This window comes from Neovison vison, chromosome 5, assembly GCF_020171115.1.
Source record: "Neovison vison isolate M4711 chromosome 5, ASM_NN_V1, whole genome shotgun sequence".
NCBI classification, from domain to species: Eukaryota; Metazoa; Chordata; class Mammalia; order Carnivora; family Mustelidae; genus Neogale; species Neogale vison.
The window spans coordinates 115,082,001-115,153,667 of NC_058095.1; the positions used below are offsets into that span (position 1 = coordinate 115,082,001).

General features: G+C 45.3%; 1 protein-coding gene across 1 annotated transcript; it reads left to right on the forward strand.

The window, feature by feature from the left end:
• The first annotated feature begins 26,143 nt into the window (after nucleotides 1-26,143).
• On the forward strand, nucleotides 26,144-48,048 carry OLFM4 (olfactomedin 4). The gene is made up of 5 exons (XM_044250684.1): nucleotides 26,144-26,311; nucleotides 31,444-31,596; nucleotides 37,465-37,677; nucleotides 38,661-38,820; nucleotides 46,042-48,048. The coding sequence occupies exons 1-5, from the start codon at nucleotides 26,144-26,146 to the stop codon at nucleotides 46,842-46,844; spliced, it is 1,497 nt and encodes a 498-aa protein (XP_044106619.1). The 3' UTR covers nucleotides 46,845-48,048.
• Nucleotides 48,049-71,667: the final 23,619 nt, after the last annotated feature.

The window sequence follows — 71,667 nt, forward strand, 5'->3', positions numbered from 1 at the left end:
GCACTTGATCCTGCTCACAACCTATATAGGTTTTACAAATCTCCATTTTGAAGGAGGAGGAAGTGGTTCAAGGTCACCTTGTAAACTGGCAGGACCGGCTTCCCAAGGCGCCTCCTGCCTGTCCCATTTCACCCTGTGGCTAGATTCCTCCTTTGTTCCGTGCTCAGCACTGGGCTCTCCTCCACCTTTCCAAGTCCAGGTCTGGCAGTAGGACCTGCTCCAGCCCCAGGAAGGAGTCCATGCTAACAGGAGCCTCTCTGGTCTGCAGATGGAGCGAGGTCTGGCCGGAGCCTGCTGGCGCGGGTGGCCAAGGCTGGCTTGGAGCCCCGCTCACGCTCTCTCTCCGGAGCGGAGGCGGGGGGTGGGGGTGGGGGGCGCCAGGCACAGAGGCGTCCAGGCGGCGTGCATGGTTTATAAAAAGCCATCAGGAGCACTGTCCTGGGACTGCAGTCATTTATCCGCACTTTTCCCTTGTAAAATGTTACTGACTGTTTTACACCAAGGGCAGTTTATCCTGAATGGGATGTACAGGCATTCAATTCACCTCTACTTTTTGCCAACTCTGCTTTTTTCCACCCCTCCCCCCTTGCTTCTGAAGTTATATATGGTTCCGAGAGAGGAAGCCATTTTCTATCTGAGGGAAAAAAAAAAAAAAGAGCTGACGGCTTTAAAGAGAAACCTTCCATCATAGGAGAGAACATTTGGTTGGAGAGATAATGCGTTTGTTTTTAAACAAATGGAATCCCGCTTCGGTGGGATTACATTCTCGCGACCCCGACCCCATTTCCGGTCGGGCGCTAAGAGCACTACGGAGGCGCCGCGCGCCGGCCTTCCTCGGGAGGGGAGGACGGCGGCGAGATAGGATCAGGCCCGTTTTTCAAACCGGAAAATGGAAGCCGCAGGAGGTGAAAACCCTTGTTGAAGAGCGTAGTGAAAGGCTGCCGGGGCAAATTGGGGTTAATAAGGGAGAGCAGAGAGAGGGAGAGCACCTCGGAGCCAGATGCAACCCCCTCTTCCGCCGCCTCGTCCGCTTCTCCCCCGTCGGTGAGGTGGGTGTTGCTCCGGGCTCCATTTGTGGACGAGGAGAACGCGTTTGGGTGGCATCGGCGACTGGCTGAGGGTCACACACGTCGTTACCGCAAAGCGGGTCTCCAGCCTAAGCCCTCGGAGTCCAGGCCCTCCCGCTGCCGCCGTTAGTACCCGCCACTGGCCGCGCCCCCCGGCTTTCGCGGAGAATCTAAATATAATGGATTGCCGCTGCAGAATGCCAGGATATTTTAATTTATAGAAAAGAATAATGGGGTTCAGGTGAATGCCCTCTTCTGTATATTCTCTTTGGAAGGAGGCTTAGCTTTATTGTCCTTTCACTTCCCGTTAGTTCTAGCTAAAGTGATTCCATAATGACATATAAACCCAAACATGAGTAATTGATGGCAGCCTCAGGAGCTTGAGCAGAATAAAACCAGACCGACTAGAATCTCCAGGGTGAAGAATTAACATTTATTGGTTTAGTGAAATGAATTTATGTCCCAATAAAGCCGGTTACGGACTAGACAGTGATTTAATGAGGTGCCTTCTGTAAAAAGAGCAAATATGCACTTCTGGGTTTGGGTTAGGGTGTAACGGAAATGCCACCTGCTAAACCGGTTTTTCAGATGTGTGCGGAAAAATCTATGAAATTTCCTTAATCCGTGAAATTTGTGTTTAACCCATTCTGCTTCTATAGAGTTTTCTGAAAGTAGAAGGGAAATTGAATCAGCCTCTCTAAAACCATGAACACTACCTTTTTCATAGCTCCCACCAGATCAGGGGGTCTGAGCACTCCTGGAAGCTGAAAGAATGAAGATTAGGACAAATGAATCAGAACAGAAAAGAAATGCTGAATCTGGATATGCACAACACCCTTTACAGCTAGAAGTTCGTGCTCTGGCTGTGTAGGAGGATGCTAGAAGGCATGGAGAGAATAAAGGTCTGTGGTGCCTTCTCAGGGGTAGGGCAGTGAATGGAGGAGGATATCCTTGGTAACTGTCCCTTCACCATTGGACAGTCCACATCTGCCGTTATAAGCCAACACCATTCCTACCTCCTACTGCTCTCTTTGCTTCTTCATTGAGAGAACTGAGGAATTGGTTTTCTTTGATCATAAAATTTGCAGGCCCAAACCCTGAGTCATCTTGACTCTTTTTTCTTATAGCCCATATCTAATCCCATAGGAATTTCCCTCTCAGGAAATCCCATAGGCTCTACTTTCAAAATAGCTCTAGAATCTGGCCATTTTCCCCTGTGTCCACTGCCACCTTCCTAGTTCAGCCACCTCCCCTCTCTTTGTCTGGGTAACTTCAGTAGTACCCTAATTGGTCATCCTGCTTCTCTTCCTGATTCTCCCTCCCAGCCTCCAGACACGCATTTATAATCTGGGCTTAATCCAGTAGCCTGAGGGGGATGCTTTTAGAATCAAAAGTCAGATGCTGCCTCCTCTCTGCTCCAACCTGCCCGGGGCTCCCCGTCTCCCACAGAGTCATTGTGATGACTTACAGAGCCTTCCTTGGCCAAGCCCTGTCCAGGTGTCCCCACTCTCTGACCTCCACCTCCTACCACGCATTCCTGAAGATTTTTGCTGCACCTTGTTAGCCTCCTTGCTTTTTCTCTTCTTCTGCCTCAGTGCTTCTGCATGCATGGCTCTTCTCCCAGATGTCCACGTGGCTGGCTCCTTGACCAATTTTACTGTTTTCCTCCTCTTACCTTCACACGACGTCCACTCTGACTACCTCGTTTAACGGTGTAACCCCCCCAAGCCCCACGCGTGCTCCTGATCTTCCATATCCATCTCTGTTTTTCCCAGAGCACCTATTACTTTTTGATATATTGTTTAATTCACTTATTTATTGTGCTTTTGTTTATTTCTGACTCCCGCATTTGAATGTAAGCTCTTCGAGGGCTGTAATATTCCTGTTCTGCTTACTGCTGCAGCCCAAAAGTCTAGGACAGTGTCTGGTACGTTGGACGTGCTCGTAAATGCTTGTTCAATGAATGACTGAATGAATGAATAGAAAGTCTGCTGAAAGCCAATCTAAAATCCTTTGAATACTGAGGTGAGAAGCAGGACCAACTCAATTTTGTTTTCACAGTTGGATATTTTTGTAGCCTGGTTTTTCTTATATGTTTGTTTTTAACTCTGGAAAATAAGATATATTGAATTGGCTTCAAGCCGTATTTTCTATGTCTGTGAAGTTTTGAGATCTTGGGCAAAAGAATTTCAGTTAGATGAAGAGGATTTTTATTTGAGTGATTCCCATTAAATTCTTCTTATTGGAGCATATTAGAAATTTTGAAACTTGAAATTAAGTGGAATAGCATTAGGAAAAGTGTACCCGCTTCTAATGTCACCACTGACACTGACAAAATATTTGAGCGCCCACTGGGTGCAGAGCAATGGAAAAAAACCCCATTAAATGTGTGGCACACACATCTGTGCCGCTGTGAGGCCAGATGTTCTAGTTGTGGGAGTTTTATGTTTCCAGTACTTCTAAACAGGAATGTCAGATTTCGTGCGTTTTAAATTAACTTTATGAGGAGTGGCTGTTAAGTGTAAAGTGTGGTCAACAGCGAGGAAAGCAGAAAGCCGATTGGTTCAAGCGGAAATATCCTGCAGCACTTGGCACGATTTTTTCTTATTGTACTTTATCAGGCAAAATGTAGACTATGGTTGTCATCCTAATTCACATTTGTGTAGCACTGTGCAGCTTACAAAGCATTTGCTTATAATAGATCATCTCAAGTGTATAGTCTCCGGGAAAAGATTTGCCAAAGCCATTGTCTCTCCCGTTGTAGTCGGTATGTAGAGTTTGGTTCTGTAGCCCCAGAGGCAGTCTGTTCAGTGTTGCGTGGGTGAGGAGGAGCTCGGGACTGGGGGTGGGGGGTGTGGGGCCCACCAGGCAGCCACATCCCTGGTTCTGTAGCCAGAGCGCAGACCTCGCTGCTGTGCTGCCTGCTTTTAAACCCAGGTTTGCCTCTTGCTGTGACTCTCTGTGCTTCCTTTCCCTCATCTGTAAAATGGAGTCAGTGATGGTAGATCCTTAGAGGATGCCTGGAAGAATGGAATGAAATTCTAAGTGGAGAGTGTTGAGAGCAATTCCTGGCATCTGGGAAACCTCCCCCATGGGCCAGCTGTTTGTAGGAGGGCACAGTGAACGGACCTGCTTGTCCCTCAGCTCTCTTTCAGTTTTTTTGGTCAGACAGTTGGAAAATTTCTCCTTGGAGTCACTCCTTTGGATACAGCATTTTAACAGTGTTAAAGTAGGACCTCAGGAGAATCCAAGGATAGCTGTGGATACTTTCTCCAGAACAACAGGCATAGTCACATGTGTGTACACTTTTGTTTTTAATTTCAGGAGGTTTGTGAATTCCTGAAGTCCAGATCAAGAATCTCGAGCTGAGAGTATTGTGTTGCCAGAGGCTGAGCTTTGATTATCCCTGGTCGAACCATTGCAGTATGCCCCCTCTGGCGCCTGTGACCATGCTGGCAGGGGTAGTCTGACCTGTCACATCTAGAACCTGGATCACTGGAAGGACAGACTCAGGGGATTCTGCTGCGTCCCCTGAGGGCTTTGTGAGGAGCCACTTGAAGTAGACAGAGGGTACCCAGACAGTGGAACAGGTGTCTGCAGAGACCAGCTTTCTTCACATAATCACTCTCCTAGGACATCCCCTCTTGACGCCTTTCGGCTGCCTGGCTGTGCTCTGAAGCCGGGGAGAGCCTGACACTCTCCCCTTTGGCCGTCTCCCTTTCCTCCTGGCACTCAGTCACTTCTCCCCCAGGGGCGTCCTGCGGCTGAGAAGTGCTGGGAGGGAGAGAGTCATCCCTGAGAAAGTGAAGAGAGTCTGAACAGGTCCTAGCAGGGAGAGTGATCTGACAAAGGGAGTTACACCACAGAGGCAGAGCTGTATAATTGGATGTCAGTATGTGTATTTCAAAACACAGTCTCCAGGTATCCCAACTTCCCAGGGAGATGAAAAAGAATCTTTCAGTATGAAAGCCTGTTACATCTCAAAGCACGCTTGTGCTTCCCAAGGACGGAGCAAGAAAGTCGAGTCGCGAGAGCTGCTGCGACATGGCATGTCCTGGACGCCTTCTCCCATCACAGTCAGAGCGGCCTTCAGGTTTCTGTTTTGTGTCCCTTCCTCTGCAGCTTTCCAAGGACGGGGCCGGTTTGATGGTCAGCCTTTGGCTCGTGGAGACCGTGGCCCCGTACTTCGGGCCCAGATCCACTCCTCGAAGGAAAATGCTGATTCTCCATGTTTTCTCTGCTGCTGGAAGAGGATAATAAAAGCCTTTTTCTCCCCTCTTGGGGACTTGGTGAAGATTAATTAGATGCTGCCTCTGAAGTGTTTTAAGCTCTGGCAGAAGAAGGTGCTAAGCATTATTTCTCAAGTTAGCTTCTTTAACCCATTCTGTGTACTAGGGATCTCTATCCATTTAATCGGAGTCTGGGTGAATGCCACCCATTCTCCAAAGTAAAATGGCTCATAGGGGGATGGTGTTCGTGGGAGTCTGATGGTGGAGGTCAATTTCATTCACTCACTTCAAACAGAATGCCTTATCATGTCCTGAGGGCTTTGGCTGAACGCACCTCAAAGAGACAGCCGATGCAGCCAGGGCCAGAGGAGGCCGGGCTCCTCTGAGACTTCTTGTCTTAGGGCTTGGTGAGAAGGAGAGGGGCCATCATGACCCAGAAGGGGGCAGCCAGAAGTCCCCAAGTGAGAGTTTTTGTCTGGCTTCCTAAAAGGCAGAGGGACAGACTGGAACACCTCGACTGGGAAAAGTCAACTCTTCCTCACTGTCCAAGCTTAGAAGTCAGCCCAGGGTGGAGCACTTGTATGCTATCCCAGTAGGTGGTGAGGCCTGCGGTGAGGAGGACCCTCCCAGGTGGCCTTCCACACCTGCAGAGGAAAGCACAGTCAGACACCTGTTCTGAACAGAGGACAAGGCCTTGAACCAAAAGTTTTCTTTTGTTTGTTCACTTAACACAGCATTGATTCAATATCTGTGATGGGTCATATTTCTGTATAAGGAAGGTACAGCTGACCAAGGTGGTCAAAGTCAAAGTCAAGGTGGCAGAAGTCACAGCCAATGAGGAAACCAGTTCTCTAATTTGTCTCTATCTGAATGTAAGCTCTACAAGGGCAGGTTGTGGCTTTTTAAAATCTGTTTTGTTCATTGCTGTGTTGCCAGCACCTTGAGTAAGACCCGAGAGCTGGATATTGGGTGCTCAATAAGTATCTGCTGGATAAATGAATGAGCAAGGTCGTTTCAGACATTGGCAAGTACAGTGAAGGAAATGAAGCTGAGCATAGGTGGGAGATGAAGACCAAGAAGTAATTGAGAGTTGGATGTTGTAAGGTTTTGTAGGCTTTGCTAAAAGTTTGGGTGAGAACAAAAGGTTTAAAGCATAGGAAATATGCAATTTACTTTTCATTAAAAAAAAAAAAAAACCCAAAACACTCAAGTGCCTTATAACAGTGGGTGGAGGAAAGGTGGCTGGGTCATGATTATGAGTGTGAGAGGCGGGGCAAGGTCTAGGGAGACTCTCCAGCCAGGAGGAGGGGTCTCTGTGTGGCAGTCTTGCTGAGGCCTGCTGAATTTGTCCTGCGTGGCCGTTTTTGCCTTCTGGGTTTCTCCCTCCTCACCACCATCTTCAGGAAACTTTCAGGGCCGTCACTTCCTATTGGTTTTGATAAATGTCGCTGAGACGCCGTATCCTCCTTCATCTATTCCTGCACAATATTTATGTTGCTCTTAGTGCCAGATAATTCGGAAGAGCTTGGGTCCTCTTCCAGGTAAGATACTCACTCTTTTCCAGGTGAGACACCTGGCTAGGCCCCTCCATCTTGCTCCCCTGTCATCTACCAGTCACAGAGATAATCCAGGGGACTACTGGCAAGAACAGAAAATGGTTCTTTTACTTGGTTAACTGTAACCTCCCAGGGGCCCTCCTGGGCCCTACCAGATGGCTTCGCATACTGTCGGTGGGAGAGAGATATTCTCCAGGAAATGACTGCCAACCAGGGTGTCACCTCACAGGGCTGTTACACTTTCTTGAGAGCTATGGAGGGCTGTAGACACTTCCCCCAGCCTATGCACATCCACCAAAATTGTGTGCTATTTTATTTTTATTGATTTATTTTAATAGTTCCATCTCTAGAACCTCTAGGGGTACATGGAGATCAGGTTAAGAATCTCTGAAGGAAGCTAGATCCTATAGGCCACCACTGTCCTGGAGGCAGTCACTGGTCATTGCCACCGAAATAATCTATCCAAGCCCCACAAAACAGGCTGACACAGACCACAAAAGAACATGACTGAAAATGGAGTCACTTACTTCTTCCCTGAGCTTCCGAGCCTTCAACCACAAAATAAGGCTAATAATACCTTAACTCATGATGTTATAATGGACATCAAAGTAATTTTACTCTTGCATATTACCCAAGAATCAAAAGTCCAACTGCCCCTCAGGGTGGGGGTGGGGGCCAGGCAGGTAACATGTATCTCTTAATTGGTGCCAGGTGTAAGACAATAGGGAGTGGTGAGGCATGTGGCATATTTGAGACCTACGTTTTGTAAAATTCAAATTTTGTGAAAAGATGCAGAGCCAATCGTGGTAGAAAAATTTGGCTTTGGGCCACACATTTTAGATTCCTGAAAAATGTGAAGTAGGGCACTCTATTAGCCGTCCTGTGGGGAGTCTAGATGGGACAACCAAGGCCTGTTTTTTTTTTTTTTTTTCTCCAATTTATTTATTTTCAGAAAAACAGTATTCATTATTTTTTCACCACACCCAGTGCTCCATGCAAGCCGTGCCCTCTATAATACCCACCACCTGGTACCCCAACCTCCCACCCCCCCGCCACCAAGGCCTGTTTTTTATGTGCCTAGAGGAGAAGGCTGATAATTTAGTGTGGTTTGGAGGGGCTTCTCCTTCAGATAGCTCCCTCTTAGGTCTTCCAGGAACTGAAATCCTAACCATTAGTATATGGGGTGTATATGTGGAGGGGTGAGGGGGGAGCAGTGATGATTAATTAGGGGACTAATGGTTCTCATTAAGATGTAAATATGCTATCTGTAATGGAAAGCCTATTGATTCTCTTTTGGCCGTGTAGACTTGAGCATTTTAAGACCGTAATCAAAAACCTCCGTGAACTGTAACTGTACCCTTTAGCTTTCATATTGCACTTTGACTACCTCCTATGTATCAGGTACCTTATGAGGGGCTGGGCTTACATCCATGAATACAACCTGACCCTGCCTTCAGTGCATTTGACACTAAGGGCCAGGGTGCTGCCTTTTTGTTCATCACTGGACACCTGGTCCCCCACATTACCCTGAACACAGCGGGAAATTAACAAATGGGTGGGAGCAAGGCATCGCCACCACCCTCTGCAATGTGTGACAGTCGCAGGAAGTGACCTGTAGTGGGGACAGTGGGTAAGTTTATCAGATTAGCTCTAGAAGTTCGAGGAAACCAGGGAGAAGGACACAGGTAGAGGGGCCAGGGGCTGGGGGTTGATGAGTGAAGAGAGGGTCCTGTTGGGATGGTAGTGACAAGGGGGAGTCTGGTAAGAGCAGGAATTGGGGCAACCAGCTGGAGCAGAGTGGATGGCAGGATGGTTCTGGGGACCCTGAGGGGCTGGTGGTTGAGAATCTTTGTCAGGTGAGCCCCCAGGCCAGGCGGCTAGCAGTCATCTAGCCCGGGAGGCCTTCTAGCCCAGGCGACCCTCCCAGGCAAGCAGAGTGACAGAGGCTGGGCATGCAGGCAGCACTGGGCTCTGATGCTGTAGTCGGCCTCCTGAGAAAGTTCCTTGGGCAGGAGTGACAGACTTTCTCCTGAGCCCAGTGTTCTGAGAATTTCCCAGCACCTACTGAAAAGGGTTATCTCACAATCCTCCCAGAATTAAGTGATAATTTTAATAACTGCAGGCTTTTATGTTGGTAATTCGCCCCTGATAACAGCTGTTAACTGCAGCTCTTATCAGTGGCTGTTGGGGCAAGATGGTTTGAAGTGAGAGCAATGCTTTGGCGGGGTGGGGGGGTGGAATGGGAGGGGGGCTGTGTAACTTGGACTCTCTCCCAGGTTTGGCAACTCCCAGGTTTGGCAACTTGAGTTAGTTCAAGGTCAGAACATCCTCTTAGAGCCTGGAGGCCCTGGAGATTTGAGCTCGACTCATATCTGTGGGTAGCATTAGTGGTTTTTCCTGGTTCCCGTCATCCCACTTGGAACATTCCAGCCTTGTCTCCTGCCATTCCAGCCTTTGGTACTAGGAGCCAGAGTGGTTGCTGTTAGCACATGTTCCTGATGTTTTCACACCTGGAACTACCAACTGATTCCACTTCTCTAGCCTCTGAAAGCCTTGATTTGCTCATTAAAAATGGTGACAGTCATTTCTAACTCATAAGTTGCTGTGAGGAAATGTGATGTAGTTGAAAGAGCATGGCTTTCGGGGTCAGACAGACAGAGGTTTTAATGTCTTCTCTCCCATTTACCACATTACTGTGTGGTCTTCGTTATTATTAATTTTTTAAGCGTCTCAGTTTCCCAAGTGGGTAAAATGTATATAAAATCACAGTGACCTTCATTTGGCACACAGAAGGCAATCTTAGTTGATATCATCCTCCCTTTCTTCCTCATCCTTATGTCTCACCTTAAAAGTCTTAGTTCCCTTGTGGATGTGTCCTGGAGGCTCCTTAGGGAGTCTTACTCTCTCACTTTCCTTGGTCTCCTGGGATGCTCCTGACCATTTCTACCTTTCTCAGCCTACCCTTTGTTGCAAAATGACCATTCCTCTCTCCTTCATTTTGCTCCCTTAAGAGGTTGGCATCAATTAGGTGTTGGGAGGAAAGCAATCTAATTAAATTGATTCATATCAATGTGCTAATGAATGGTCCACCTTTAAGGTCTACAGGAATATTTGCATTTTGTAATGGAATTCCTAATCAATGACAGAATCACCCTGGTAGAATTTCTGGGTAGAGGACGAAGGAAAGTAGAATTTCAGGCACTGGGGAGAAGACAATGGTGTCAAGGTTTGGAGAGGAGAGCAGTGTTCGAGTCGGTCAACGATGCAGCCTCGTTGCCTGCAGTGCCTTGACCTAAAGCTGTTGCTGGCAGCATGTGAGCAAAGAACACAGCTATTTGAGAGCTAAATCTAGAGAGAGATGCAATCTATCTGCACCCAAGTGCAGTTCCTTCAAAGATCTGAAAGATTAAGATCTGGCCTGCTGTTAAAATTATTGTTTAGAACTTGCATGGCCCATTTTATTTTCAGAGTTCTTTTTATTCATTAATTAGTTATTCATTTATTTAATGCAGTTTTTAATTGTGTGCTTATTCCATCTTGCAAGGTGGAATTATTCAGAGGAACATTTAAAAGAAATTAACAGTATGACAGGGCTTATAATTGTGCTTTAATCTTAAATTAATATCCCTCCTGTTTTCACGTTACCAGGACAATTATCCCGAATGGTACCAGAAGCAGGAAATTATGTATTGCCCTATATATGGCATTCCCTCCCGGAGAGCGCACCATTTATCATAGCTTTTTAATCTCCTCCGTGTGCAATAGAAGATAAAACATCTCAACAATATTTCAGTGTTTGGAGAAGATTAAGGCCCTGCAAACACTCCTGTTTGTTTCACCCAGTTCTTCTGCTGCATCAAACTGGGTCAGAGTTTTGAGGTGGGTTTGGGTAGCCCTCTAGGAATGTGGCTGTTTGTCTGGAGTTTCTGGGAACTCCCAGAACAAGTCTTAATAAGTAACCCTAGCTGGAAAAACTGGAAACATGCTTGTTTCTCTCAGTCTTTCTCTCGGCACTTTGTTTTTTTTTCAGCGCTAGCTATAATGTTCCTGGTGACATTCACGGAGTTGAGAGAGGACAAAGCCAGCAGTTAGATGCTTAGACTGGCTGTAGTCTCCTCTGCCTTTATGGAAGAAAGAGCCTCTGATTGTAGGTTGTGGCCCAAAAATGAAAGTGTTGCCCCCACATTGTCTGCTTTTTGGGGAGGCCTGAGAAAGATGCTTTGAGATTCTGGAAAACAGCCAGTTAGAAACTGCTTCAGTCAAGGTTCTCTGGAGAAAAAGGACTGACAGAGTAAACCAATATAAATAGGAACTCTATAAATCAATATTTATATAAATTGACTCATGTGATTGTGGGGGCTCTCTAAGCCAAAATCCAGGATGGAAAGTCAAGAGCTGATGTTGCTGTCTTGAGTCTGTAGGTTGGTAGAATTTCTGCTGCATTCCATAGATAGAATTACTTCTTTTGGGGGGAAAGTGCTCCTCTAGCCTTCTTCAACTGGTTAGGTGAGGCCCACTCACATTACGGAGCAAGTCAACTCTTTGCGAGTGTCAATCACGTCTAAAAAATTCCTTTTCAGTAACATACAGTCTAGTGTTTGACCAAGCAACCAGTCAGCCAAGTTGGCATGTAAATGTGATCCTCCCAGAGACTGGTGTCCTGATTGCAGAGTCCATGTGCCTTCTTCGTGTGATAAGCAATGAACGGCAAAGCTGCCTCACCCTGACCATGCCTGGAGAGCTTGCCCAGTTGGGAGTTTCCTCCATCAGCCAGATTCCATCCTTTGGGGAAAAGCTAAGTGTAGCCCGTGGAGGATGGCCACAGTTTCAGTCGGTGCTCCTCAGCCTTTCTTTGGCTCACTTCCCTCTTCCTGCCCCAGGGCTCCTGACTTCTTGCTCAGGAGCACAGGACCTCTTCCACCATGGCATTTTTAAAAAACAAACTAATGACTATATAATATACATATAGAAAAATGCACAAGTCCTAAGACTCCACCTTAGATGGATTTTCACCAATTCTGCCTCCTCATATAAGCATCCGCAGACCAAGAAAAAGCATTCCCGCCCCTCAGAAGCCTCCCTTGTGCCACGACCCTGCCACTACTCCCTGGCTCCACCGGATACCGCTACCCTGACCTCTACCCTACATGTTAGCTTTGCCTTTATTTTGAGTTTTATGTAACGGGACAATACAGTATGCCTTCTTTCCCCATAGTGGAGCTTTGTGTAGAGAAATACCATGATGGGAAGTACTCTGAGTGGGTCTGTCCCCTCCTTCCATCTGTCCTCACAGCCGGCAAACATGGCTGGTCTGTTACACATGGGGCTTCGTGCCAGAGACTGTGGACACACATAGTTGCCCAACGGATGTTCCAGAACAGCAACCTGGGGGCTCTGTGGGGAAATTAGGAAGGGGCCCTACTTCAGCAATCTCAGAACGGGTTCTAACCCCTCGTCTGTCTTCTCAGAAGGCCCTGTGTAAGTGAGGGCAGCACTCCTGACTTGTCCCAAGGAGGCACGGCATGGAGGGTGCTCTCTAGAATTCTCCCTCCCTGACAGAGCCCGGGGCTGGGACCTTCTTTCACTCCCAGCCCAGCAGTTCTAATCTCTTTGTGTTTTTTTTTTTTAAGATTTTATTTATTTATTTGACAGAGAGAAATCACAAGTAGATGGAGAGGCAGGCAGAGAGAGAAGGAAGCAGGCTCCCTGCTGAGCAGAGAGCCCGACGCGGGACTTGATCCCAGGACCCTGAGATCATGACCTGAGCTGAAGGCAGCGGCTTAACCCACTGAGCCACCCAGGTGCCCCTCTTTGTGGTTTTTTGATAGACTAGTTGCTGAGAAGCACCCTGGTTGATAATGGTTTCCCGCCTGACCTCTCTGATAAGGTGTTCCTCTCTTACTGCCATAAACCGCCAAGCCGCTCTGCTCCAGCATGGTGGCCCATAGGGTTCGTTTCCTTCTGTCTCCCTCAGTGGCTGCTTTCCTCCTTCAGGCCCCTAAATAGGATGTTACCCAAGGTCAAATCCTCATACCCCCCACTTTATTACATTGCCCTTGATGACAGACAGCTCCTTTCATGCCTCCTCCAAGTACCCCTAATGCTTTCCCAGGACACAGCCTGTGGGTCCACTGCAACCAGACCATTTTCTGATGGGAAGCTTGCCCATGCCTCCTACTTTTGCTCCTAAGATGTCCTCTTTTTCTCTGTGCCACCCCCCTGCTACTTTCCACAACCCACAATCCTCTCATTTGTCTTCAAGAAGCCCATGTGTCTGTGCCTTTTTCCCAGCCCCCTCGCTGCCTTCCTTCTCTCCTTCTACCATCCATCTGGATAGCTGAAAATGCCCCCCTGCCTTGCCTCATCACTGTCCATCCCCATATTTCCCTGTCACCATCAGATGCATTTTTTAGTTAGCCTTCAACTGCTGCTCAGTGCCTTTGGGACAAAGCCACACTGGTTGGCTGGGCATCCCCACCCTTTGAGACCCGCCCTGGGCAAGTGTCTTGATAGAGATCCCATGGTTTCTGCGGCATCCTCAGCCGCCAGGGTGCCCTTTCCCACTCCTGCTATTTTGCTGCTATGCTTCTGTAGGACATAACACTCTAGTACTGGCCATCTGTGAGGGGTCCAGAAATGGTCCAGGAGGGGCCTCTCTTGGCATGTCCCGGTGTCTCCTGTACCTCACTCGTCCAGTGACCTGGAGGGTCTCTTCAGGTGCCCCTGCAGGGAGTGGTCTTTCCCTTCCTGAACTTGGCTTCACTTACGTTCCATGTGGCTCTTATTTATGTCAGAATGAATCCTATATCTGAATGTTTAACCTTCCCATGGTTGATGGAATAATATTCCCTACTGCCCACCAAAGATGTCCACATTCTAATGCTTGCAACCTACAGCTATAAACACATCACACCCAAAGGTTTTAAGCCACATAGTGGAACTGATAGATAATGATGCCGGTGGCCTTGGACCAGCTTCCTATTGGATTGTTAACTTCCCTTGCACAGTTCTACTTTGGGGGATCATGGAGCCAGGAGATGTGGGTCCACAACTTGCTTTCTCCACCAACTTACTGGGTGTCTTTAGAGGAGCCTCTTAATCTCCCTGAGCCTGAGATAGGGATTAATAATCTCTCCCCATTTCTCAGGCTGTAACTAGAGGCCATGTGTGGAGATGGGGGTGAGGCCGGACCCTGCCCAGAAATTCAGCAAGTGAGACAGCGGTCTGGAATGTGCCTCGGGTTTTTTTTTTTTTTTTTTAAATATAAACATAACATTTAAAAGGGATACAACTAGAAGATGCACCACAGCCATCCTATCACTTTCTACCTCCTGGCACATGGAGGGTGAGAATATTCCAGTGTAGGTGCTTACCCTGTGTCCATCTTCAGTGTTATTTTAACATTTGAACTTTCCCTTCTCACCAGATGGGCTTTCTCTCTATATCCAAGTCCTGCTCAGACAGGAGATCAGAGCCAGAGCTGGCTGCCCACGTCTCCTCCAGGACAGTCACTTCTCCCTTTCCCTCCCTTGATTCTCTTTGCTTCACCTCCTGGCGTGATCTGTTCTACCACATCTGCTGTGTGCCCGTTGACCATGGCATTTTACCTTTTTTTTTATTTTTTAAATTTTATTTAAATTCATTTAATCAACAAATAGTGTATTACTAGTTCTAGAGTCCAGTGATTTAGCTGTTGCACATAATACCCCGTGCTCATTACATCATATGCCCTCCTTAATGCCCATCACCCAGTTACCCCAGTCCCCAATCCCCCTCCCCCAAAACAACCCTCAGTGTGTTGACATTCCCCCTTTGGCTCAGACACTCCTGTGTCCTGCTTGGTGGGAAGGGGAAGGATCTTGGGGGCTCCTGGTTACAATCAGGGCTCTGGTCTTAACTCTGTCACCAGCCAGCTGAGAACTCTCAGCAGCTCACCTCACCTGTAGGGGCTGTCCATCCCACAATGAAAAAGAGGGGCCTAAAGTAGAAGGACCTAGAAAATGGGATGACCAAGAATCCCTGTTCAGAATTCTTTAAGGACTGCCATCACCCTCAGGACGGAGCCCAACCTCCTCACTATGGCTCCAATGCCTTTTGTGGTTTGCTCCCTCTTTACTTTGAGGGCTTCATTCTTAGTAGCCTAAGTCTCTTAATTTCTGACCATAATGAATTACTTGAAGTCCCCAGACATGCCATATTCTCTCTTAATGCCCCCAGGACTTTGCAGAGGCTGCTCCTCTGTCTTTACCACATTTCCTGTACCTGGCCCTGACTCTCTCTTTCTTTGATTCTTACTTACTTTTGAGGGGCTCAGCTAAGACTTTTACTTCCTGGGGTAGTCTTTCCGGCCCCACACTCTCAGCTCTGATTAGGGGCTACTTTCTTGCAGGTTGTTAACACGCTGCCTCTCTTTCTCTTTTGGCATGATTCTGATAGCCTGCTTTTTCGTCTGAATCCTGTCTACTCCTGACAGTCTTCAGGAAGTCCTCTTAAATCTTCTTGAAGGCAAGACATGATTTGTTCACAATGGAATCCCCAGTGTCCAGAACTGCGCTGGCCAATATGGTAGCCATGAGCCCCAAACGGCTATCGAATACTTGGAATGTGGCTACTTTGAACTGAGATGAGCTCCAAGTCCAAAGCACACACTAGATTTAAAGACTCAGTCCAAAAAAAAGACAAGGTGGAATAATTTTACATTCTCATTCATAATTGTTTATATGTATTACTTGTTAGACTGATAAGACTTAGGATATACTGGGTTAAATAAAATGTATTGATAGTAATTTCTTTTTTATTGATATTAATTTCACCTGTTTTTTTATTCCTTTTTTTTTTTTAGAGATTTATTTATTTATTTGAGAGAGAGAGAGAGAGAGAGAGAGAGAGAGAGAAAGAGTGTGTGTGTGTGTGTGTGCAAATGGGGTGAGGGGAGGGAGAGGGAGAGAAAACCTCAAGCAGACTCTCTGCTGAGTGTGGTGCCTGATGTGGGGCTGGATCTCAGGATCCCGATATCATGACCTGAGCTAGAATCAAGAGTCAGATTCTTAACCAACTGAGCCACCCAGGTCCCCCTTTTGATTCTTTTGAACGTGGCTACTAGAATATTGAAAATCACATATGAGGCTTACCTTTTGTGGCTTGCGTTGTGTCTATATATTGGACTGTGCTGGTCTACAGTGTATTGCCTGGTGCATCTGTTGGGTGAAAGAGTTGGTAGATGGATCTATAGAAAGACATAGATTCCCCCCTCGGCCTCATCTCATGTTGTTCTAAATGCTGGCTTTGCTCTGAGTGTGACCCCACTCCCTTCCTCATGCTCAGTGCATTGAGCTGGGCAGCCTGGCTCTAAGTTGTCTGTGGGCCTGGGTCCCCAAGGGTTGGAGCAAACTGGGTGGAAGAACACCTGCCTTAGCCTATGGACCCATTCCTACAGGCACATTGTGCACCTCCTGCCTATCTCCAGGAATAAAATATTAACTTGACATTCCAAATTGGGAACAGGACAGCAATTGCTCATTTTGAACAATTGCAACACCGTTCAATTGTATCAGGGGTGTGCATTCTCAGTAGCAGAGGGTGAGAACACTTCTCTTACTGGAAATTTCTTGTTTTATAACCTCTCGATACTGTAATGAAGTAGGACGTATTGGTTATTTTGGGAACTTTCCAAGGCTCTGCAACCTTGGAGAACAAAGAACCTCTTATTAAAGTGTAACTGTAGCTTTTCTTTTTGTCTAAACTCTGATTTTTTTCCTCATCCTGGACTTTGTGAGCTGATTGTAAAACTAGGTTGAAAAGGTGAGTTTAGTGGGCCATGCTTATCACCATCAGGAGTCTTTGAATTTTGATTTTTTTGAGGATTTAGTGGTTTCTTGGAAAACCTAGAAAGGAGAACACAGTCTAATGAGAACACAGTCTTCTGAGGTTCTAAGGCTCAGACTGGGCACAGAAATTCTTGAGTCTGGCTGACATTTTGAAAGCCATATTCTTAGAACACAATGTGTTTAGGTGTCTACATTCATTGCCAGCATTTACAAAGTGCTTTTTATAGTTTCCAAACTCTGCTTGCACCTACAGTATCTCATTTGGTCCTTGCATTTATTTGGTAACCTTGTAAACAAATCTCTTGGGTAGAGTTGTCTCTACTTCCTGTCAATTTCTTTCTTCTCTCACTCTGTAAACTTCCTCACAGGCTTTCAGCCTCACCCCTCTGTTGCAATTGCTCTCACCAAGGGTCACTCTGACCCACATGTTGCTAAATACCATCATCAATTCTCAGGCTTCTCATGTTGCTTGACCCTTTTGAGTCATTTGACATAGGTAATCACTCTTTCCTTGAAGTTCTTTCTTCCCTTGATTTTAAGATGTTGCACTTGCCTGGCTTCCTTCTGACCTCACGGGCAGCTCCTTCTCTAGTTCCTTGGCTGTTACCTTCACAGCTTTCTGACTTTTAACTTTAGAACCTTCTAGATCTCAGATCTAGAGTGATCTATAATCACTCCACCGATGATTCACTGAGTCTCATTGGTTTAAGTACCATTGCTATGCTAACAATTTCCAAATATTTATCATGGACTTGTGCCTCTCTTCTTAATTCCTAGACTCATCTATCCAGTTATCTACACAACATCACAACTTGGAGGTCTAAAAAACATCTCAAACTTTGCATTCCCAAACATCCCTGAACTTCTTCCCTAAACGTTCTCCTTCTAGTTAATGCCAACTTCATCCTTCCATTTGCTAGGATCAGAGACCCCAGAGTCAGCCTTGACTCTTCTCTTTCTTTTTTAGCCCACAGCAGATATTTTCATCTCGAACACCATGTGTCACTGCCTCCTCTGCTGTCACTGTGGTCCAAACCATGTCATCTCCTGCCCAGATTCTCTCAGAAGCCTCCAGTATTTTCTCAGCACAGTCTGTTCTCAACACTGCAGTCAGTGATCCTGTTAAAATATGCATCAGACCATGGTGCTCCTCTACTCAAATGGCTCCCACTTACCCAGAGTAGAAGCCAACGTCCTTCTACTGGTCTTGAGGCCCAATGCAGTGTGGCATTCCCTCTGACCCCACCATCTTACTTCTACTTCATTCCCTGCCAGCCTTATGGCCTCCTTGCTGTGTCATTCAATGACACACCCGCCCTGGGGTCTTGCTCTGTTTTTCCCTGGAGTGCTGTCCTCTCAGATAGCCGCATGTCTTTTTCCCTTACCTCCTTTACACAAATGTCTTCTTCCCCCAAAGATCTTCCCTGACTAGTCTGCTTAAACATGCATCCCCTGCCCTGAATTTTTCCTATTTCTCTTTCCTATGTATTTTTCTCCATAGTACTTAATACCATCAGACATTATAGATATATTAATTATTTATATTTTTCATTGTCTGTCTGATATTAAACCATTCGATCCAGGAAGGGATTTTTATTTTTGTTACTAAATCACCGGGTGCCTAGAAGAGTGTCTGACACATAGGACATGATCATTAAAGATTCATAAATAAATGAATAGTCCTATTAAATAAACATTATTATTGTTATTCTTTCCTCCACTCATAGAATTGGGAACTCAGTAACACCAAACATTCACATGCACGCATAGATACCCACTCATACAAATCAAAACTCAACTGAGAACAGGTGGAGCATAATTGATGCACTTGACCCAGACAGTGGTGGGGGTCTCTGGTTCAAGGTTTTGCAGAGACTACTTGTATTTGGTAATAGCTGGTCTAGTCACTAGAGGGTTATAATGAATCAATACACTCAAAAAATTGAGGTCAATGTTTTATAAATGTTACTTATTTAAAAAATAATCTTGAAAACTTTCCATTAAATATTAATTTTTCCAACGACATCAAAGTCACCATCATCCTAAGTATAGTAGCAAGCTTTTATAGAAGGAATGTTGAAACTGTAAAATGTCATTATGTAGCAATTGAAGTGCAAAATTCTTTTTTCTTTTTAAGATTGTATTAATTTATCTGTGAGAGAGACAGAGTACAAGCAGGGGAGGGGCAGAGGGAAAGGGACAAGCAGACTGTCTCCACTAAGTGGGGAGTCTGACATGGGGTTCCATCCCATGACACTGAGCTCATGACCTCAACCGAAATCAGACACTTAATTGGCTGAACCACCCAGGTGCCCCAAGTGCAAAATTCTTTTTTTAAAATTTTATTTATTTATTTTAAAGATTTTCTGTATTTGTTTGACAGAGATCACAAGTAGGCAGATCATCAGGCAGAGAGAGGGAGAAGCAGGCTCCCTGCTGAGCAGAGAGCCTGATGTGAGGCTTGATCCCAGGACGGTGAGATCATGACCTGAGCCAAAGGCTGAGGCTTAACCCTCTGAGCCACCCAGGCGCCACCACCCCCCAAGTGCAAAATTCTTAAAAGTAAGATGAAATAAGAAAAGGCTCTGTCCACTCATCATAATATTGTTGGGTCTCTCGGGTTCCAGCAGCGAGTTGCCAATTCCTGCTTGATACGCACAGGTGACAGCTCCAAGAGCATCTTTTCCATCACACTGCTGCCAAGTCCATTTGTAGATGATAGAGATTAGCAAATAATGTTTCAGGTATTGGTTGTCTTGGGACTTACCCTCCTGCAGGAAGACTTAACCTCCCCCAGAACTGATGAGATGCCCCCTTTCCTAGTCACGGCCAGCTTCATGGGCCCGTATCCTGGGCAGTCCCACAGGGCCCCACACTTCGGAGGGGTTCATGCTGGCTTTGATGCTTTGCTGTGACTTAAAATTCTTCATCATTTTTGAACAAGAGGCTTACATTTTCATTTTTCCCTGTGCCCCACATGGGCCAAATCACTGATAAGTCATGTGTGGGCTAGGTTAGGGTATGTTAAGTGAGGCCCAGGATGGACAAGCCAACAGCCAGCTTCAATTATGTTTAAATGATCATAGATGAGGTTGAGTTATTTGATAGTTCTGTGATCATATTTGCATAAATTTCCTGCACATGTTTGGCTATTGCTTCATTTTATGATTCATTAAATTTTGTTCTATTTAAATAGCAGTTTCAAAATTTGTTTCATTGTGTTCTGATTGTTTTCCAAAACTCATAAATCTAAGTTTAGTGATATGGCATGTAAACCGTGGTAATACATTTTAACATTATGCTGTTCTGGTCTAACAGGGGAAATGCAATATCCAAATTGCCACATTCTTGGTTTTTTTGTTTGTTTGATTTTTGAACAAATTTTCTTGGCCTCTGAAAAGCTGGTTTTTCAAATGTGAAATCTTTGGAATAGTAACTGTATATCTAAAGGGACTATAAAAGCTAGATAGGTCACGCACATTGAGGAAAAAGACCAGGTGAATAATATGGACCATGGTCCGCTGGGAAGTAGGTAGGTATGTGGTTTAAAGGGGGCCCTGCTTCTCAGCTCCTGCTCCCTGAGATGGGGAATGTCGGCCTGCCACTACTCTATATTTCTTTTGCCCCCAAAGGAACTCTAAACATAGAAATTTATGTGAAATATCTTGGTTTTCAACCTCTTGAGCTCAAATAAACCCCATGTGACTGCTGTTGTAGAGGTAATTCTTAACATTATTCCTTTACTTTGTCCCAAATAGCTCTGGAAAATATTTCCTTTCTTTCACATGATGAACTTTTTAAGATAAAAAATTACCTATAATTTCATTTTGAGGCTATTTAGAGAGAATTTTTTGGACATGTAACACTCACGAAGAATTGTTAAATTTGAAATCCAGTGACAGGAACAAACCTTGTTAGCTAACCTCCTGTCAGTGGGGATAGCCAGTTGGTACAACTTCTGATGTTTCAGTAACCTCCAGAAGCTTCTCCATCACAGTTAACAATTCTGGATGCTCTGCCATAACACTGTGCAACAGAGGCATAATGTAGGCCACACATGTAATTAAAATTTTTCTAGATGCCACATTAAAAGATAAAAAAAGAGGTGAAATTAATTTTAATAAAATATTTTATTTAACTCAGTATATCTAAAATATTACCACTTCAACATGTGATCCATATAAAAATTATTAATGAGATATTTTACATTCTTTTCTTTCATACAAAGTCTTTGAAATCCAGCATGTATTTTATTCTTAGAACAGATCTTGATTCAGACTAGCCACATTTCAATGTCTTGAGAGACGCCTGCGGCCAGTGGCTACCATGTTGGACAGCTCAGGTGTGACATGTCCTGCTGTGCTTAAGTGCCCAAAGTCACTCAGCTAAGAAGCTGGCAGATCCAGTTGTTTTGCTCAGTATTTGGACTCTTAGTCCTTCTTGCTCCGTTGACTTATCCCCAAGTGCAGAATTCCTAGCCTGGACTTGGCATTTATAGGGTTTGAAAAGATTCAGGCCAGGGAAGTAATGGAAACAAACACACAAACAAGAATTAAAAGATATGACTAAATCTGAAAATTCTGTAGTGGTTGCAGTAGTCACATATAGAATTTCCAGGTGACAGCTCTTCTCAGGTGTAGGAAGAATTTGACTCCTTCTCACAGTGACAGACGTATGAAGCTAGTGGGGAAGCCTGATCTCGTAACTCACATCCGTAACTTGGATGGGCGGCAAGCTTCTGCCATGGGACAGATAAGCAAGAGGAGGAAGCACCGTCACCCCTGGTTGGGAAAACCAACTCATCTGGCCTTTGAGGGATGGTGGGTGGGTGACTTAAACAATATCCAGTAGCAAACTCAGGTGTTGCTATGGGGATGCAGTGAGGGGATGCCTTAATGCAATGGTCTCAAGATGGCAAGAAGAATTTAGGGGGCAGTCCATGGTCCTAGGTCTACTTGGACAGAGACTCTCCTGTGGAGTCCAGAGATAAGCCCGAGGCCATCCACCATGGTGGAGGTTGGCGTATCCTGAGTCCACACTAGCAGCCCTGAGGGAAGTACTCTGAGCACACCTGTGGCTCATTAGTCCAAACTTTCTTTGTGAAAAGCATAAAGTGCCTTATTACTGAAAAGTCAGTACATTATATGTTATTTTCCGACATGTCTTTGCTGGTGGTGCTTTTCAGCATTTGTACAGAACCTTGCACTGGTTGCATTGGTTATGCTGTTTTTTTACTAGCTTGGATCTGCTTTTTGTCAACGTTGTTGATTTTCCTGTGGGTTGAATACGTAAGTTTTTAGTTGAAAATCCCATAATTTGTGGCTTGAGTCTTCTAAACCATTGTGGGATGGCCAAAGCTAGTTAATTCCTGATATACAATATGCTTATGGAATTGGAATGTTGATTTGGGGTTTTGGGTCAGGCTGAGGAAGAGTATGAGGAACTCTCATCTGAGGATGAATTATAGGGCTGGTTAAATGGACTGCAGAGGCCTGGGCATAATTGTGACCCTGGAGAGAACTGAGGTTGCCTAAGTTCTTCCACTTGCGCAGTTCTTCTTGCTGAGAACCCGTTTTCTTTTCCCTAACAGTCATTGAAAAAATTAATATTTTCTCCAATAATAACTTAAGAATTTCCTTCACAACTCTTTTTTGTGGGAGAGGGGGTGGAGGGCAGAAGGAGTGGGAGAGACTGAATCCCAAGCAAGCTTCACACTCAACTGACTGAGCCACCCTCCTTTATAATTTTTATTAAGTCAATATGTTCATTCACTCATTCATTCATTCATTCACGTATTTATGAAATATATTTTTCCAGTGAGCAAATATTTATCTACCACCAAATGCCAAGCACTGAGCTACATTTTTAGGTTCAAAACCAACAAGGTCTTCATCTCTATCCTTAAGAAGCTCACCATCTGGTAAGCTTTCCCCCATTGCCGCTTGGATTTGGTCACCATGGTCTATGCAGTTGTTCCTCAGTTTTGTGTTCAATTTGTTATTATTTCTAGAATATTCTTTAATGTGGCCTGCCTTCACAGTGGGCTTAGACATTGTCATTAGCAAAAGTTATGTGCTTTTCTCTTACTTGATAACTCTTCATAGGGGCTGATGCTTGACACAGAGTGCGCCTACTACACATTGTTAATGAGGGCCCACTACACATTGCTAACCTTCTTTCTGGGGTACATGAGTGGTGTCAGTTGATTATTGTTTTTACACATGATTACTGGAATTGCTAATAGAGCTTTGAGGGCTTTGGGGGACAGAGTCAACAGACATGAAAATGGTCACCCCAACACAATCTCTTTAATCAGTCTATGAAATAAACATGACTTCTATCATCTTTTGTAGACAGATACCCTAAAGACACTCTCTTCTGAAAGTACCACAGTTATGCTTGGCATTGGTTTTTAATGACAAGGGAATTAAATTAAGGCTATATTTATATGGACATCTTTCCTGTTTGTTGCAACTGTTCAAGAAGTACAGCTTTAGGGATTTCCCCTAATGAAGTGCATAAACAGTAACTTTGTTTCAAGCTGTCAGTGAGGTATGCTCTGTTACTCAAGTGAATTTCAGTGACCCTCTTACTCTAGAGAGAAACCAGTGTCAGAACAAATTTTTATAAATAATACACTGTTTGCTTTGCAGTGTTGATAATTTTCTCCTGTCTTTGAGGCTGTCACATAACCAGTAGGCTTGTTTTTTTCTTAGGACAAAGATATTTGCAGAGGAACTGATCAAACTATTATTATTAATAATCTCATTATTGAGGCATCACCAATTCTTTTGTGCATTTGAGGCTACCACATAGATTAAAGTTTTATTCTGAGAACCAGAGGCACACGGGAACAAAGCAGCTTAAGAGCACCGTGTGGGGGGTAGAGGGTTCTTTTCTGGCTGGGGCACATTTGGGTTCGGGAGAATTGCTGCCTCATTCCTGTGTGAACGTAACCCTCTGGAAAGGGGTCTCCTAAAGGATTGGTCATAGAAGCCCCTAAAGGTAGCCATGGCTACAGACTATTATTGTTAATGAGGGATTTTTTTTTCATTTTCTTTCTTTTTTTTTTTTTCCTGGCAAGGGCACCGACATGCTCCTTGATAAAAGGGAAAAGGAAAGCTCATTATAGCCACAGACAGAGGTTACCGGCAAATGAGAAGAGATTTTGCCCTTTGCTATGATGGGGATCTGGAGGAAGAGAGGAAATACGATGGCAGGGAGAGGAAGGCTCTCCTCCTAGAACCGCAGTTGTAGCTTTCAGTCTCAAGATAATGGATTTGGCGTGCCAGTAGTGTTCATTCTCACACATGTCCTTGCTTCTCCTGTTTTGGACTGGGCAGCGAATGGCTAGAACATTAAGCCAAAGAGACCGAGGCTGAATTGCTTCCCGTAGGGACCAGTGACGTTTGCAGCTCCTATCCTGCCCCAGGAGGCTCTATCCAGGTGGTGAGAGCAGCCTTCAGTAGTAGGTTCCAGATAAAATATAGGACATCCGGTTAAATTTGAATATTAAATAAAGAACATCCTTTTATTTTAGTATAAGTATGTCCCAAATATTACATGGGATATACTTGTATTAAGAAATGATTCACTATTTATCTGAAATTCAAATTGGACTGGGTGTCCTGTATCTTTATTTGTTAAATCTGGTAACTCTACATAGGGCAGAATATGAGAGGCGGGGGTTACGAAATACTCCCCCGACCCCTTAACAGCTGGCCATGGATTCCCTGCCCATCAATCTCCACCCTGACCTCAATCTCCACCACAGATTCCCTTTGGAGCAGATAATGTAGGGGGAAGTGCTATTTCCAGAGAGCCTCAGAAAAGGCTCCCATGCTTTCTAGTTCTACTCGAACTGCCTCTGATCACCACATCCATGTGATTACGGGAGTAAGTGGCTTGTGAAGTCATCCTGTGTGACTCAAGTGAGGTGTTTCAGTGGGGAGGCAGCAATGGCAGCCTGGATGGCTGGGTCCTAAAGTTGGGGAGACTGATTTAGGTGGGGCATCTGTTCAGCCCCCTGAGGCAAGGGGCAATGTGGGGCCCCAGATGTGGGATGTGGCCCCAGTGGCCTGGGGTGCACCACAAAGAGAGAGACTTCCTTTCCTCTTTTCTCCTATACTCCTTCCCTCACTCTTCATTCATTCATTCATTCATTCATTTATTCATTCATTATTTTTCTTCCCTTCCCCTCCTCTGAGTATCTGAATCATGTACTACAGGTTTAAGGCTCTGTTTTTCACATTAACATCTGAGATTTTATGTGGTGAAAGAACCCTTCAGACCAGGTTTTCCAAAGCATTCCTGAGGCAGGATGAGAAAGAAAGTGGGGAAGGGGACTTCTTTCCCTGCTGTGCACCCAACAATCTTACATAAGGAGCCAGGTTTTAGGAAATTATAGATAAAACCCCCAAAACATAAAATACAACATTTGTATAGTGTTTCAGAGCTTATCAGCAACTTCTCATATAATATTTCATTTAATTCTAACAATTTAGGAATTGTTACAACACTAGAGGGGCTAAGTGATTTGCCTAAGGCCACTAACTAATGAGTGAGAAAGCCGATTTTTAGTATTTAGGCCAACACTTTTTTACTCTACGGGGAGGAAGGCAGATTTTCCAAATGGAGCCTGAAGGTGATTCGCTCTTTCTTGGTTTCATGATGAACATGCCTTGATCAGCGGGCCAGATAGTCTAGACCAGTGGAGGTCAGTTGGATAGAGACTTCTGGAGAACTACTCGCCATGAACCCCCCTGAAGGGCCTGGGCAGCTTCTTGTTCAGACACTTTCTTCTTCCTCTAGCTCACCATGGTAAGTGCTCGGCAGTGTGGAGCCCTCACTGAGCATCCAGGTTGAAAACACTGCTGACCTCTCCCTCTGTGGGAGGTTTTTGAGAAAAAATTGTCCAGAAGCAGACTCTATAAGGGGGCCATCAGAGACAGCTTGGGGAGTAGTAGCTAAAGAGGGAGTTCCCCTGGGGAGATTCACAGTCTCTGAACTAGGTTCCCTAACTTTCTCTGGGAAACATCATTCAGTAAAATGGGAGGTGGGGCCGGGGGCCAGGGGAACAATTAGAAACAGCTTCTGGGCAAAGGACTGAGGCTTGTTTTTCCCGCCTGGGACCTTTAAGCTCTAATTCATCCACAAAAATTGCTTTGAACCCATCTCTTTCAAGGAAGTAACAAGTTGGAAACCAGATATTGGGCATCAAAAAAACACATTTGAGTTAATATTTGACAGGAGATACCTAGCTCTATGGGCAGCTGCCAGAGTGGGGCTCAGTGACAAGGTGTGAAAGTGGCTCAGGTTCCTGGGTGTCCTGACCCTTCTGGGGTGGTCACATGCTCCCTGGCGGCTTCCTATTCCTGGAAACTATATGTGGGGAAATCCCCACTGGGCATTATAAGAAGCCCCTGGGCTCTGCAGAAGCCAGGGGCTCCAGTTAAGAGCACAAGATGACGTCAGGCCTCCTCTGCCTCCTAACCCTTCCGTTCGTCCTTGGCCAGACCCCAGGGGATTTGGAGCCCCTGATCCCAAGCACCCCCTCCAGTCCTTTCTCTGACTCTGTGTTGAGATCCGGCTTCAACAACAGCTTTGGTCCCAGCCTTGGCTCCGTGTCTCAGGTGAGGATGCCCCACAGTCCGAGAGCTGTGTTCATTCCCTTCTTCTTGCTTTTTGGGGATCTGAATGTAATTTCATGGATGGCCAGTCCCGAGTACTCTAACAGATTTAGAGCTCCCTTTGTTACCTGCTGGTACCCCGGAAATGAATTAAAACCTGGGTAAAAGAATGAAATTTTTTGCCAGGGAGACGACATCTTGGTTCTTCCACTGGGGGCTTTAGGGAAAGAATCCAAACTTGAAAGAGGTTCTCAAACTTGGCTGCAACTTAGAATCAGGGGTTGGGGGTGAGGGTGAGAGGGGGACTCTAAAAATAGAGATGTCCAGGTTCTATCCTAGATGAGAAGTCTTAGGGAAGGGGCCCTGCCAACCGAAGATACAGAAAAGTTAGTCTGGTTTGCTGCCCACTGGGGACCCTGAGGACCGTGGAGAATAACCCCGAGGGAGTGAGAGCTACAGTGCTCCAGCTGGAGCCCTGAAGGTTTCTCTGAACCTAGTTTGTGGAGGAGGTGGATGACAGAAGTAGGGAAGGTCTTTAGGAAAGTGCTCTTATGTGTGGATATGTTCCCAGAAGAGTATTAAGTCTCTTCGATGTTCCCCATAGGGAATCATAAAAGCCATTTCCAAAACAACAGCAGTAACAATAAATAGGCAAAACAAAACATACAACGACAGCAAGAACCAAAGAATGTGCTGGAAAGGGACTGTCCCAACTAGGCCACATTACTAGGCTGTGTCCTGAGCCTCATTCCTTGGGAGCTGAGACCTCTTTGTATCGTCTTTGAGTTGCTGGGAAGAAGCAGGGAGCTGTGAGACTTTGGGGTCAGGAGGTATTTCCTCATTCTAGCTCATGTGGGCTCTGGGCCACTGTAGGAGCCCTGCTCTGTAAGACCCAGGCTTTCCTTGCTGTGGTGTGCCTTGGGATGGAGGAGCCTTAACTTCCCCAAAGGCTGTTCCTGTGCACTTTTATGATCTTTATTCAGGTCAGGTTGCTGCTGACGTGCTCGAGTCTGAATGGAAGGGCCATTGGGAAAATGGGAGGAGAAGGCTTTTCTGAAATTTCCTTTTTGCCATCAGAGCAAAGGCAAAAGCAGTGCAATGCAGGGGTGTCTGGGTGGCCTGGTGCATTAAGCACCCAACTCTTGATTTCAGCTCAGTTCATGATCTTGGGGTCATGGGATGGGGTCCCTCATCCTTTTGGGGCTCCTCACTCAGTGGGGAGTCTGCTTGTCCCTCTCCCTCTCCCTCTGCCTTTACCCCTGTGCACATGCACTTTCTCTCTCTCAAATAAATAATAAATCTTAAGAATAAAAGAACAATGTAGGCAAAGGAAACTTGTTGATTAATGAACGGTTTGGGTAGGGCCCAGATAGAAACTGCCACAACAATGTTCACTGAGTGCCTAATAAATGATGGGGCTCGCTTAGTACATAATATCATAGAATGTGTTATCTTATTTAATGCGCAGAGATACGTAAAATTAATGGTCTCATTTTAGAGATGTAGAGACAGAGGCTTAAAGAGGTGACATCATTGGTGTAAAGTCAACAGATTACGTAGCTCAGACTTAGTCTGCCCATCCTCTTCCCCATCTTTCCCTAGGCAGCCTTCTAGGTTTTGGGGCGGTGGAGAGAAGAGATAAAAGCTTATTTTGAAGAGGAGAATAGTTTGGGAATCGCAGACATGCCCAGATAGTCTTCGTAGCTAGAAATCAGATGCATTGTTTTATTCCATGATGCTAACAAGTAACTTCTGGGGACAATTCGAACTGGCTGACTTTGAAGAAAGAAATTAATGATAAATAATTTATTCTGAAGCCTTCATCATCTATCAGAAACCAGCAGTTGGGGATGATGACCAGTTAAAATAACAGAAAATAAAATAGAGGTCAAGAAACCAGGAAATCCAGTATGTCTGTTGTCTGGTAAAAAGATAACTATTTAAAAGTAGATAAGGACTAGTAGTTAAATTGTACTTAGAGGTTTTAATTTCCTTCCTGGTTTATTTATCTCCCTCTGGTGAGGCAGTATTACTACCCCAACTTCTTTTTTATAGCAGGCTAGGTGTCACTTCTACTATAAACCCAATTTTCTAGGGCTGGCTGTCAGCTTGATGAGCTCTTTGGAAAATGGTGGAAAACCCCTTTATAACTGTCATTGAGCAAGTTCCAAACGTATCATTTTCTGTACTTTGAAAATGTTGAGTACCATTATTTTATGCCTTGAATCTTTACAGGCACTTAGACCTGGCTGCTAATTAGAGCCAATTGCAACCTTAAATCACAAATGTGAGTCACACCTTCAGCTCCAGCACTCTGAGCGAGCGCTCCACATGCCTCAGATCTCCTCCTGCAAAGAAGGAGCCGCTATCAGGGGCCTCGTTTCACAGACAAGAGAAGGCGCCATGCTTTGTCCTACACGGTGACTGGCAGAGTCAGAACACGGAGTCGTGTGCTTTTGTCATCAGGCTAAGGGGCTTGAGTTTGTTGAAAAAAGGACAGGAAGGCTCTCTTGTGACAATGGGCCCGATTCACTGGGCAGGAATTGGGTATTAACTTGTCTCCCTAATGCCACAGCCTGGCGAGCTGTAGACACCAGTAAATGTTAATTGAACACATGCTGCATGAGACCCCATCAGTGTGAGGTGTCTTATAAGGTACAGAGGGTCCTATTTGTCCCCCACAAGGGAGATTGCAGACCCTCTCAAAGGCCAAGGGGACAAGAACATGTCTGTGTCTCCCCTTCTTCCTGTTACACTCACGTAGAGTTTAAGCATTCGCCGCAAAGAGAGACCCGTCACCATTAGCTTCATCGTCTTTGAATGTGAGGAGCAGAAATATCTCTAATGGGAGACACTGATCAAACTTATGGACCATTTTGATGTCAGCTGCGCACGCTGGGCTGATGATAAGCAGGTTGGAAGCTGGGGAGTCCAAAGTGCTTGGACAGAGATGTTCAATAGAAGACAGTGGAATGGCTGTCAGCAGGGCTCATAATTATTTGCCTGCCTTTCAGGTGAACTTCAGGACTCAAAGTTGTTAGCTGGTGGTTTCTAGTTGATTGTCGAGAGACTGTTTGATGATCTGCACTATTTTCTGATTTGACAGGGCTTTTCAGTGAACTCTAAGAGTGGTTCAATCCTGTCTTGTGCGGCTAATTAACCTCCCCTTGTCAAAATGCAACACAAGACATTTTTTTGAGGGTAGACAGTTGGTATAATAAGCTGGTGTTTTTGGAAGTCCACGCTACGTTGGTCCTCCTGTAAAAGCCTTGGTGTGCTTGAATGGGAGTCTTTCTAGCTTCGGTGGGAGTGATAAAGCTGCTTCCAAGGGGAGCTGGTCTCTCTGGCAGACTTCTGGGGTCACTCGTCCAGGCCTTCTTCATCCTGGGCAAATACCCAGCCCTGGGTTCAGCATAAACCTGCTTGTCTCTCCTCCTAACTCCCCAATTCCTGTGAGTTTGGGACATGATTGGCAAAGGGAATTGAGACCAATGTCAAGAATTTACCTGGAATCTATATGTATATAAACATTGTGTGTGTGTGTGTGTGTGTGTGTGTGTTTGCTCATCCTAAAGATTAGGTTAAATTGATAAGCAATTTAGTTGCAAAAAAGTCTGAATTAATTGGTCCAGAGGTCACTGACAGAATACGTCTTGATTATGGAAGCATCTAGATCCAGCTTGTTTGGAAATCACAGAGGTTGATACATATTAAATGCACAGAACACCCCATCTCAGCTGCAGCCAGCTGACCTCCTAAACTTTGAGAGGTATGGCCTGCATCTCTTCAATTTCTGTGAGCCATTGCTCTGCCCTTGGTAGTTTCAGAGACATTTCAGTCTCAGGTCTACAGGTGAGCTTTGGCCTGGCCATCAGATGAGATCATTGTAAAGCTCAGCCAGTCGGCTGCCAAGAGTTCCTCTGGAAGGCAACAGTCATAATAAAAAAAAAAATGTTAATTTTGCTGGGATCCCCTTGGGGAAGTTCAAAGGGGACAAAGGAAAAACAGGATCTTTCAAACCTGTCATTTTAAAATATGCAGCGGCACCAAAGTGTGAGCCTGAATATCTTAAAGAAACATCAAATATTTTAAAATGACTTTTCTGCAAGTGGTAAGCTGGAAAACTTAATTTTTTTTTTTTTTTGCACAAAACCTTCAAACTCCCACATTATTCAGTCTTTTAAAAATGGCTGGTTTGTTTCCATTTTGAAGCATGTTAATTATATAACTCCTGGGTGAAGAGAGGATGTGAATTTGCACTGTATATTTTCCCTGTAACCCGTATCCATGATAGTTTTCCATATCCATGATACGGTTTTCCCATTCCAATCATTGGAAGGCATTGGGTTGGGGTTAGGGAAAAGAAAATGATTGCATGGAAGGACAGGGAAAGTGACATTTAGTGATCACCAACCTCGTGCCACGGACTTGGTTTACATTACGTATAGTCACTGTTGGGGATGACACTGTGAAGCGGGTTATCTCCATTAGACAGATGAGGAAAGCAAGAGGACTTACAGAGGGTTCGTGTCCACTAAGTGGTAGAATCGGAATTCAAATGTCGGTTGCCCATCAGTTCCTTCTTTCCCTTTCCTTATGTGGGAACAGTAATAATTTCCTTGAAGCCTCCTCAAGAAAGGAGAATCTTCCTCTAGGAAAAGGAGTCTGACAGTGGCTTAGCCTGGCTGGTGGAGATGTGGCAGAACTAAGTATCATCACTGCCTGGGAAACATGGCAGTTTTAGCTTATGTCTCTGATCCTCTTCATTCATTCATTCATTTATTAAAGATTTATTTATTTTAGAGAGAGAGTGAGCGTGAATGGGGAGAGGGGCAGACAGGCAGAGGGAGAGGGAGAGAGAGAATCTTAAGCAGACTCTCCACTGACCATGAGCCCAGAGGGGCTCGATCTAATGACCCGGAGATCAGGGTTCTGCGATCAGGACCTGAGCCGAAATCAAGAGGCAGCCGCTTACCTGACTGCACCACCCAGGCACCCCGATTCAATTCATTTATGTATTGGACTCCACTTGCTTACCTCTGAGCACTCTTGACAGGCCAATTTTCTATCACTCCAGTTCCCAAAAAGCTCATTTCCCAGCTTATTACTGATGCTGAGTTTATTCCCGTTTACAGTCGCTTTCCAATTTCACCGGCTTCGAGGATGACCATGGCACCTGCCAGTGCTCCGTGACCCTTCCAGACACCGCCTTTCCCGTGCAGAGAGTGGAACGCTTGGAAGTCACGGCTCACGTTCTCTCCCAGAAGTTCGAGAAAGAGCTTTCTAAAGTAAGCATTGCTTTTCTTCCTCTTCCAACCAAATCTTGATAGGAACAAACCAACCAACAAAACAAAACCCTTTTTATTGGGACTGGATAAGCAGCCTTCTTCATTGTGCCCAAACCAGCACGCTCGCCTCCTGTGGTGGTGTTAGCATTTACTTTACCGTATGCCTGCGGAGCTCTTTAGAGCAGGAGAAATGAGGACGCAGGAGGAAAATGGGCTGGAGATTGTGAATGCCATGGATAAACTCACCTCAGCATTTTGCACGTGTGATTGGAAAGAAGCCCTGAGCTCCCCCTGTGAAACCCAACCCTGCAATTTTTATGTGGTTTTTGGTTCTGTTGTTTCTTCTTCCTTTTGGTCTTCTTCCTCGTCTTTCTTCCAGCTTTGCCTTGTCTTTCCTTCCCCTTCCCTGGTCTATCTTTTCTAATCTTTCTCCCTTTCCTTCCTAATTTTTTTTTTTTTAATCTTTGTTTACTTTTAGAAAGTTCCCACCTCCTTTTTTTTCCTCTTCCTTCTCCTTTTCCCCTCTTGGAAGCCTGTCCTCTTATCTTCCCATCTTTCTCCCTCTTTTCCTTTCTCTTTTTCTGGTTTTCTCTTTCCAGTTCACTCTCTTCCCTCCCTTCTTCTGTCTCTCCTTCTAACTCTCTCTGTCTCTGTGTGTCTCTCTCTTATTCTCTCTCTTGTGTGTTATCTATCCTCTGTTGTCTCAGCAGGAACATTACATTAGATGTGTCTAGCATTAGACTGAAATAGAAGAGTTCTCTGGGAATTTGAGTCAGTTCTAATAGGTCATGCAGCCTTGGTAAAAACCCTGACTCCAACCCCGCCTCCTCCATTACGACTTTTCTGTAGCCTGAGGAAGTCATCCCACAGGGTTTGCCTTTCTCTGAGCCGGCTGGAGCAATGTGACCTGGCATTCCAGTTTTGACCCCTTCTCCATTTTTAGTCAAGTTAAAAATCAATTAGAAAGGCTCCCATTTTCTGCACAGGTGAAGTCCAAGCTAGGCTGTAATCACATTATGCATTATTTAATACAACTCCATTAATTTACAAGGAGCTCTGGCTTTCCTACAAGATTCCAAATAAGTTTCCCTGAGAAATTTCAACGTAGCTCCCTCAACATCTAGCACAGTTATCCTTTCAGAGAAAAATTATGATGAGGCTGAGACCCTGCTTTCAACCTGAATGGGTAGATAAATATTCTGTGTTTGAATGAATGTCCAGGAAAATGTGTTTGACTACACTAGGAACCTAGCTTCTTAAGAAATAAAATGTCCTTGAATTAATCAGCAGAAAAGGCACAGCACTAAATTATAAATTCCAGTCATTAATATTCATAGCCTTATTCCAGCATAATCAAGTACAGATAAGAAGTTATGCATAAAAACATAACAAGTGGAGGAAAATCCTAAGTAAAGATCTTTTCAGTTAGAGTCATTTGCTTTGAAATAGTGGAAGCTGCTGATTTGCATGTCTTCTTTGCTGGCAGGAATGTGAAGGGCAGTTTGAAACCCCATGCTGCTCCGGGAAGTGTGTGACCTGCCAGGGTGCAGAGTATGGGGACATTTCATTCCAGTCCTGTAAAGGGGGCAGGTGGCATCTGCCTTGCTAATAATTGGCTGGAAGGAAGTGCAGAGTAGGTGGGAGAACTTTTAATTCTGAAAGCATAAGTAGCTGGACCTCAAGAAATCCGCGATTGCGGCCTAAGAAAGGAATTGACCTCCCTGTTGAGATTTGCATCCTAAGTTCTGCGTGACAGAGGATAGTAACAACAGTAAGAACTGCTGCCTCTTGTGCTTTTCCAGAGGCTTCTGGGTCTGCTTTACTCTCAAGAGACTCATTAAGGCAGATGGGCCAGTGTTCTTCCCATTTCAGAGATGGAAAAATGGAGGTTCATAAAGGTCAAGAGATGTAAATGGACAGGTCATCCCTCTCTTGGCTGGGTGAGACAGCTCAGAAATTTGGGTCAGCAGAATCATCCCAGCTCCTTTTCTTTGGGCTGTGCCGTTACCAGCCTCTGAGAAGAGACGCGGGAAGTCAGTCATGCCTTCAATCCAGACTTATCTCTTCAGCAGAGGGCTTTTGAATTTGCAGGTGAATTATTACAACTGTCCCTAAGTCGTCTTGAAAATCACCGTTTACCTGGAGGCCTGGGGGGAATGCCCCACTGGATGCGCTGGCAGAAGAGGGTTTTGACTGCTTTGCATTGATGCATTATCTGTCAGTACACAGGGAAGACGGCGCTGCCTCTGCGTAAGATGCTGAAAGCATTTTACACTCTTCTGTTGTTTATGATCTGTCCTCTTGTGCTGTACTCAAGACGGGGTGACACAAAAGGCAGCTCAGGATTTTCTTTCTACAGCCTTTGGGGCAAGTTATTTAATAGGACACATTCGCTAGTGGATTCTCATGCACAAGAAGGTTGAGGCAGTCTGAGAGACATTTAGGCAACTTAAAACGAACAACATTGATTGATTGAACAATGTCTTGTGTGGTGAAATATAAATTAAAAGGTCAGATGGAAAAAAAACCCTGAAATCACTGTTTCTCTAATAATTGCTGCAGTTTATAGATATCCAGCAAGTAAAGCCCCTTTAAAAAAAAAAAAGACTTTATTATTTTTAAGTAATCTCTGTACCCGATGTGGGGCTTGAACTTACAACCCTGAGATCGAGAGTTGCATGCTGTACTGACTGAGCCAGCCAGGTGCCCCTAAGTGAGGCTCTTAATATGCATTATCTCTACTCTTTCCAATACTCTTGTAAGCTTGATATCTTTACCTCCAGTTTATAGGATGGAATGTAGGCTTAGAGAAATTAAGTGATTTGCCTACTAAGTACTGAAGGCAGATTTGAGTTTAGGTGGCTCTAGCTCCAAGGTATCTCATATGTCTTCACCATCCACTCAAGCTCAACTAATCTTGTTAAAGATATATTAAAATAATGGTATGTTGCCAAGTACATTTATTTATTTCAAATAATCTGGCCATAATTGTGATCACAGGTTTTGAGGCAGAAACATGAGCCAGACAGATTCTTTAGTCTAATATCCGGCTGTGTGACATCCCTATCTATTATGAGACGACATTTACTGTGCAGAACAACAGACATCCTGAAGTGAACCCCCCCCAAAAGTTCGATTCTTAGAACCCACCAATGATGTAGTATGTGCATCACAAACAAAAAAGCATGGAAGCTTGGAATGTTAGGTTGGTGGTCTGAGGGCAAGCACAGATGATCTTTAGCTCAGACTTGTAGTGATGAGGAGCTTGCAGTAAAGATGTTGACACACGGAGGTGTCCTCTTAGGCCTAGACCTATAGTCTTGGTGCATATCTCTGGGCAAGTCGGGCTGCTTCTGCTGACATTGCACTTCCAGGGAGAACTTGATGTTCTCAGAATTGCCCATTGTCAACGCTAGGGAGGCAAATATGTAAAGGAGGGTTTGTGTGAACAATCTACTGAAGTCAAGAAAGTCCTCAAATTCCCTCCTGCCTTCTAAAAAATGTTTTTAGAGAGTGCACACACGTGCCCGAGTGGTAGGGGTGTGGCAGGGAGGGAGAGGCAGAAGGAGAGGGAGAGAGAATCTCAAGCAGGCTCGGGCTCCATGCTCAGCATGGAGCTGGGCCGGGGACTTGATCTCACCACCCTGAGATCAGGACCTGAGCCAAAATCAAGAGTCAGATGCTTACCCAACTGAGCTATCCAGGTGCCGCTCCCTCCTGCCTTCTTAGAACTTTGTGGATGATTCTGATTTTCCTAAACATCAACCATCTTTCCTTTAAATATCAGCAGAAGGAACCTCAAATTTTCCCCAAAAAGATCTGTAGAGACCTCATTTTGTGGCTGAACGAGGGCAGGCATGCACGCATTCTCATAGGTGGCAAACTCTAGGTTATGCCTTGGTTTTCAGCGAGAATCTAGGAGAGCCACATTTTATTTAGCAGAGATGACAGTTGGATCACTCCTTTCTGTAGAACAACAGCTGTGATGTGCCACCAACATGTTCCAGGAAAGCAGAGGGTGTTTCATGTGTTCCAAGAGCTGGCAAGGCCAAATGCCAACAAGAATATTCATTTCGTAAACTTCCATTTCTGCAGTGGAAAGGTGCTTTATTATTATTATTACTATTATTATTATCACAGGCAAGGTTTTATGCTTGATTTTTATAGAAATTAAAACTTGGCTACCTTATATTTGCATTTATACTTTTGAGGGGGGGGACTTGTTAGGAGATATATATATATATATATATATATATATATATATGTTTTTTTTTTTTTTTTTCCTAACCTTCTTATCCACCAAAATGTCAGCAGCCTTATCAGCCTCTGAGTGATGGCACAGCGGATGGCAGTGAGCATCAGTTGCCCAAGGAAATACACTCACAGTGCCAAGGGCTGCATTTTCAACTTTCATTAAAATCCTCTTTGCCTGAAACCCTAGCCCTTGAGGTCTGTGGCCTATGAGTCTGCTCTAATTTGCACAGTGGGGTTAAGTGGAAGGGCTAAAATGACAGAAGTTAGGGCTGCCTTTGGTATTAGGAGGATTATAGGCCAACATCTGGCTCAGAATTCATCCAGGCCCCACGGATCAGCTACTTGACATTAGCACAGTTTGGGGAAAAGTATCACTTATGTTCATATTTTTAAAAAGAAGGTAAAACTAGCGACTTTTAATGAGCAGGTCCTTAAAAAAAGCCATGGCATTTCTTTTAGAGATCAGGTACAAAAAAGAACCACCAAATATGTTTATTGGAAAATCCATTTGGAGATTCCAATTATACACTAAACCACAAGGAAATTTTTGCAAGTATTTTAACTTAACGATCAGACATTCAAATATATGCGACAAACGCGTAAAGGTCTGATTGCAATAATCAGTTCTTGGAATAAATGTGGGTGCGTTTAATGGAATGTGCACTTGACAGTTGCATATACACTCATGTATTGTAGAGTAAAGTTGGGTCTTTATGCCACTTTGTGAAAGGTAGAGGGGCTCAAAACGCAATGCATGTGGCAGTGAGAGAAGGAATTCTACTTAGTGCATTTCTCCCTCTTCTAGAAAATACTTAAATTTAGAGCAGTGTTTCTAGATGGAGGGAAGGGGTTGTTGTTGGTGGTGGTTTTGCTCCCAGGGAACATTAACAATGTCTGGAACATTTTTGGTTGTTACAGCTGAATGGTCTATGGGTGTTACTGACATCTAGAGGCCAGGAAGCTGCACCTCCCCCAACCCCTGACGAAGGAATGGTCTAGCCTAAAATATCAACAATGCTGAGGTTGGGAAACCCTGATTTAGACACAGTGTATGCATTGAGGGCCTGGTTGAAACCAATTTAGTCTGGAGACCTAATATCTTCAAACATTAAAATGGAAATTAAAATATACTTGTGCATGATGACCCCGAAGCTAAATTATTTTTGGTCTAGGCAAGTGCAAAATCCACCCCACCAATTGTAATAATTTTTTTTTTGTTTGTTTGCTTTAGGTAGACTAAAAAAAATGCCTACTCAAATATATTTTTGATCCATTTCTTTACCAAAAAAAGAAGAAAAAAAAGATTGTCAGCAATCAGATAGTCCCCAGGAGCTTGGCAGTGGAGGAAGACTGCATGGTATCACTTTGGGAATTGACTTAGCTTTTTTTATTTTTTAAGATTTTATTTATTTATTTGACAGAGAGGGATCACAGGTAGATAGAGAGGCAGGCAGAGAGAGAGAGAGAGAGAGAGAAGCAGGCTCCCTGCTGAGCAGAGAGCCTGATGCAGGACACGATCCCAGGACTCCGAGATCATGACCTGAGCTGAAGGCAGTGGCTTAACCCACTGAGCCACCCAGGCGCCCTTGACTTAGCTTTTTGATTCCCTTTCAGGTGAGGGAGTATGTCCAGTTAATCAGCGTGTATGAAAAGAAGCTCTCCAACCTAACCATCCGAGTAGAGATCATGGAAAAGGATACCATTTCTTACACCGAACTGGACTTCGAGCTGATCAAGATAGAAGTGAAGGAGATGGAGAAACTGATCACACAGCTAAAGGGCAGCGTTGTTGGAAGCACAACTGTTGTCAACCAGCTGGAAGTGGAGGTAAGGCGTGAGCCCCTTTCTGAGAGCTTTAATAGTAAATTCTCCTCAGTGGGCAGGTGCTGGGACCAGGTCACGGCTCTCTCTTCTAACTTCCAGTTCTGCACTTTTGCCTGACCACATGGCATATTCCGTGTTCTGCTTTCCCTGGACATCTGCCTTTGAACCTAAGTTCAGCATGATGGGACCATGTTCACTGAGAGCAGGTGTCATCCAGTGGTCCTGCCCCAGAACCAAGTGGCCTTTGTATGTCTCTAGGAAGGAGATGCTATAATTCTGAACAACTCCATGGCCAGGTTAAATCAGGTGCCTTCTCTGTTCTGGATGTATGCTCATGGGCCTAGAAAGCCACAGTTTACCTGATTTTGAACTTGCTTGGTCTATTTCTCATCTTGAATGATCATGTGATCCTTGATCCCTCTTGGAACCCTTCTTCACATACTGGCAACCCTCCTTAAAGGAGTTTCTTGTGAGTATGTTTTGGTGAAGCCTTTATCCTCCATGGATAAAGACCATCGCATTAATGTTTTGGCTGAGTAATTCACATCAGTGAAAATTTACTAGCGCGGTCATGACATGGGCTACAATTGAGAATTCTAGTTACATATTTCAGACTTGAAGATTTCTCTGGCGCTCACCATTCATTAGAAACTTAATTATAATACAACATGAGTAAACACGAGTTTATAGGGAAGGTTATTAGAAACGAACTTTAATGGACCTCTGTGGATGCTTAGACTGAGCCTGTGCTCTATTATTAAATCTGTTAAAATCTTTGCCATTTTCTTCTTGTCACACACATCTGCCTGAGATGTGACAGGCGTTCACGCTAAACCATAAAATGTATTCTTCCAAATGAAACCATTCAGGAGAATCTCGGGTGTATTCTCTAGCCATGTTTCACTAAGTAACAAATTCCGCCCTGGAATGTTTATGAAAGAAATTGCACAATAATATAAAGTCGCTCTGAATTTTTATTTCCTTAGATAAGGAATATGACTCTCCTGGTAGAGAAGCTGGAGACACTAGACAAAAACAATGTCCTTGCCATTCGCCGGGAAATCCTGGCTCTCAAGACCAGGCTGAAGGAATGCGAAGCCTCTAAAGGTGAAAATGTTCCTGCCGCCCCACCTCCTCCTGCCCCTGGTAAGCATGCCGTGCTTTTACCACTTGAGCCTGGCCCCGTTGGGAGCTAAGAGCGGGGCGGGGCAGGGATCTGGGATGGCAGGGGGGAAGAGAGGACGGGCTGGTGGCGGCTCTGAGCTTCCTCTTCTTGGAAATCTCTCCTTTAGTAGCTCCACTTGCCATCACGTTCCGGGGCTCCTAGAGGAAAAGCACCGACAATGAGTTGGTTTAAGACAAGATCCACACATTCCACGTGTCCCCTTTATGTTTGCTAATGAGAAAACCATCTCTGTGCTGATGGAGCTGTCGTCAGCGGGGCTGGGTGAGAGCTTCTGGAGTCTGCGTGGCATCCGTGCCGTGCTGTGTGATTGGCTCCTGTGGCTGATGACCTGGGGTATGCCTTGAACCTTTCTTCCCTCCTCCTCTCCTTCCCTCCCTGCTTCCATCTCTTTATTTTTCCTTTATGCTTTCCTTAAATGCACCTGCTGTTTAGCATGTCTTGGGATTGAGGGAGGCCTTAGGACTTGCAGGTGTGGCGGGCCATCCCTCCCGGACGTGAGTTCCCAGAGGGTGGGGATGGCCTCTCACTCTCTAACGATCATCCTTGGGGCTAGGTGGAGCATAGAAAGGGTGCTCTGTAATACTTCCGGGAATGGAGACCATAGAGTGTAGGGGTCAGGAGTATGGCTCTGGGACCCCAAAGACCTGAGCTTCCCAGCTATAAGATCCTTCATCTCATCACTGATAAAACGGGAGGAGCATACCACCTCGCAGGGTAGTCCTGGGGCTTAATGAAACCAGTCTTGGGAAGCATGGAGCTCTACGATGGGCACTTATGCCTTGGAATGTGTTACCATGATTAATGATGATAATCGAAGTGGAAACCTTGCTGGGGACCGGAGTGGTGCGGATCCTCGCGTGCTTTGGCACACCCTCCAGGAGAGCAGAAGCCCGCCTCTCGGCCTCTCAGCTACAGCCCTGGCCTGGGGAAGCCCGCTCTGCGGGTCGTGAGTGCCTCTGCCTGGAAGGGGCCTGTACCTTCTCATCCCGTCATCCAGCTCTTGTCCTTTTCATTAATTCCTCTTCTCACTACCTGTTTCCTCTTAGGCTGTGTGTTTCTGGGTCCCCGTCAATGTCACTGGTTTCTTTAAGGCTTTATGAGACGCTGCCATCATCGTAAGCCTCTTGATGGTGTTCAGGAGACCAACGCGTCCCTCTGCTTTGCTGTCGGTCTGTCACAGTAGGACATATAGAGGAGGTTCAGGAAAAAGGCCGAGCCTCGCCCTCCATCACAAGCTAAGGTTAAATTCGGTCTGGGATCAGCCGTCTCAGTGTGTGCTGAAAATGGGAGCTTATTCTGCTGGGCCACGCACTGCTCCATGAGGCCAGGGGCAAAGCAGTGACAAACCCTGATAACACCTGAGCAAGTCTTTCTCCCTTTCACCCTTCCGTCCTGCCCTTCCTTCCTTCCCTCCCTCCCTCTTTCGTTCTTTCCTCTCCCTTCTTCCATCCTTCCTTTCTCCTTCCCTCCCCTTCTTTCTTCCTCCCCGCTTTCTCTCTCTTTTCCTCCCTCCCTCCCTCCCTTCCTTCCTTCCTTCCTTCCTTCCTTTCTTTTTCTCCACAGCAAATTTTCCTCATGGCATAGATGTTTCCAGCACAGTTTTCTCTGTATTCCTTAGAGTGAAGACATTTTAGAATGGAAAGGAACATTCAGAGCTATCTGGCTCAGGTCCATCGTGTCTCAGGAGGAGGGCACTTAGGTGGTGAGGATGCTGCTTTTCCGAGGCCACACAGGTGGTTAGTGGCAGAACTGAAGCTGACATGTAGTGCCTCTTGCTCTGTCGCTAACAAAGGACCTAACATGTCCAATGGCAGTAACTCAAGGGTGGCAGTGGGAGACAAAGTACACTGTTTGGTATATCTAAAGAGGACAACGAGTGAGTCTGTTAGATTATTTTTGTTAGATTTTTTTTTTTTCTAGAACTTTCCCCTAGGTCCTCACACTTAGACTTTTGTGAACCATCCCAGCCCAGCTGTGTTGTTTAAGCAAATTGGACCCAGATTTCTTCTCACTTTCCCACAACCTTGGTAGTACCTGGATCTCAGCCAAGCCACTTGGCCCTCCTCCAGCTTTGTTCATATTATATTTATGATGTTTATATTAAACTGACTTTTTGTCATGTTTTTAAATCAATTTCTTTTTACTTGCTCTCTTTCTGTTTAGATTGGTTGATAATGCAGAATTGGAAACTCCCTAGGCACCACAAAGTTGTGAGCCTGTGGAGACTTTAATTAAAGTTACTCAGTATTATGGGACTTTAAAATCTGGCCTGTCTGCTTTTTTTCACTGCAGAGTTGCACAGAACAAAAGGCTGCGCGCAAATCGCAGCTATAAAGCAACTCCGAGTTCTCTGGGCCCCTCCCCTGCGGTCACCGCGTGCTTCCCCCGTGGTCAGCTCGACTTAGAACCAGCACATGTAGTTAGGGCTCGATAAAACATGCTTTCTATTTGGTTTACGCCGCAAATGGCATCCTTTTCTGCTTCATTTCATAGAACTTTCTAATCTAAAATAATTGGCCTTCTGCTCATTAACTTTTTTTTTCCTGAAAACAATTGACTCTTTTTCTGATCTCCTCCTGACTCTAAATGATGGAAGATAGGCAAATGTACGCACTCCCTCTAGGGTGGACCGTCGTTGTGCTTGGCAGTGACACCGTGTTCTGTGCTGACGCATAGAGGCGCTCTGTGAATGGTTGATGGAGGATATGGGGTGACCTGCTCAAATCCCAAGCCTTAGGAGAAGCAGAGTGTTGGGTTGTATATATCCAATAATTCAGAGTTAATTTGGTCTTCATCATTTTATGATTATGACCAGGTTAATTACCTAAAATTATCACAAGTGAATTGTATTCTCCTCTTCACTCAACACTCAGTTGTCCAGATAGGAGATTGCACTCACAGATCCCAAATTAAGTTTCCTCTGCATATAGTCTTTGGTTTAAAGAAAAATGCTACTAACCATAAGACTTTTTTTTTTTTTTTTGGTAGTAAAAATTTTAATCAAATAAACTAAAATTTCTTTATGGGTTATAATTCTGGAGTTTGGCACCTAGCTGCTAACTTTTTTTTACCCAACCTTCAAAATTGGGCAAGAAATTTGAATTCCCATTTGTTGATGCAAATTAAAAACTCTCTGCTACCTCACACACACAAATACAACCATGAGGCTTTAAAAAAGTCAAGTCAGGGAATGTTACAGTCTTACCTTGTGGCTTCCCAGGGTATTTTCAGAATACCATGGCCAGATCTAATGAATTACGTGAGGAGGAGATTGCCAACAAAGGCTACCCTTGTGTGGAGGGTTCCTTGTATTATGTTCTGTGGAGTGGATACAAGGCTTTTTGAAAAACTAAGATATGTAGCAGAGTAGAAGTCTGGGGTTTTATAAATACAGTAAGCTGGGTTTGGGAGATTTCATCAGTCTTTCCTTCCCTTATTTCACAATCCTAATTTGGTGCCCCTGCATGGCTGGTCCTGTTTGGGGAACCAGGGTTACTAGGATGGCTCCAGAAACCTCCAGAAACCAGTCTGTAGAAAGGGAGACAGGCAGGTGAACCTTCAGTTCCAGTGTCGTGTGATTATAATGCTGATGGTTACCAGTAATTGACTTCCCATACATGAGTTCTCACTCTTCTTATCAGTTACAGAGGAGGTATTAGGGTTTGTTTGTTTCTTTTTAACATAAGGAAGCTAATGCTCAGAAGGTTATATATAACCAGTAAGTACTGGAGTCGGGATTTGACTTGGAATCTATCTGCCAATATTTCACTCTACCAGGCTGCCTTCCATAGATGGTCTGATTGCGAGGTGCACCTGTGATTCCCAGAGTAACAGGAAAGTTCTGACAACTCACCAACCTGATTAACACCAGGTTATCTTGGCTTCCTTGCTTGTGGGGTAGCTGAAAGGGTGCTTTTACTCTTGTTTCTGTGGCATGTTCTTTTTTACCAGAAAATGCAGAATAATTCATTGGTCTCTTATATTCTTGGATTATGGGTGGGCATGGGTGGTTGTCCCAGGGTCAGGGGAAACTTGTGATGGCTGAGGAAGGGAATGAAGTTCCCCTAAGGCCTTAAAATGAAGGGGGGGGGGGTAAGAGTTAAGGGGGGTTGGGAAAAGCTTGGCATAGATGGGGTGAAGACAGTGGAGGCTCCTGCTGGGCTGGATGAGCAGTGGGCACCAGGCTGGCTGTCAGTTTCAGTAGTGTTTCCAGGATGGCTTGCTGCCAGGAGTTGAGGAAGCCCACCATGGCCTTTTCTCTGTCTGTCACTGCTGTGGTCACATCTGTAGCATTGGCAGCGCTGCTCAGTTCTCCTCTCTTTTTCCACTTCCTTTGACCATAGCCAGAGCCCTAAAAATGGTCCAGAGGACATCGAGAAGAGGGGTATGACAAAGGACAGGAGAGTGTTTAGGAATGGTTGGAGGGGCACCTGGGTGGCTCAGTGGGTTAAAACCTCTGCCTTCGGCTCTGGTCATGGTCTCAGGGTCCTGGGATCGAGCCCCGCATCGGGCTCTCTGCTCAGCGGGAAGCCTGCTTCTGTCTCTCTCTGCCTGCCTCTCTGCCTACTTGTGATCTCTGTCTGTCAGATAAATGAATGAAATTTAAAAAAAAAAAAAAAAGAATGTTTAGGAATGGTTGGAAAGTAAGAAACAGAGATTGTGGTTTTAAGAGTTTTGGGATTTATACCATGTACAATTTTTGATTTCCTGGTCGGTGTGGAAAATGATGAGCCATTATTATTATTATTATTAATGGCAGTAGAAGTAGTCATTTTTTTTAAAGATTTATTTACTCATTTATTTGACAGACCAAGATCACAAGTAGGCAGAGAGGCAGGCAGAGACAGAGGAGGAAGCAGGCTCCCTGCTGAGCTGAGAGCCCAATGCCGGGCTTGATCCCAGGACACTGGGATCATGACCTGAGCCGAAGGCAGAGGCTTTTACCCACTGAGCCACCCAGGTGCCCCAGAAGTAGTCATTTTTAAAAGAAGTTTATTTTGGTTCCTTTATATCTAAGGATTTCCACATCCAAGGCAGAACAGTTTATGATCTTTAACCCCTTGATAATGCTTGGATACGTTTATGTATCGTAACTTTCCCTTAAGTATTTTGTTGCTGTTGTTTTAGGATACTTTCTTTTCAGGAAAGCAAGATTCAATTAAGCAAACAATTCCTAAGTCTTCCAACCTGCAAGAAAAAATGTGATTTTCTTTCATTTCCTCAGAGTGAAATGTAGTTAAATAAATAAGTTCTCGGGAAGACATTTTAACTAGAAAATTCAGTTTGTAGCATATGGAAACTCAAACAGTTTTTGTTATCATTAAACTGAACACACCGCTAACTTTATTTTAATAATTCATGCATTGTTTCATAAACAAAAGCAAACAAGCATTCATCTGAGAGATCACTTTTAGGAGAAGAAATAATAATTTATAATTTTATTTATTATTTCTTTGGTAGAGAACAATCTCTTGGCTGAACACACGTTGCTTTTTTATTTATGAAATGGTGCATGCATTATTAAAATAAACCTGCGACTGTGTTCTGCTTAATGATATGCAAAATTATTTGAGTTTGGGTACAGAATGGTTTCATTTCTCTACCTGTTGTATGGTTGGCTGGCTTTCCCACCAACTGCGGATTTATGAGGGCATTTAAGGAGCACGTATGTAATTCTGGGACCAAAAAGCCCCAGCAGATTAGAAAAGTAAAAGCAGGGTTTCTAGTAATGGTTTCACCTCTGAGCAGTCCTTGAGTAAGGAGGGGAGAAGGGGGGGACATTTAGCAAAAAGATGGGTCTTTCCATATCGGTCAGAGGCACAGACTTACAGGCAAAGCTTTGCTCCCCCTTCACCAGCCCTTCTCCCCATCCCCCTGTGATAAATCAGGTAATTCTTTGGAGCTCTGCTTTTGGTTCCAGCTCCCACCATGTGCTCTCCACGGCTCCCTGATTCCCTCCCAGCATTCAAAGCCAGATCGAGTGATTCAGGCTCTGTTCCTCCTTCCCTCACCTGCTCTGCTCCAGGCAGTCGGATGAGGGAAAATGACCTCGAATGTACTTGAAGTTGAATTTTCTTTGTCATCCCAGAAACAATGTTACCTGTTTGTAAAGGGTATTTGTTAAGATCCCAGAAACTGCGTGTTCAACTCTGGATAGTTATTATAAAAATCCTGGAGGAATTTTATTTTGTTTTTGTAGCTCAGAAACAGTTTGGCTTGGTAGGCATCTCAGAGTGCAGTGTGAAAGCCCAGTTGCCCAGCCCGGGTCGCTCGCTGTTGTTATAGGTAAGGCAGATTTAGGGCCCCAGTGAGTCTGGTCCCACAGCGGTGTCCGACGGGGAAAGGTGAAGTCCTTGCCTGGCATTCTGTGGCCCAGTAGGATATGTGGATATTTGGATATTTGTGGATATTTGAACAGCAAACCTGCCTTATCACTCAGCAAGATGTTGCCACTATGTAGTGGGTTCTGCCTTGGGCACAGAGCAGGCAATATTGCCCTAAAATAACTTCCACGGCTTCTCAAGGCTGAAATCGCACCATGACAGGACCATCGTTTTTGTATCTTTAGAACACCATATTTAAAACTTCCTCTTCTGAGATTGGCTTGGGGGAACACTGGCATCCCCTGTAGTTATGTACTCCCTGGGGTTCCAGGGAGGGGCAGAAAGGTGAAGGGCATGGACACTTGCCTAAGACAGTCTCCTTCTTTATCACAATTGTCCTTGATCCTGGGGGCATAGCAGGCTTTATGGGAAAAAAAAGTAGGGTCTGGGATGACCTTGCTTTCTTGATTTCTCTGTAAGAAAGATGTAATTAAAAAAAAAAAAATTGCAAAATGCTTTCTGATAGAAGACAATCTATTAAATCCACCAAGTCCTCCTTTCCTCTTTCTGGGCCCTCAAACCTTTTTAGTACAGCTCTTGGCAGCTTCAGCATCCCCATTTCCAAACTGAAAGCCCGCTCATGGAAACAGAAGGTTGTTTTCTCCAGAGCCCACAGCGGGTTTGTGTTGAGACCGACACCGAGAGGGTTTTGGCTCTTCTCCCTCAGCACCACTGTCGTCACTCAACCTTGACAAGAAGAATCTTTATGGGTTCCTTTTGTTCTTAGGGTATGAAACCATTTGTGTCTTATTATTCGTTTTTCTCTAAGAATGCCCTTTCATGTTCTTGTTTGTGCAGGGAGCTGTGAGCACGGCGGTGTGGTGAATATCAGCAGGCCGAGTGTCGTTCAGCTCAACTGGAGAGGGTTTGCCTATAAGTATGGTGCCTGGGGTCGGGATTACTCTCCCCAGCATCCAGGAGGGGGGCTGTACTGGGTGGCCCCTTTGAATACAGATGGGAGACTTCTGGAGTATTACAGACTCCACAATACACTGGATGATTTGCTCTTGTACACAAACGCCCGAGATCAGCGGCTCGTCTATGGCCAAGGCGCTGGTATCGTGGTTTATAACAACTACATGTACGTCAACTGGTACAACACCAGAAACATTGCCAAAATTAACCTGAATAACAACAGGGCTGAAGTGACTCAGACTCTCCCCGATGCTGCCTATAATAACCGCTTTTCGTATGCTAATGTGGGTTGGCAAGACATTGACTTGGCTGTGGATGAGAATGGCTTGTGGGTGATTTATTCAACTGAAGCCAGCACCGGTAACATGGTGATTAGTCAGCTCAACGACACCACACTTGTGGTGCTGAACACTTGGTACACCAGGCAGTTCAAGCCATCTGTTTCCAATGCCTTCATGGTATGTGGGGTTCTGTACGCCACCCGCACTCTGAACACCAGAGAAGAAGAGATTTTCTACTACTATGACACAAACACAGGCAAAGAGGGCAGGCTTAATATTACCTTGCGTAAGGTGCAGGAAAGAATACAGAGCATTAACTATCACCCTTTTGAGCAGAAACTTTTTGTCTATAATGATGGTTACCTTCTGAATTATGATCTGATCTTTAACCAGGAACCCAAGTAAATGGGTGAGGTTGAGAGAGGCAGAGAATGTTCTTTAAAAAAATGGTCTTTTTCACTTATTTAGCTATCTGCAGGGGGACTTGGAAGTGTGTTTGCATAGTAGTGATATTTGGGAGCATAGTTCTATCACGCTGGAGTCTTGGGATATTTGCCCTGGTCTGATGAGTTCTTTTGGAAGCTGTCTGCCTCCAGAGGTACATTTCCCTACTAGAAAGAAGTTCATTCCAGGGTGGTTGGGATTGGGGTGGTGTAGGCATGTGTGGGTCCCAGGAAGGTGTCAGTAGACCAGGCAGCATCTGGAAAGGAAGGAACTCAAAGAGAACTCTGCCTGGCTTTTGGGGATTCTTTGTCCCAACACGTCTCAATGATCACTTCTGCCCCATGTAGCCAGGCTAATTCATCCGTACTTGGAAGAAACCTGGGCTCAGTTAGGCAGATGGATACCTGGAGCTCCTCGAGGGATCGAATCTCCATCTTTGTTTTTCTTCCTAACACCTGGAACGACTTTCATATAGAGCAGATTAGTAAATTAGAATGCTTATATTATATCTGTAAAACGCTTAGAGTTTTCTAAAGAAGGGCTCTTTTATGCATTAGGTTGAACACTGTAAATCAGTCCCAGTTGGACCTACAGATGAGGCTCTAGGTTTTTCTCTGCTCCCTCTGTCCACCTAGGTCAGAGTCAGGAGAGCCCTCCTACCTCATAACTTCATTCCAAAGGCAGCTCAGAAGATTAGAACCAAACTTATTCCCACCACCCTCAACCCCCACTCTCCCCGTTCCCTACTTCCTGCTTTTTATGAAAATTAACCATTTTTTTATGGCATGGGTGTAAGAAAAACAAAATCATGGTTTTTTGTCTCTTCATGAAGTTTCATTTCCATGACTGTAAGACTGTAGGTAGATCACATGGCAGATGAAATAATGGCATATGTGGTTATATCAGAAAGCCCTTGGAGCATATGTTGACACTTGTATTAAGTCATATCAATTGTTCCATGCAATTTTTGTCTTTGTTTAAGCCTGGAAGCTGTGAGAAAATGAAGTTTTTTGAGGAAGAAATATTAAAAAAGAACAAACACTGATAGTATCTAGTAAACCAGTGCAGTTTGAGAACCTTCCAGGTGTCTGTGCTTCTGTGCCTTTGGGTTTATCGTCCGGTCTTTCCTTCGATGTTCACGAGTCCAGTCTATCCTTCAATGCTGTAATCGTCCCCTTTTGATAAACGATTAAAGTGTATTTTAATAAAAATGTTGTCTTTTGTGTTGTTTTAAACTCTTCTATTTTTATTATGAAAAAACCTCTACTGGGGTAGTCCCTACCTTGCTGTGAGATTCAGTGTGGCGGCCTACAGACAGCAATGCCCAGGAGATCGCACACCTTACAGCGAAGAGCATCAGGAGCTTTTAAAGGAGTCCAGAGGCAGGGTTGGCTCTTTTGTTTTCATTTTCCTTTAAAATCTGTTCTTTCTGGCAGCTATTTTTTGTATGAGACTGCACTCTTTTCTTTTGGGATATGACCTTATGTACTTATTAATTTGCATGACTGATCTGATTATTTCCAATGTTAGACTGTATTTGTGTGGCTTATGTTCCTTTTCCAACTGAGCTATTAACATGGGTCAGAAGCCTCCAGATCTTCCCCAAACAGAAGGTCTTGGACAGAAAGCAAAGGGACTAACGGGGCTGTACTGGAGAGAGAGATACCTTTACCAAAGAGAATGCACAGGGGGACAGGTGACCTAGAGCTGGAACGATAGACAGACGAGGCTAGTGTAGTTAGTCTTACCGTAACGCTCATTGCTAATGCATGCCACACTTCTTGAGGTAGGCGGGAGCTGCGTATTTAGTATTTTCAGCGGTATTATTATGTATTTTTCGGGCTGAGCATAGAGACAGGTATGGCCTTCAAAATGCAACGAGATACAAAGATAAAGACGGGTCTGTCATGTGAGATACAAGTTAAAACAGTGATGTTATATTAATCTGGCTCTGGGCAGTTTTCCAGATGAACATTTCTATCACATACACAGTCTGACCTCTGAAGATGGGGAAAGAAGGCAGGAAGCCAAGGTAACCCTAACAACAGAATCATTCCAGTGGCTACAGAAGCACTTGCCTGAAATTACCCTTCAGAACCTCCTTCCCATTGGACACGGCCTTGTCAGCCTGCCATGGCTGCCTATGGGATGTCTCCTGACTGGGAAGGTCGAACAACTAACTAACAACTGAGGGGTTCAGCTTCCGGGGTTTACTGCAATGCAGTTACACAATGAAAATGTTAGCTCAGGATTCATCAGCTAGTGCCCTTGGTGTGGGGGGAATTGTGTGTATATATTTTAATCAGCTTTACTGAGATGCGATTTATGTGAGGTAAAATCTGCGAATTTTAAGTGTCCGCTTAAATGACTTTTGGCAGACACATACAGCTGTATAAAGGCTACCACGATTAGAATGTAAGACATTTCCAGCATCCTCCCAAAGCGCTCTCGTGCCCTTCTGTAGTCAGATTCTACCCTCATTTCCCAGACCCTGCGAACCACTGATCCGTTTTCTCCCTCCATGGGATCATATGATAGGTAACCCTTTTGAGTCTGGCTTCTTCAGGTTTCCTCCTGAAAAAGAGAACTCGTGGACTCAAATTACCCCAGCAGGTAACTGAGCATTAACGGGTCCTCTCAGGGTTCCCTCCATTTTTATTATTTTGGGGGAGGTGGAGAGGGAGAGATGTAGAGAGCGGAGGTGACCCCCCGCCTTGCGAGGATTCTCTCATGACCTGGAATTGCCGTGGTGGGGGCCTAGGTCTGGGTGTCAGTCAAGCCTACAGACCTGGCAGTGCTGGTCAAACCTGAAACTTCCCTTGGCCCAGCCTTATTCAAGGTCCGTTCTCTAGTCTCTCTCCCCGAGCCGCAAGATCTCTACCCAGATCAGTCCTGATACCGATTAAAGATGCACAGGGTTAAGAGCAAGGATTCAGGGCTCAAGCAAAACAGGATTTGGCTCATGGTTCTGCTGCTGACAAGTGCTATGGCTTTGGGCAGTTTCCTTAATTTTTCTGAGACTCAATGTCATTCTCTGTATAATGGAATAAAACCACCTACCTCCGGGTCCTGTTGGGTGAATTAAATGATATTAAATATAGAAAGTGTTTAGTACAGTTTTTGGCACATGCTCTGCTCTCAACAAAGAGCTATTATCCTGGTTTCTCATTTTGAGTCTTAGGTTCAGAGTGGTCATTGGGTTGACAAGATACAAAGCTAATTGGGGTCAGAGTTTACATCTTCTGCTCTATGTGGACTTGTTGTGAGTAGCAACTCTTTAAGCGGGTGCCATTTCTGTCACGAAAGAGTTTCAAAGGCAGGAGCAGCCCCTCTTTTTCCTCAACTCCAAGACGGGCCTTCCGAGCCGATGTTTATTGTGTTGTGACACCAAAACACAGACATGAACAGCAGAGACTGAGGCTTCTTTCCTTGTCTGTTGAGCCGCTGCAGACCTAAATGAAGACTGGCTTCCATCAAGGCTGGGACCGGAATAGGTGCAGAGATTCTCCTGGTTTTGCTGTACTCAACAAGAACATCAATCTTCTCAGAGCAGGGGCGGGTGTTTATTTTGTATTCTACTTTTAGTACAGTGTATTTCTTTCAGGGTTTGTTTACATTGCCAGCCTGAAGAATGTGTTCTCCCTCTCTTCTTGCTTCGTGCACCACGGGAAGGGAAATGGCAGGGGATGGACCAACGGTGACCGTGTAGCTGCCTTCAGGATGACGTAGGGAGGTTCTGGGCCTGAGTCCCCAGTCATCTCAAACAGATGTCACACCATGGGGAATGATTAGCCTCCCCTGCTCCAGAATGTTCTGAAACAACAAAAGGGTGAATTGTGACACATCAGAAAATTTAAAAAGGCCCATTTCTAAGGCATGACTCCCAGCCAGTGGAACAGACCAGCTGGCCCGGCTCATCGATGAGAGATGCTATTTGAGTTGTCATTTCTGTTGCCAGGCCTCACATCTGTAGCTTGGGATGTGCCCACTTGTCTCTGGGATCTGCATCTGCTCCTGGAGCTCATTCAAAGGGAATGGCTCTCCGAATCAAAGTCCACTGTGGAGGAAGATGGCCTTTCCTCCGTCCAGTGGGGAGGTTTCTCCTTGGGTGCCGCCTCTGGACATCTTGGAACCTGGAAGGTTGGTTTCCCAGGCCCCCACCCCCTATGGATTCTGAAAGAAAAACCTATGGTGTGTTTGGGGGCTTCTCCGTGGTTTTCCTGGAGCTCAGTGTGTGCGGCAGGTGCAGGACGATAAGGATGGAATGATGGGCCTGGGTTGATAGGACATCAGAGGAATTTCATTCCTAAAACTCTACCCAGGAACTTTAAAATGACTCCAAATCTCTTTTTTTAGGTAGGTTCTGCCAGCTCACGTGTTATTTTTGGTTGTCGTCTATAATGTGTTTATGTATTATCAATGATTTGCTCTTTTATCTTGGGAGCTCTTATCAGTCAGTTCAGTGTAGAAACAGAAACAACTTCTTTTAACTGGGGGGCTGCTAACTGCCCTATTAGATAAACCTCACAGCCCCGGTGACTTAGCACAATAGCGGGTGTTTTTTTCTCCCTATCTTCAGTGACCACTGCTATCAACCATCTTGTGGTCAGTCACTATGTCTGTAACCCGTTCCTTGTATCTAACACCTTTCTCTCCCCCTCACACACTGGGTGTGGTTTTGTCTGGTGCCACTGTGATGGCCAAGAGCTTCCCTTCCAAATGGTGATGCAGAGACCCAAGCTCATTCTCTTCCATCCTGTGGCTCCACCGTCTCCACAAGGAGCCTTCAAGGTCATTGTGCTTGTCTGTGTTGGACAAATAGAAAGGAAAAGAGCATGGAGGCTTTGAGGTGTTGGCTGTTGAGCTCAGATCCGAAAGTGGTGCCCAACTGTGATGGGTCACAATCCATGAACTTAGGGTCACACCCAACACTAAGGAAGGCTAGGAGACATCTCGTCTGGTTGGGTACACAGGAGAAAAGAAAATGGGTTGGTGAACAGCCAGCCAGTCTGCTTGCCTCTCTAGGGATTGCAAGAAGAAGAGGACGTAATATAGAGAAAGAGGACTCGCAAAATCCCTGGAGAGGCTGGAGGTGTGGCACCAGAGGCTGCCAGTTAGCATCTGCCTTAGAGGTCGCACCTCTAAGAAATCAAGAAAGTTCATCTGCTACTACCACTGGTGTCATCTTTGCAGCCCTCCAAACTGGTTACCTGCCATTGGAATGTGGAATCCCTCTGCCGCCAACTCTCTCCTCTACTGGTGCCCACTTGCCCACTAGCACACTTGCCAAGTCTTCCACCCTTTGGAGCTTGCAGAAGTGGGTTTTGTTCACTGGACCTAAATGCACCCAGAAATGTGGCTCTCCTAGAGGCTGGGAGATGCAGTTTCAATCTTCTTTCTGTGGGACACAGGGAAGAGGATAGGAGTTGGAAAAGGATACCAGTGCCAATACTGTCTTGGGCACAGCAAACTCATTGGGGGACGGCTGCTTTCACCATTGCTGCCATTCCTATTTGTCTCTGCCGACTGCTTCTTTTAGCATGTCCTTCATCTCCTGGTCATTTATCACTGAGTTTTGGTTTGGGTTTTTTTTTTTTTTTTTTTGTCTTTTTTTCCCCCTCACTCTCAGTGGTGGCTCTGCCGGATGCTGCCATCATGGGAGAGTTTCTCCGCCCACAGTGGTCAGTCTGGATGAGTTCTCAAAGGGGAGCTGGCTTTCACAAGTTTATAGTTCTCTGTCAGACTCTATTGGAGGCATTGGAAGGGTACCAACATCAAAGGCGAGCCCATCTTAGGGATCCGCTACTGTCCTATGGGAGGCTTGGGCTCCTCCATCCCTTTATGAGGATGAGAACAAGAATTGTGTCCATTTGTAGAACCAGCTAGGAACTTGCAGAATTTGGGGCATGCCTCCTCTCTCATTTTCCCCTTGGCTGATGTTTCCCTCTACTAACTTAGGGGGTCCCTGGCCAACAGGCTGACTTTGGGGGGTGATGCTTTACTCAGAACTCTTGAGGGGACGGTGCAGCTAGGAACACCCCTCCCCCCACCCCGAGGGCCGTCACCAGGCTCTGATCTGCTCCTGAAGAGCAAGCTGGTAAGGACAGCAATGTGGTGCTCCTTTCCCACAAGAACTCAGCTTGTGGGTTTTCTCAGAGCCATCCTGGGTGAGGCTGCCCCACAATGAGTCCCATAGCCCCACGGAGACCATCTGCTGCTTGCTGGAATCTGGGTGGCAGATTTTCTAGAAGGATCTCAGAAGTCAATGAGTGAAGGCAGACCTGCCCTGGAGAGGAGGCATTCTGGCAGCGGAAGCTCAGGGAATTAGTCTGGAAAAGAAAGTTTTATAATAACAGTGTTTTAGTTCCTGCTGAATAAAACATTCACAGGGCTTTTCTTCTCCCAGCAGAAAAATAAAATACTCTGGTGGCAAGAGAACAGTTGTTGTTGTTTTTAAATGTTGTTTTTAATAAAAATCAGATGCTAGCAGTCATTTGACCTCTACACCACTCTCCTGCCTGATCATGGACTGGGCGTCCTATGGGGGCACAGGGGACACCATGTCCTGGGGTGACACCGAGGCACTCTCATTGCAGCAGATGCGGAAGCAGCCATTCGGGCGAACGGGGCATGAGCCCAGAGAAGGTATAGCCAGCTGCACACAGACCAGTAAAGACGGTTGTTACACATCTGGTAGGTAGTTCCACAGCGACACAGCTAATGGTGCTGGTATTTAAATGGTCGTCAGTAGACTCTGGATTCTGTGCACCCAATTAAGGAGATTCCAGAAGCTCTCTCTTGGTGCCTCTCTGCTCTCATTTGGCTGCACACGGGCCAGCGGCAGCGCTCTGCAGGGCTGTCTCCATCGCTTGCAGGGAGATGGGAGATTCTGGAGTGGGGCATCTCAGGGGTGACCTTCTCAGGGGTGCTGCTTCCCTTGGTCCTCTTGGGCCTGGGCGAGAAGCCAGCTTGACACCTCGTGCCTTCTCAGCGTTTGGCTCCCATTAACCTCGACTTGAGGAAGCTTAGAGCCGGTTAATCCTCAGGATTCAGTATTCCTGAGGGCCAGGTTATTTGCTTTAAACCCTTTGGCAAGTGAAGCAAGGGAAGGTGGTTTTTCTTCTAAAGAGACCTCCCCTGACTGGGAGGCAGCCGGTGTCTTCTGTAGGATTCCCAGGTCTGGCCATGGAGAGCAGCCACTCCCAGACCTTAGGGATTTGTTCCCAGTTGTAATGCAAATATCTCTGGCCAGGAAAATTTAGTCAGAAAGGTTGTTTTTAACACCTTGCCTGAGAAGGTTGAAGGGTGGAAAGCTGCTCCTAGAGACTTTGAGGTGGGATCAAGTGTAGAAGAGGGATGTCTCTGACAGTTCCCTTGAAACCAGCGTCACTCCACCACCTCCTAATAGACTCCAGGCTGCACAGGAAGGAGCCACGATCCAGACCCTACTGTGGAGACTTTCATTCCACCCATACATCTTGCTTTGGCATGGGTCGGTCCCGTGTGCGCTTATTGTCCTGGTGCGATTCTCCACAGTGGGCTTCCCTCTGCTCTCAGAGGGTTCAACATTTGCCCCCTCTCTGTAGGCACATCATACAGGATGATGCCCTGTGTTTCCTTTCTTTTGTTGAATCTCTTAATTGTCTTTCTTGTTTTGGGGGAAGCAGCAAGGAGACGTTCTTGTGATGTGCTTTGAAGGTTGGGGTTCGGAGCTGATGGCCAAGAACTCTTGAGATGCAGAAAAGTGTTTTTTATGAAAGCACAGGTTGTGTACGTTGGAGCTGGGGGGAACGTAAAGACATAGGGAAGTTTCCAGAAGGACTTTCCTATGCTGAAGGACTCACCAGCTCTTAGAGGCCTGGCTATTGTCAAGATAAGGTGGTTTTTCCCTCTAGCAAAGCGTTAACATTGAGATAGTTGGGAGTTTCCTGGAGGAACGTCAAGCGCTTCAAGCGCTTGTCCGTGGGCCCCCGGTTATAAGGACATTTAATTTTTGCTCAGACTCCTCCCTGCCTTTGTTCTCCACATCGCTTCTATTTTTACACAGCAATTTAGTGACAACCAGAAACAGGAGCTGATTGGGGGAAAGCCAAGGCAAGCCTGAAAGAAGAAGAGCTGCCCAAAAATGCAGAGCAGAGTGCCCCACAGGGTCTGTGGCTCCTCCTCAGGCCTCTGACACTCCCTGAGACCGCGTGACTGCTGCTCCGAGGCCACGGGGGAGAAGCTTTGCGAAGCTGCTGTGGTGAGCTGGTCTACTGCTGGCCCAGTGGCCCAAATAGAACTCATTGGGGTATCACGTGCTGAAGAGGTGGCCGTGGGGTAGGGGTAGTTTGTGAGACCCCGGGGCTAGGTCACAGTCACATAGGCTTCCAGCTCCAGAAAGTCAAGGCTGGTAATTCGGCCTGGCTGCCCTTACAGGGAGGATTCTTGGAATCAGGAAAGATGGCCAAGGACAGGTTTGGGTAGTTTGCTCTGCTGGACTGACCTGCGTTCAGATCCCAGAGTGTTCGGAGATTTGTATACATACACTCTGTTTCTCTGTCTTTGTCTTTCTGTGTCTGTCTGTCTGTCTGTCTCTCTCTCTCTCACACACACACACACACATACACACTTCCATCCACAGTGTTTACTGTGTAGCAGGCACTCAATATATGGATGGGAGGTGACTGTGTGGCCCAATGGAACCAGATCTGGTTTGGATTCTGGTCCCCCCAGCTCAGTGATTTACTAGTTGTGTTAGCCTGGCCAGGTTTCGTAAACTTTCTGAGTCTCAGTCTCCTTAGATCTCCTTAACCATGAAGTGTGGTATCTGTGAGGACTGGCTGGTCCAGTACCTCCCAGTCCCTAGTGCCAGGTCTGAACCATGGCATCAATCAAGAAATGGTCGTCACCAGTTTCTCCTCATCCTCATTTCAGCTGTAGTTTTAAGACCCTTTAAGTTGAGCAGAGAAAGCTTGCAGAAGAGGAAAAGGTACTCTCTCCTGGCAAGGATATGTGCCCATGGGCGAGATTTTCTCAGTGTCTGTTCTCATATTCCTTCCTGAAAGCTTCTAGCTCTGCCTCAACTTGGCTAACTGCATATACTCCATGGGACCTGCAAGTGCCTGGCCCCTGGCCGGCTAGAAGCGTAGTTGCTGTTACTGGTTGACCAGGGGCCATGCACCTCGGAGATGGGTTTTTGTTCTTCGAGGTTCCTGCGGGTGGGCCCTATGGAGATGTAGCATGGGTGTTCGTCTCTCAGACACCGCCGAGGGCCCACTCCTCTTTCCCTTTCCTGCTGTCCCCAAACGATAAGAGGGTAACGGGATCCAGTCCCCAGAAAACAGCGTGCTCTTGGCCTGTTTCTATGGTGCATCATCTGTGTTTGGCCTTGACTCTCCTGTGTTCTGCGCTGTGAGCAGAATACCAAGTGGCGTGGAGGAGAAGCAAGCCAGGCACTGGCGGCCCAGGGTGTGCATTGTCAGGGGGAATATCATGCTACGTGCACAGAAAATAACTTCCTTTTCTCCATTTCATAAATTAGCTCAGCGATCCCTGAGATTATGAACCTTTATTCCCATAGACAGTGCTTTCAAAGGAAAAAGAGAAACAACAACAGTAACAAAGGACTCAGAATGCAGTTCTCTCGGCAGTTCCAGGAAGGGAAGCGGGGGTGGGAATGCGGTCTAGAAATCCTTCCAGCACCTTAAAGCTCTCCATCCTCCCCGGTCCCCACTTTTTCTCCCAGCACCCCCCCCCCCCCCCGCTTTGACTGCTTTATCACAAGAAGCTTGGATGAAGGCTTCTGCTCTCAGCGGGGGCTGCCGGGCTGCGGAGAAGTGAAGGGGTCCTCTTTCCAAGAGGAGGAAGGTCTTGCAAAATGCTAGATTCCTGTGCCTGGTAGTCAGCTTACCAGGCTTCTCAGAGAGAGGTTTATCTTCTGTCATAGAATTTGCCATGGAAGCAATGACAATCTTGTCATAGAAGCAGTGGTGATCAGAGCAAGAAATGAACCAATACATCATCTGGACTGACTCCTGTGTCATATAGATGGAAAACTGAGACCCAGAGAGGGTAAGTGACTCACCTGAGGTCCTCACACAGCTGACCCGGGGGCTGGGCCTAGGGCCCTGGTGAGCAGTCATGCTTCTGCCAAGGAGCACACTTGGGGTTCCCAGGGGATCTCTTTCCCATCTCATTTTATTCCCAAATACAAAACCCATTCCTATTTGTTCTTAATCTACTTGTAAACTCTAATGACTAGTTCTAGTGCTAAATACTTCACATAATTTACTTAATTAGCTAATTGCTAACAATGTAAAGTAATTTTCATTGACCTTTTATAATCTGTGTTTCTTCCCCAGAAAAGAACTTCCAGGCATCAGTGTTTTGGGGCCACTGGCATAAACAGTGAACGGCTTGGTGTAAAACCAGAGTCCAGTTGCTGAAGGCCTGCTTCCCTCCACTAAACACCCTATATCTCCTTATAAAGTAAAGGGTAGAGGGGAAAAGGGGACATTTTTGGAATTAAGAGCATTATGCACACCTATATATTTACTAATCATGGAGGCCAGTTAATGTTCTAAGTTTGGGAGATTGGGACTCTGGGGGCCTAACTTCGAGACTCATTTCTACCCTGTTCTAGCTGGATGACTTTGAATGAAGAACCCATCTCCAAAATTCTGTTTCTTTACCTGTAGTATGGGTTTGGTACCTGTGCCTGTTCTGTGGAGTCGTTATAAGGATAAAGTGAGTTGTTATATGCACCAAGTTTCTAATACTGTATGTGGCATACAGTAGGTCTTCAACAAGTGCAACTTGTTATTATTAATAACAATTATTATTAATAATAATAATTGCAAACTTATTATTGCTCATAAGCACTTAGAGAAATATTTGAAGGTTCATAAAATTATGAAGAAGGAAAGCCTCATTTTTTTTTTTTAAAGATTTTTATTTATTTATTTGACAGACAGAGATCACAGTAGACAGAGAGGCAGGCAGAGAGAGAGGGAAGCAGGCTCCCTGCTGAGCAGAGAGCCCGATGCGGGACTTGATCCCAGGACCCCGAGATCATGACCTGAGCCGAAGGCAGCGGTTTAACCCACTGAGCCACCCAGGCGCCCCGGAAAGCCTCACTTTTATCCCTCAGTTTGCTGCTTTCCCACTGTGGGATCATCATGGTATCATGAAGTATGTATAATTTAGCAGGCTGCTTTCTCCGTTTAGCATTCTTTTGTGAACATCTCCTCTTATTCTTCAAACACAGGATTTTTAATGTCTACAAAGCATTTCATAAATTGACATACCATAATTTATTTAACTATGTCCCTATTGTTGCAATTTGGTTTGTTTTCCCCGTTTTTTCCCCCTTTGTAAATATTTTGGCACATAGATCTTTGCCTGCACTTTTGATCATTTTCTTAGGATAGATTCCTAGAAGCAAAATTATTGGGTCAAAACATAAACATATGTCAGAATCTTGATTCAAACTGCGAGCTGTTTTGCAGAAAGAAGCCGTGTTTTACTCTGTAAAGCTCGTTCTCCAAAGCTGCTCATGTCAGGATTTGCCACGGGGCTATTTGTGTGGGGAAGTCGAATACTTAACACCCTCAGTCAGTTGAAGGGTAATGTCCTCTTCCTTCTCTTCCTGGGCTGCACATAGGACCATTGGTAATGTCCCTGATTTGGAAATCCTTCAGAATCTCCTCCTCGGGAAGCCTCAGCTCTCACTGGTTTGGAGACTCACACAAACCTGAGCGGCCCTCACAAGCTCAGCCGACCTCATTCAGTCTTCTGACAAGGGGAATGGCATCCGTCATCATGCCCATCTTTAAAGCTTTCAGAACAGTTGAGTCTATAGGCTCTTTGCTAGTGTATTGCTTGGGGATAATACCCTTAAATGTTAGAAAGTTACTGCTTAAAGGTACCCTCTATATCCTTGACCAGTCTGGTTCCATTAAGTGGTCTTCAAGAACATGTCTTCTCTCCACAGTGCGCGGGTGGTGACCACCTTATAAGGGTGCTTTGCCAATGCCTCTCTGGGTCCAGCATAGGGAATGCTTGCCACATGGCTTAGGCAGTGCTAAGCTGCTCCTCAAGCTTCTCTTCCTTGAATCCGGAATCTTCACCTTTCCTGGATTCACCCTCTCTATCCCCCCAGTTCCGGGCTCCCATTCTTCATGCTTTGGGTGCTGCCTACATACCTACTTGGTCCCTCTGTTTCCCAAGTCTTCCTCCTCCAGTCTGTCCTACACACAGCCACCAGATTAGTCTTGCTTAGACATAGTTTTGAGGCTGCCCTCCTCACTGTGGACCAGATTAAGTGCACTCTTGAGGCTGTCCATTGTGTAGACTCTGTTTCCTGGTTACCCCATAATACTTCCCAGCCAAAGAGCCATTACTCAATGTTCCCGGAAAGGACCCAATCTTTGTCAGATTCATTATTTTCCTTTTGCTTAATTGCCCTCCTTGCTCCCATATCTCTCTTGAAATTTCATCTGTCAGTGCCCATCCTAAATACCTATATGCGAAGGATGTCTTAACCCCCGTCCCCAAAATGAAAGCTTACCCATCACAAACACCTATGCATGTCACTTCCCTTTTCTCAGATCCTCCATAATACAATATTTTCTAATCTTCCCCTTGTCCAAATATTGGTAGATAATAAAGAAGACCTACCTTCATTATCTGTTATTATCAAATCCTCCCTTTGTATCAATCTCTGTAGATAGTAAACTCCTGGAAGAATGAATAGCGCTCACCTCCTTTCTGTTCCCATTACATCACCCCACAGAATGTTTGGGATGTGGTGGACACTCAGGTCCTGAGATGGAAGTGCTCCGACACAGTCTCCCTCTTGTGCTGCCACAGAGCTGGAGCAACACAGCTGCTTGGATTTATTGCTTTTCCCAGGAGAGGCAATTACAGCGCTTTATCTTCCCCTTTGGCTTTCAGCCAGTGGCTCTGCACCTAGTTTCTAATTTTCTTTGTGTTTGAAGGGATGTTTTGTCTACTCAGTCAAAGCAAAATGGTGTTAGAGTTGCTGCTGTTTATTGAGAGACTACTATGTGCTGGACACGTGTGTTTTCCATAGGGGAGCTCATTCATTATTTTCCATAAAAACCTTATAAATTAGGTATTATTATCCTGCTCTTTGATGAGAAAATGGAAGCTCGGAGAGGTTAAAAAATCCTACACCCAAATCACTAACGTAGTAGGTTAGAGTTTGAACTAAGAGTTGAAGCCAGATCTATGGGCCCAAGTCCCTTTCATGATGTCCCAGCAGAAAAGGATGAGTGGAGTGGGGCGGATGTGAGGCTCTGGCTCAACTTTCCTAGGATATGAGAGCCTGGGGCTTTGTACTGGGGAATATGTGTGTTTCCACTGAAGCTTGGTTCTGCTAGTCATGCTGAGCTCCTGGCACCTCCTTGTCTTGTTGCAGCAGCACCTATAAGAGGGCAGGGAGGTGGAGCGAGGGCATTGCTTGGGTCTGAGTCCGTTGGTGCCCCAGAGGTCTATAACTCTACACTTACTCTGTCTCCTCCAGAGATCTCCAGAGCTCCCAGACCTATCACTGAATCGATGGCAAAATATACTCTTGGCATTGAATTTTGGGGAATCTGATAGTTTATTGTACTCTCCTGGTCATCTGTTTGCTGGGGGGAAAGCAGTTGAAAATGGGTATAATGTATGCTGATATTAAGACAGTCTCAAATGTCTTCCTTTAGGTATCAAAACTGGGTATGTTGGGATAATTCAATGCTAATTTTTAACTCTGAAAAATAGCATCCAAGCATAGTACTTGGATGCTACAGTAAAGCAATTATTTAATAGACATTAATTGAATACGTGAATGAATGAATGAATTCAGGAATACAGGAATAAATGAATGGTATTTTAAGTTTTGTTTTGTTTTGTTTTTCATAGCAAGCAAATGGAAATAGTGGGGAAAATGGTATTTTCCAATTACTAGTAGCATGACTTTGGGTAACTGATTCTGATACTCTGTTTTGTCATGTGTAAAGTGGGGATGTTAATACCCACTGACAAGATCTGTGAAAAGTCTGAAATTTTGGGGCACATGGGTGTTCAGTGGGTTAAGCCTCTGCCTTCAGCTCAGGTCACGATCTCAGGGTCCTGGGATCAAGCCCCACATCTGGCTCTCTGCTAAGTGGGGAGCCTGCCCCCCACCGCCTGCCTCTCTGCCTACTTGTGATCTCTCTCTCTCCCTGTCTCTCTCTCTGTCAAATAAATAAATAATCTTAAAAAAAAAAGTCTGAAATTTTGCCTTCCTTCCATCTAACATGTTAGCCTGTCATGGTTTCAGAAAGGCTGGGAGACAACATGGACTTTATTACTCAAGACACAGCAAAACATGAACATCACTGTATTTGTATAACTTCTCCTCACAGGTGGCTCAGATGGATGCCTGCACACTTGGGGAGCTGTGTCCTAGGAGAGTGACCCCAGGCTTAGGGATCCTGAGTTTATAATAAGCAGTAAGTATGCCTGCCCTTCCTCTGGAGGGTGATACTATCTCTACCTTTCCAGGCCATTTGCTATTCATGGGTTCTTGAGAAGATATTCTGGACTAAAGGGAGCCATAGCTTTGTTGGGAAGACATGTATGTAGAAATGCAGGAGATCCAGGAAGAATCATCTCCCAGCACCATCTCATGGATCTTTTTTATGAGGATGAAATGAACTAGTGTAACATGTCAGTCAAGATGGTTCAGGTTATGTTGCAGTAACAAATGACTTCCCAACTTTCAGTGTCTTGAACTTCCAAAGATGTACTTGTTGCTAATGCCACTCACTCATGGGGATTAGTGGGAGCTCTCTTCTAGGTCTTCCTCACTCTGGGTCCTAGGCTTAAGGAGACTTCATCATGTCGCACATGGTCATGGCAGGGGGAAATCGAGTGTGCAAAATGGCATGCTGGCTGTTAATGCTACATCCTGCAAGGAACATGCATTTCTTCTGCTCACATGTCTTTGTCCAAAGCAAGTCATGTGGCTAAACCTAATTTCAAGGGATAAGGCAAGTGTGCCCAGAAGAAGACCTAAAATACTTATTGGTGGCCAGCACGAAATACCGTTAGGGAAATGCAAAGTCCTACACAAAGCGTGGCATACAAAAAATTGTAGCTTCCTTCTTCCTTTCCACTCCTGAAGCCATGAGTTTGGGCACAGTCAGAAGTGTGGGTCTTTGGTCCGGAGGAAACTCATAGTGATCATGGATTCAGATTGTTCTCTGGCCACTTGTGGCAGTGGTTAAGAAAATTTGCAGAATTTCCAGGGTAAAGTTGTGTGCCCAAGCTTATAAATCAAATTAATCCATATTAATTACTAACATGCATTCAAGTTCACAAGTCTGTTGGTCAACATGAAAAAAGAAGAAACAAAATTTCTCTCAATCCCCAATTACTGCACAGAGATAATAACTAGATTGAGAAAGGAAAAAATGTTGATTTGTTTTTGTTCACAAAGCAATGCAATCACAGATTCAATAGCTGAAATACTTCCTGATCTGAACTTGTACCCCGCACCCCCTCCCCACGCCCGGTCCCCGACTGGAAATCACTGAATGTCATAGAATGAAATAAACATTAAGGATCATCACAGCCTCCATGCTTTAGAGTTAAAAAATGCCAGAGGGGTATTAATTCATATCTTCAATAAATATTCATTAAGCTCCCTTGTGCCCCCATCGATCAGATTCTGTGTGAAGGATCTGAGTATAGTGTAGGAAACAAAACACAGTTCCTGACTCCATGGAGCTTAGAGTCTAGAGGGAAAGAAAGATCACAATAATAATTCACGGCTTGCTTACTAGGGGCTGTGCACCGGGCTGTGTGATCTGTCTGCATTTCATAAAAGTCTCAACAGCCTGTGGTGGTTTATTCTCACAATAACTGCGTGGAGTGGCTGGAAGCAGAGCTTTGGCCCCCTGTGGTCAAAGCTCAGCTGTTTGACATATTCTGTGGGTACCAGAGTTTTTAGGACAGAATTACAGATGTATCCACACCTAGACCTTGTCACTAAGCTGTAGCCCACGAACCATCCTCATTCACAGGCTTGGATTCCCCCTCTCCAGCCTGTGCCTTCTCTTTGTTCACATTCTCCATCAATGACTGAGTGACTTGGAGAACTCAAGGCACATCAATCAGGCGCCAGGCAATGTGCATGTACGGTTATCTTCCTACAATTATCTGCAGAGGTAGGAATGACTCTGATCACTCTACAGATCAAAGGGAGGATCCGAATGTGAGCAGACACTTGTCTCTTATTCCAGGACTCAAAACTGGGCGAGGCAGCCAGGACTCAACCAAGGCATCTGAGCCAGGACCCTTCCCAGGGTCATGACTCCGTGTTTCCTCACTGCCGGCAGGTCTGACCAGGGGATGCTCATATAACCACGGCTCCTGCCAGACATCCCTAAGTCCCCCTGCAATCATGCCGGGTTATGAGATCCAGGCTGGTCGAGCCCAAGCAGACTCAATCGGGGAGCCCCTGACTCTCCTCTCTGCAGTAGTACAACTTGCAGCTTTTACTTGTCTACTCTAACGAACTCAGCAAACATTGATTAAGCATCTTCAACATGGCAGGCCCTGAGGCTAACAGGGTGAGCTGACACAGCCCTGGTCTCCAAGGGCTGAAAATCGAGGGTATAAAGGAAACTTAGAACCACAGCAAGTTATAATGCAAGTAGATTTAACCCAGGATTATATCAAATAAAGTGCAACAGGACAACAAGGAGAGAGAAACTCCTACTAGGCAATCTAGGAAGGCTTTGCAGGGAGGTGTGATTTGTCAGGGCCTTGAAGGATAAGTAAGACTCAAGTGCTAGAGGCCAGGCAGTGAGGAAGAGGGAGGGAAAGGGTGAGTGTGAAGGAGCCAATCCTGCAGCAAGAAGGAGCAGATTCTCCTAGAAACTGGTAAGGGGGGCTTGGGGAGGATTGCTTTTCCAGAACTCACAAAAGCTGACCCATTTTCACAGAGGCCCCAGGGAGGAGCAACTTATGGGGTGGGGAGGCACAGTCAGAAGGGCTGCTTCGGGGGTGAGCTGAGAAGAAAGAATACTCTGGATACTTGGAAAGTCTTATCTGAAAGGGAGCCATCTGGTGCTTAGTACCAAGCAAATTTTTTCTCCAGGCATCTGGGCTTTGTGAGGGTGGGGGGTAACCTATGGTGGCTCCCTGGGCTGATGAAGGTCTGCATCTCATGCCTGAAGCCTGACTGGTCCGAGCCTCCGCACCTCTGCACAGAGCAGTCCCCACAGTGAGCTGATGAGCTGACAGCTGTCTCTTTAGGAGCCCTTTGGGTCTGCCTCCCCGCTCTGTTCCAGCCCCCCCCCGCCCCGCCCCCCCCCCCGCCCCCTGCTTCGGGAGAAGCGCGGTAGGATTTTAATCCTGGCCACCTACATCTGGGAAAAACAATCCAAATGTTAGCCCATCTGGAGGGAGAGCGAATCCATATCATCTGCAGCCTGTATCCCTTGATTTTCATCTCTGGATCTTTAAATCTTGTTCTGAAGCCAGAAGGAAGCCCCCTGCAAGCCTGTCTCCTACCCTGCAGGCAGCCTTTCGACAGTTCTTTGCGCAAGGTCTTCTGATGCTCCTCCTCCCTAACAGAGCTCCTTTCAGCTGGGTGTGGCACAGCTCTTCAAACAGTGCAACAAAGCCTTGCTCCACCCCCACAAGGGAAGAGACAGTCATAACTTGCCTTCCTCCTGCAGCAGAGGCGACAAAGCCAGGATAGTGCAGTGACTTGGTCACAGCCCCAGCTCCTCCGGCCTCCGTAAAGCAAGAGTTTGGCCACAACGCCCCTGCACTCACACGCTTCTGTAGGAGCAGACTCAGGTGTTCCCAAAAGAACTTGTACATTTCCCAGTAAACCGGACCCTCCTCCTGTGTGCCTTGTTGGGGAAAAGGCAACAACAAGTTGACTACCCAAGCTAGGAACTTTCAACTCAACCAGGCTTTAGAGAATTCATGGGTCTCTTAATGCCGATGCCTCTGTTACTCCTTCTTCAGTTCTCCGTGACTTCTTATGGCCACCCGGCTTGCCTGGATGACTACCACAGCTTGCGCTCTGCAGTCCTCTTTCCACTGTGTTTCCTTCTTAATCCACCCTCCAGGCTGCTGTCAGAATAATCTTTCTAAAATACACTTAGGTCATGCCTCTGCTCCAAACACTTGTCCTGCAGGGTTAAGGTTTAAACTCCTTAGCCTGACTTAGAAGCTCCATGTTACATGCTCCAGCTCACCTGTGCAACCTAGTTTTCCACCTGTGCCCCTCGCTATTGCACTTAACTGGCCATCTAGAACCACTTCCGGTTCTCTGCATCTGACGACGCGTCATGCCTCTGCACAGGCTCCATGCACTACTCTGATTCTCTGGCTGCTATCAAGACCCAGCTCAAGAGCGGTCTCCATTGCGAACACCAGAGGAAGCTGGGAGATCACAAAATGTACCATATTGTATCTTCTTTGGGTTTCTGTTAGAGCGTGTGGTAGGAAATCAGACATTATTTGTGTACTTGTCTCTGGCCCTGAGTCACCTGTGTGTTCCTTCTTAGCTAGTGCTGTGTCTTAGTCCTCTTGGCATTGCTGGTATCCAGTAGAGTGCTTTGCAAAGAGTCAGTCAATAATTTTCTTAGTCAGGAGCATCATCCCATCTGTTCATGGAAAAGGCAGAACTAACAGGGAAACTGAGGCCAAAGATGGTTAAGAAGTTTTTCCAGATTCATGCTGTGAGGTTAAGTAGCAATGCAATGACTAAACCCAAGGCTTCTTGTTTCTAGGTCATTACACTTCCCTAGCTCCTCAAACCAACAAATCGAGCAAGACTTTTGGGGAAAGTTTGCATTCCTCTACATGTCACAGATAACATTCATTCATATATTCGACATTCACTCACATTTTTAACAAGACAGGAAGGTCTCGTTTCCTGTGGAAACGTTCTACTGGAAACAGGTAGAAAGACAGATAACAAAGGACATAAATAAGATATGAGTCGAGCAGGCAGGAGTTGGAGCAGGTAGAAGCATGGAAGCCATCATAGGAGGACAGAGTTCTATTCTAAGAGCAGTTATTGGCTTCTAAAAGCAGGAAGTTTGACAGCTGTGGACAAGAGTTTGGAACAGAGTGACCCAGGGAGGGGAGTTATTGCTCTGCTCCGCAAGGACAAGAGAGTGGCTTGGACAAGAGTGTGAGAGTACTTGTAGGCAAAAGTGGACTTACTTGAAGTTTGCTTCCAAGGAAGACTGCATTTGCAGTGGACTGGTTGTGGTTGAAGTCTTTGGTCTGGAAGAATGGTTATTAGCCATTGCTCTCATTTATCTGCATGAAGTTGATGATGACAGAAGCAGTTAGAATTCTTGAGTCATCAAAAGATTTTAGCATTTGGTCGTCACAAGTTATTTCTGAGGAGAAACCCCACAATATTTTATTATGTGGATAATATTATCAAAGCCCTCCTTTGGGGGTCAGACTTTTTTTTTTTTGTACCTTTTAAGTCCAAGGACAATGGCGATAGGACCCTGGTTGAGACCATTCTGAGCTTGTGTGTGGCCTCTGTGCCTTGCAAGGTTTGACATGATGGCAGAAGAAGAGCATAAGATTTGAAGCTGTACAGTGCCTGTTTCAAGCTGTGTGACCTTGGGAAAGATTTGTAACCCCTAAGCCTTATTTGTCTTATCTGTAAAATGGGTATCAAGAATACATGAGTGGAAGAGTCTGTGTGAAAATTTAATGACCTAGGTAAAGTACTTAGTAGGCACTTAGTGCCTTTGGTCCTCTCCAGAACAAGTAAGTGGGGAAGGAGGAAGCTCAGGGAAAAGAGGGAACATTCTTCTCGTTTCCTCATACTGACCTGGGTCCTGATGTTACTACCCTCAGAAAAGAATCTTCGTATTCCTAGTAGGTGTTCACCTACTTTAGAGAAGAAAACATAGTATGGGGTGCAAGTATTCTTTTAACCAACTAGTAGCTTCTATCTTTCTCTGTCCCAAGTGATGGTTGAATAATGACATGTTGAGTAATGCCAGCATGGTGAAGATATCCATTTTCAGCCAAATACTGTGGCATTTTGGTGTTTTCGATTCTGGGGCTGAGGGTTAGATGGAAAACATAAGAGGAGATTCCTATGAGGAGCCTTCTCTTACTGACTAACACATGAATGTGTGGTTTTGGGTTGGTGAGCAGAGAGGGGCACCTTTGTGGGCAGGTGTGGGCGCTTCTGACATATGTCATTCCTGGCAAATCACTCACTTGGAGACAAGGTAGTCGTCAGACAGGGATTGAGAACTTAGAAGGGGGCCTTCATCCAGCATGATGGGGAATTTTTGGATTTTCTCAGGGCTCTGCTTTCTTTGGTAAGGACTTGGAGGGGTCTAAAGGAGGGATCACAAGTTGGTATAACTTGGGCAGAAGGGCAGTCAGGCAGGGAGGCCTTCCCATTGAGGCTACATAAACTACATTGTGTAAATCAGATGATCTGATTTTTTGTTATTTTATTTTATTTTATTTTGAGATAGAGAGATTGAGAGAGGAGCAAAGGCAGAGGGAGAAGGAGTGGGAAAAAATTGTAAGTAGGATCCACACCGAGTATGGAACCTGATTTAGAACTCAATCTCATGACCCTGAAATCATGACCTGAGCCAAAATCGGGAGTCTGATGCTTAACTGACAAAGCCACCTGAGTGCCCCTGTTGATTTATCTTTTTGATCCCTTCACCATTGGTGTACTCTTCCAAAAAAGCTGTGGCCAGGTGTCTGCTTTGTCATAATGGGGCTGGTGGAGGCTACAGTGCATGGACTGGAGGACAAAGGGGAAGGACAGGCCCCTGAGAGCACTGGGGCTGGCAGCGGATAGCACCCTAAGACCTCAAGGAGAAGGCCAACCTCAGGGCCCAGGCCTCCCTCCTCCCACGTGGATTTCCTCTCCATTGCTAGCTATAGGCCAGTGGAATTCTAATGCTCTGTAGGCAGCATTCATCCTTCTTTTAGCTTCCTTTTCCAGAATATTGCCAAAGACTATTGTCAAGATAGTTAATCAACCATTTCAATTCTTAATTCCATTAGGAAAATTGAAGAGAAAACTACATGAAATGGGAAAGAAACCAAGAAGACTGAAATTGAGTGAGCATTTACCATGTATTTTTACATATTTTACTTATTTCCTTTTTTAAAAAAAACTACCTTATTTTAGTATGACTGATATTTAAAAAGCTGTACATATTTAATGTATATAACTCCATGAGTTTGGGGATACATATACATCTGGGAAACTATCACTGCAATCAAGGCCATAAAAATCTTCCAGAGTTCTCTTCTGCCCCTTAATTATCATCATCATCATCATTATTATTTGTGGTGAGCACACTTTTAGCTTACAATTACCGTATGTACTACTGTCACTATCTAATTGATGAGGAAAGCAAGGTTTAGAGAGGGCCAGAACCACACCCCAAGGCTCAAGAGCTGGGGAAAGCAGAGCCACACCCCCAGCCCCAGGCAGGACAGTCCCCAGTGAGCGTGCTCCTTGGCTCTGCCAGGCGGAAGAGTGTAGTGAGGCTTGCAGTCCTGCTGGAGACACTGGAGGAGTGTGGGCTCCCCAGGGTTCAACGCCTGCAGGCACTGCTGCCCAGGAAAGAGGTAGAAAGTTTCACTTTCTGTGGCAACCTGGCATTTGGGCTGAGAGGAGAGGGCTGAGGCCTGGGATGTTCTTGTGCTCGTTGAATTGGGGAAGGGGGCATCTTCCCTGCCAAGAGGGGTCATTGTGGACCAAAGTGACCACATCATTTGCCCAACTGATGAGCCTACAGAAGGCCTAGAGCCTGAGTGACATGGTATCCAAGAGACCCCCGTTGGGAGCTGCTGTCTGGTTCTCTGGGCTAAAAATGTCCCTTAACCATAGGATTTACCTTATGGATTTATTTTTATTAATAAAAAATTCAAATAACTGAATGGGGTGTTAGCTATGTGACTTTCATTTTGAATGGAAATCGTGTAGCTAAATCAGGCAGCAAGATGTCCTTCAGTTCTTTGTGTGTGTGAAGGGTGGGGGGCGGTGTGGCAGTAGGGGTAGACATGATTTGACTTGATGTCACTATGAATATTTTTAGAGACCTTTAGAATACTCTGTAATTATACTATCTATACTTCAGGTCTAGTGTTATTGTTCAGTTGACAAAATACTTGCTGCTAATTACAATAAACAAAGGATTTCATTTCTCTAAAGAAAAAAAAGAGGATTCTATAGATTCTCTTTGCTTAAAGCAGCACAAAATACCTACTGGGATTTTTTTTTTTTTTTAAATGGCTAAGACTGGCATACCAAGACAATTTTTATCACAATTACATTAGTATAGTTTGCAAACAAGGAAGCCTTTCTTCACACTTTCTGTCTGATATAGTGGCAGAGAGATTAGAGGGGAGTTGTGTAAGAAGCTTAAACTGAAGCCTGGATTTTTTTTTTGTGTGTGTGGCTAAATAGCAATGCTTACTCCAGCATTGTTCCCTTCTGGTTTTGGTGTGCCATGTGGACAAAAACCTCGGGATTTTTCCATGAGAACTTGAGAAAGGAATTGAGATGTGCAGCCTCCCATTTCAGATAATAGAGGAAGGGAAGGAAGAAAGGACAGGCCACCTTGCCAGTCTGTGTGGGTTTGAGGGCTGAGTTCTTCAGACAGGAGAGAAGTGGTAGAGTGGTCAAAAACGAGGCTCTGGTTCTGGTGGAATTTTATTTCATTTTTTATTAAGTTTATTAAGTTTTTTATTTTAATTCCAGTGTAGTTAACATATAGTGTTTAATTAGTTGTGGGTGAACAATACGGTGATTCAGCACTTCCATACTTACTCAGTGCTCCTCATGATAATGTGTTCTTAATTTCCCTCACCTATTTCTCCCATCCCCCCCACCCCTCTGCTAACCATCAGTTTGTTCTCTAGAGTAAGAGTCTGTTTGTTGGTTTGTCTCTCTCCTTCTCTTCCCCTTTGCTCATTTGTTTTATTTCTTAAATTCCACATAGGAGTGAGATCATAGGATATTTGTCTTTCTCTGACTGACTGATTTCACTTAGCATTATACTCTCCAGCTCTAGCCACATTTTTGCAAGTGACAACATTTCATTCTTTATGATGGCTGAGTAAGATCCATATATATATACACACACACACATATATATATGTATATACGTATATATGCACACACCCCCACTATATATGTGATATAGTATTATATATGTGACATATATACATAATGTGATATTGTGATATATATGTGATTGATATATATATGTGTGTGTATATATATATGTGTGTGTCTGTGTGTATATATATGTGTGTGTGTGTGTATACACACACATATATATGTATATATATATATATGCCACTTCTTTATCCATTCATCAATCAATAGACACAGGCTGCTTCCATAATTTGGTTACTGTAAATAATGCTGCAATAAACATAGAGATGCATGTATCCCTTTGAATTAATGTGTTTTTGTATTTTTGGGTAAACACCCAGTACTGTGAATCCTAGGGCACTGTATTTCTGTTTGAGGAAACTTCATACTCTCTCCCACAGTGGCTGCACCAGCTTGCATTCCCACCAGCAGCGCACAGAGGTTTCTTTTTCTCCGCAACCTCGCCAACACTTGTGTTTCTTGCGTTTTTGATTTTAGACATTCTGACAGGTGTGAGGTGATACATTTTTGCAGTTTTGATTTACATTTCTCTAGTGGAATTTTCGTTCTGCCGTATACTGTGTGACCGGTGGCAGGTTCCCTCCCCTCTCTGAGCCTCTTATACAAAATGGAAAGAACGACAGCACCTCCCTGATAGCATTGTTGTAAGTGGATAGAAAGCCCTTAGCCCAGCATTTATACCGGGAGTGTTTATATGTAGCTGCCCATTATTTTAAAAATGTGCTCAATAAATATGTGGTGAATGAATGAAGAATATTTGTTCTGATCACAGGATGCTTCAGGCAGCGTTTTCAATTTTAAGTTTCGCTGCGAAGAAAGCCTAATGAAGTGCCAGCCTCCCCCAGGAACCTTGTAACTTGTTTGTCTCTCACAAGGAAGGCTGCTGATCTTCCTGTTGAACCGTGGCCGTCTGCACTCTGCAGTGACAGCAGCCGGCAACCTTCCTGCAGCTGGAATGGAAGGAGGACTGGCTGGGCTGATGTCCAGCTGGCCAAGGGTGCCGCTCCGCGCTCTGGAGGGTACACAGCTAATGCTTATTCCACTCTCGCCCCACGCCAGGCACTGCTCTAAGCACCTTTCGCTCAGAGCCACCGTGCTCCCATCAGACACTGTTGCCCTTCCCATTTGACAGAGGATAAATCTGGGGGACAGAGAGGTCCTGTTAGGAAGTCTGCTGACACCGCACAGCCTGTGATTGACAGGACAGGGATCCTGGCACCCGCCTTCTGACCCCATGGTGCTCTGGGGCCTCCCGGGAGCCTGTAAATCCGAGGGTGCCTGGAATAACATTTATGTTATGGGTTGGCAACAGGACGTTGGTTCTCTGATCTACAGATGCCCTGCGGAGAAATAAACCCAGGGTCGATCACCCTCCTGGTGCCTGGAGCTGGCCTGGCTTCAGTTTCCTGGGCGTGTGTGTGTGCATGCGTGTGTCATGTAGGCGAATGCACACACACATGCACACACCCTTGTTTGTGGGTCTTCAGAATTCCATGGGGCAGGGACAGGCAAGTGAGAAATAGGAGGAGGACCCCAGGAGGACACTGTCTAACCGAATTAAGGAATTTTGAAGACAAGGGAAGAAATGGA

Coding starts and splice junctions, on each gene's coding strand:
- OLFM4 (XM_044250684.1), top strand. CDS start 26,144: ATGACGTCAGGCCTCCTCTGCCTCCTAACCCTTCCGTTCGTCCTTGGC. Junction 26,312..31,443: donor GCCTTGGCTCCGTGTCTCAG/GTGAGGATGCCC, acceptor TCCCGTTTACAG/TCGCTTTCCAATTTCACCGG. Junction 37,678..38,660: donor TCAACCAGCTGGAAGTGGAG/GTAAGGCGTGAG, acceptor TTATTTCCTTAG/ATAAGGAATATGACTCTCCT.